General features: G+C 39.9%; 1 protein-coding gene and 1 non-coding gene across 3 annotated transcripts; both read left to right on the top strand.

The window, feature by feature from the left end:
• Positions 1-3,268: 3,268 nt before the first annotated feature.
• Positions 3,269-51,402, top strand: PUS7 (pseudouridine synthase 7). 2 transcript variants are annotated; one of them, XM_069461746.1, is made up of 17 exons: positions 3,269-3,456; positions 10,715-11,147; positions 12,101-12,185; positions 12,313-12,414; positions 16,079-16,223; positions 22,027-22,044; positions 23,553-23,664; positions 25,844-25,921; positions 32,951-33,079; positions 33,908-34,033; positions 40,028-40,089; positions 40,837-40,997; positions 42,451-42,577; positions 44,743-44,844; positions 47,472-47,601; positions 49,713-49,804; positions 50,454-51,402. In XM_069461746.1, the coding sequence occupies exons 1-17, from the start codon at positions 3,336-3,338 to the stop codon at positions 50,588-50,590; spliced, it is 2,160 nt and encodes a 719-aa protein (XP_069317847.1). In that variant the 5' UTR covers positions 3,269-3,335; the 3' UTR covers positions 50,591-51,402. The 2 variants fall into 2 exon arrangements, with proteins under 2 accessions (XP_069317847.1, XP_069317846.1); XM_069461745.1 differs by lacking the exon at positions 22,027-22,044.
• LOC138377718 (small nucleolar RNA SNORA70) lies at positions 45,013-45,147 on the top strand. Its single transcript, XR_011231874.1, has one exon. It is a non-coding gene; the product is annotated as a small nucleolar RNA SNORA70 (small nucleolar RNA).
• Positions 51,403-58,649: the final 7,247 nt, after the last annotated feature.

The following is a 58,649-nucleotide window of genomic DNA, read 5'->3' as shown; positions in this document are numbered from 1 at the left end:
TAAAGCTAGAATTCTATCTTGATTAATAAACAATCAAATGTAAGATTAGAAATGTTTAGACGTTCAATATCTCAAAATATTTAACTTTCATTTACTCCTTTCTCAGGAGACTACTGAAGGTTGTTCTCCCCCAAAATCAGACAGTAAACCAAGAGAAAAGAAGACTTAGGATATAGGACGCAAAAGGTACAACACGGGAGAAAAAATGAACAGAGATGCCCTGTCAACTGTGCACTAGGCATAGATCGGTGAAGGTCAGAAAGCTCCAGAAGAGACTTCTTTAGAAAGATGAAACTGATAGAACACCTCATCTGTCTAAACCTCTGGAGGGGGAAGATTCAAACAATCATTAAGGAGTTTGGGCTTGACATAGTGATGAATAGTAAACCAAAATAAGATCATTATGAACTAGAGGTAAAACAAAAAGCTGTGCAGGAGAAGAGAAGTAATTATAGTTTCCTAAGATGTGAATAACATTTACCTAAGATGTGAATAATCAAGTAAACACAAATCAAAAAAATAAGTACAATATAACTCTATCAGGCATGTGGACGAATGTGAAGTATGGAGGAGAAGGAGGAAGGAAGGAGAGCTAAACCTTCATTTTACATTAAGTGAAGTCAATAGATAATGCCTAAAAGTGAAAAATCAAGAAATAGCAATACAAGCACATTTATATAGAGAGATGAAAGTAAATACCAAAATAATCAGTTAAAAGAAGTGAAATGACTGCCTTTGAGAAGGTAGAAACAGGTAAGGGGAGAGGTGCGGATACTGTCCCTGCTGTTTCCTTGCAAACCTTAAAAAGTTTCTATAGAATTATTTGACTCTAAATCACAGACATGTATAACTCTGGGGAAAAAATTAAAAATAAAATTAAAGAAGAAAAAAGATTGCCCTAAACCCAATTTTTGCTTCTGAAAAATTCACTTTCTGGTAAAGGAAACAGACGTTGAAATAAATAATTTAAGATTAAGTGTATCAGTTCAACAACAGAAATGTTTGCAATGACTGAGGGAACATAGAGAACAATGAACTGGAGCGTGAAGAAAAGCATCAAAGTTGGACAGAATACGAGGCAATAATAGGGATGAAAGAAGAGACAAATTGTGTGTGCTAGGCACTTAGCAATCCATGGTGCTGGTGCAGAGTTGAAAGCAGGATACTGTGCATTATACATAATATACATGTTAGGATGGAATTTTAAAGTTGATGAGAACATTCAACTGTTAAATGTTTATTAGAGCAAGTTGGAAGAGGGGAGAGGCTTTGAACTTCTGTGTTAATTTAAGCATAAAAGCCAATAAAGAGTTGCCCATTTTGGAAAACAGAAAACTAAACATATGTGTTTCACTGGGACCTTGTCTAAGGCAGTTTAGGCTGAAATGTAAAAAAGGTCAGTTTTGACCATAGACTCAGCTAATGGCCAAAGAAATATGAAAAGTCTTTCCTCTGAATGTGTTTGTGAGGAGTTGGGCCACAATCTCAGAGAAGATTTTTTTTTTAAGAGCAGTTTTAGGTTACAGAAAAATTGAGAAGAAGGTACAGATCTTTCCCCCTACCTCCACACATGTATAACCTTCCCTATTATCAACATCCCCCACCAGAGTGGGGCATTTGTTACAATTGATGAACCTGTATTGACACATCATTATCAGAGACCATAGTTTACATTAGGGTTCACTGTTGATATTGTATATTCTATGCATTTGGACAAATGTATAATGACATATCTGCCATTTGGGGATCATACAGAGTAGTTTTACTGCTCTGAAATTCCTCTGTGCTCCACTCATTCATCCCTCCCTCCTTCCTAATGCCTGGAAACCAATTTTATTACCGTCTCTATAGTTTTGCCTCTTTCCGAGGTCATATAGTTGGAACCATGCAGTACATGACCTTTTCAGATTGGTTTCTTTCACTTAGTAATATGCATTTAAGTGTCCTCCATGTCTTTTCATGGCTTGCTAAGCTCATTTCTTTTTAGTGCTCAATAATATTCCATTGTCTGGCTATACCAGTTTATCCATCCACCTACTGAAGGACATGTTGGTTCCTTCTAAGTTTTGGGAGTTATGAATAATGCTGCTGTAAACATCTGTGTGCAGGTTTATATGTGGACATGTTTTCAACCTTTTTGGGTAAATCAAGGGTGAGTGCTGAGTCACATGGTTTAAGAGTATGTTTAGTTTTGTAAAAAACCACTAAACTGTCTTCCAAAGTGGCTATACCATTTTGCATTCCCACCAGCAATGAATGAGAGTTCCTGTTGCTCCACATCCTCACCAGCATTTGGTGTTTGCAAATCAAAACAGCGATGAGATACCACTATCTAGGCCAAAATGTAGGACACAGAGAAGATACTTTTTAAAATATACAAAAAAATTAAGAGTTTAGGATTGAATTATTACTTGCATTACAAATACTTGCATTTGCTATCACTGGGATATTAACCAATGAATTAACCATAGCCCAAGGACAAGTGATCTTAAAGAACTAAGGCCAGAAAAAAAAAATAGATGTACTTAGCTGAAGTAAATAATCTCAAAGGAAAGCAGTATAAAACCCCACCACTCTGACATAATTATCTATGACCCAGTTGACCAGATGCCCACACTAAATCCACGTTTTAAAAACCAGTCTAGCAGAAATATAAGGACTTGAAATAACGTTGGTTTTTCACTCAGGGTTGACGTTTGGTAAAATATTAGATCTGAAAAACTATTAGGGGCTTGGATTTGGTCAGTAAACGTGTGCTACTTGGAAAGCATGGGAAGAGGAATTAATTTTTTCTTTACACAGAAGCATAAACTAGGATGAGTTTTCTTGAAACAGATCCTATCGGGGAGCTGACAAGCAGGAAGGGTAAGAAGCCGCGAAATGGTGCTTCTCGATCCCCCACGTGGAAGGAATCATACATAGACCAGTATCCCTTAAGTGATTCCCTGTGCGGCATCACTAACTGTGGCGAAATAAGAAAGGGCCACAACTATGCGGAAGAAATCCTTACTAGGATACAACTACCAAATAATATGTCAATTCCGGCTTTGGACGTTCCAAAGGTCTAAAAGAACTCTTAGAGGTCTGAGAAAACCACCTTTTGCCCCAGATACTGGGACTAAGCAGCCACGGCCCGGTAGTCCGCTTGAGCGTACCCAGCGGGCGGGCCTCTTCGTGGGCGGGGCCTCTTCGCGGCCGGGGGCGGGGCGGACGGCGCGGAGCGGGCTCCGCCCGGGGGAGGGGCTGCGGCCCCGGCGCGTCGCTGCGTCGCACGTGTGCGAGCCCGGTTACCGGAGTGCCAAGGACCCCGCGCGGGCGCGCTCCCTGTGGTCCCTATGCTTGGCCTCCGTCGCTGCAGGCTCCTCCGAGTGGCCCTCGCCGCCGCCGCCCTCCTGCGCCCCGAGCGCATCGCCGGCCTCCTCGCCGCCCGGCCCGCGCCGCGCCCCCAGGCTCCGGGTAAGTGCGCGGCCTCCCCGCGGCCGCCAGGGCTCCGCGGCCAGCCCTCGGCCCGCCCCGGCCCCAGGGCCCCGCCCGGAGAGGCTGTGGGGGACCGAGAAGGCGGCCCGGCAGCGCTCTGATCCCGCGGCGCCTCTATTCCGGGGAGAGCCCGCGCCCCTCCGCCCGGCGGGTTGTCAGGGTGCCGCGCCCGCGCGCTCTCCCTCTCCCCGCGGCGCTGTCAGTCCCTAGGTCTCCTTCCCTCTCGCCCCGTTTCTTTGCCCCGGACGCTCCCTAAACTCTTCTCTCTCCCAGACCGGCCTTTCCCCCAGGCCCTTCACAGCTCCCCCACCGGTCGGCCAGTCTCCTGTGGGTCCAGCCCACGTGCTTTCGTCCTTGCAGTCCTGCATCACCACTCATTGTGAGCCTACTGCGTGCCAGGCAGGCCCTCAGGGACTGCTCGTTCTGTGTGCTTGCCCGGAGTAGGAGCGAACAGGCTGGGGGCCAGGAGCCCTGTGCTCGGTGGTTGCTTGAGTGCCTGGGCGTCCGGCTGTGCGGGCTGAAACTCATCCCCACCGAGCCCCGCCGTCAGCCCTGCACTGACGGCTTTAAAAGTAGTGTACATCTTCCTTGCTTGCCAAGAAGTAGGGCTGCCAGAGAGTTTAGTTTTTCAAATACTTGGTCCCGTTGTCAGACCACTTTTTTTCCGTTCCAAAAATATAAGATTGCTAAGGGCTTTTTTTTTTTTTTTTTTTTCCAAGCTTCTAATCTGTGAAATAGGTATGCCCTTGTGGCCTGGTGATACTTGACTACTGAGGGATCTGTCGAAAATCAGACTGTACACCCTTTTTGAAGAGGAAATGGATAGGCAATTACTATGTTCAATCATTAGGAAAGTAGCCAACAGTCGTATTTATTAATTTAACCCCTTTTGAACACGTCTTTTGATAGAGGTTGGGGCAGTGCAGGTGCTGTATTAATGAAACAGCTTTTGCACCCAAATAGGACAGAGAAATAACAATTCAGCTGCTCTTACAGTGGACTAAGTTTGCTCCTGCCTCGGGTCCTTTACACGTGCTGTTGCGGCTTCCTGGAATTCTCCCCACACACACCTTTTCTTGTCCACTTCTTCCTTCATCTTTGCTCAAAAGTTACCTCCTTAGAAAGGCTTCACTAAAAAGCACCCTGCTTACTCTCAACCCCGTTGCTTTATTTCTTTGTAGCTTGCATGTTCTGAGGTGAATTTAATTTTGTTCTCAGGTATATCCTCAAATAGAACATAAGCTCCACGAGGGCAGGAAATTTTCCCGTTTCCTCCAGTGTCTACAACAGTGCCAGACACATAGGACTTGCTCAATAAATACTTGTGGAATGAACAGCTTTGAGAGACATTGATTTCACATATCAGAATGCAGTGTGTGCTCTGCCCCACAGAAAGTGCTCATTAATGTGAGAACAAGACAGATAATTGCCAATTTGCGGAGGATGGAGTATAGATGTATATAAAAAGACTGAGTTGTACAGAGTTTTGAAATACAGGATTAAGACTAATGTGGCTCTTTTCGGATGTTTATTTTGAAGGAAATAATGTTAATGGACTGTTGTGAGTGTTGTATTAAAATTTGGAAATGCTAACTCTACTTTTGTAGGTACAGAGGATTTTAAAAGCTGAGTTCATGAATCTAATATTTTAATGAAAAGGGTTTAAAAATTTGATAAAAATTGTAATATTTCTATTATCATTTGGCTCATTTGGAGTGCAGAGGAAATAAAAAGCATTACTTTAGTATTCCCTCCAAAGAAATGTGTAGGATTTTTACATTCATTGGAAACTATCAGTGGAGTTTGTTCTCTTCTTGGTTGCAGAATCAGGCTCCTGGTTTATAGTGATTTTACTTGACAGTTAAGGCACCATCATTACTACCTTAATGTCATGGATAGTGTATTTGTGCAGCATGTTTCTTTTTTAAAATTTTTTTTTTTTTTTTTTTCTGAGAGAGTGTCACTTTGTTGCCCGGGCTAGAGTGCCCTAGCATCGGCCTCGCTTACAGCAACCTCAAACTCCTGGGCTTAAGCAATCCTGCTGCCTCAGCCTCCCGAGTAGCTGGGACTACAGGCATGTGCCACCATGCCCAGCTAATTTTTCTCTATATATATTTTAGATGTCCATATAATTTCTTTCTGTTTTTAGTAGAGATGGCGTCTCGCTCTTGCTCAGGCTGGTCTCGAACTCCTGAGCTCAAACCATCCACCCACCTCGGCCTCCCAGAGTGCTAGGATTACAGGCGTGAGCCACCACGCCCGGCCTAAAAATGTTTTTTAATACAACAAAAAACTCATAAAGCTCCCTCCTCCCCTTTAAAGCCAGTCACTTTACATCTTCAAGACAGAATGCTTGGATGTGTATCTTTGGATTTTCCTGATTGCAAACCTGATTTCCTTAGGCCTCTCACCTTGGGCTGGTCTGGGTTCTTTTATCTTTCTGTTGAATTCTTTTGGGTGATGTTTATAAGATCACCTCTCTCTCCTCTTCTCCCTGCCCTATTTAAAAGTTATATTCTATTTCAGTCTTCTCTTTCCTATAGTTCCTGCTTATGTAATTTGAGTTCTTCCTCTACTAGTCCAGAAGTATGAACAGGTATTCTAATAAATAAATATGCTTTCAGCTTCTGGGTCTATAGGATAGAACTTAGCAACATATATATAAAATGATTTAAAATCATTGCTGCCATATATACACTGTGATAGGCCATTGATTTAAATGAAAAATATAATTTTATCTGAAATACAAAAGTGAATTTAGTTAATGAGCTTGTCTTTGCAATTAGACATATCAAGAAAAAGAGATCAGGCTGGGTGGGGTGGCTCTCACCTGTACTCCTAGCACTCTGAGAGGCCAAGGCAAGAGGATTGCTTGAGGCTGGGAGTTCACGAGCAGCCTGAGCAAGACTGTGTCTCTACCAAAAAAAAAAAAAAAAAAATTAGCTTGGTGTGGTGGCATGCACCTGTAGTCCCAGCTACTCGGGAAGCTGAGGCAGGAGGATCCCTTAAGTTCAGGAGTTTGAGATTACAGTGAGCTATGATGACTCCACTGCACTCTAGCCTGGGCAACAGAGCAAGACTCTGTCTCAAACAAAAAAAGGAATAGGAAAAGAGATCATAGCAGTGTCCACAAATAGCAAGAAAAAGACTGCCAACCTAAAGACCTGTTTATGTAGTGCTGTTGGCAGTGTTTGAGAGTCTCTTAAATGATGTTTGAAGGAGAAAACCATGTTTAATCGTTAGCCCAGAAAACAAAAGAAGCTTAAGAAACTTTTTTTTCCTTCCCCAGATTCAGCAATATAGTTCTGCTGTGTAAATCATCCAGTAAATATTATAAATATTAAGGACCAACAGTTGAATAGGAGGAGCTATTACAAACCTTTGAGCAAGTCATCATATTTTACTTTTACAGAGAAAGAAACTGAGGCCTTACAGAGGTTAAGTGACTCACTTAGTAAGTGGCAAAACCTAGATCTGGCTCCAAGGTTGTTGAGGAGGTGACTTGCATAAGGGGAGGTGGACATTTTGCTGACCATAAAGTCCCTGAGTCAAGCTTTATGCATGGCTATTATCAGCCACGCTTTCCTCCCTGCTGAGCATTCTGGCCTCTGGAAGGATATCAGGATCTCCTGGTAGATCCTGTGATGCCAGCCGGGGACCTTATATGGTCATTGGGAGCCATTGCAGGTTTTTTGGTAAGGGTATGTGGTAACTATGTACAGGATATACCCACTTGGATGTTCCCCAGCTACCCGTAACACCACAGGACTATTGGTGGGCTCATCTTCTCCCACCACCTGCTCCTCTTCCTGGGCTCTCCATATCAGGAAGGGCTGCACTGTCCTTTCAGGTCCCCGAGGCAGGAAACTCTAGCTATCTAGCATTATTTCCTCTTTCCTCCCACATTTGTCACCCAGTCCTGTCCCTACCACTTCCTAAATGTTCTCGAATATTCCCTCCATTCTGTCTCCCTTGCTTAATACTTAGATCAGGGTGCACTAATTTCTTGCCTAGATTATAGCTGCATCCTCTTGCCAGTCTTCTAGCCTAACTCCAGGTCCTCATCAAAGGGGTGCCACAAAATATTTCTAACTCACGAATCCAGTGGGGGTCTGGTTTTCAGGATGAAATTCCCTCTGTTTAGCCTGGTGTGGCTTCTGCCATCTCCCTACTCCAGACTCCACCCTCTCCTTGTGTGTCTCACCCTCCACAATGGGTGACGAGCTCCTGGGGTTCTTCCAGTGCTCCATGCTCTCCCAGGCCCCCAGGCCTTTGCACATGCTGCACCCTCAACCCCAAACACCCTTCTCCCTGCTTTCCTAGGTCCTCTTCCCTGGTCATCAGAACATGGCTCAGGTGTTTTAGTCTTCAGTTAGGTTTTCTCTAACACTGAAGAGATCCCACCCCTCTGATGTCTTCTGTGTGTTCCCGTAGTTCCTGTGTAAGCCCTGGTCCCTTTTTATCTCCTTCACCTGTGCAAAAGCTCGAAGGGCAGCTTTGTTGCTACAAAGTGAGAAATTGCATCAACATGTCATAAACCAGCATTCTTTTTTAACTACACCTGCTCAGGACAAAGAATAAATGCTTTCTTATTTGAATTAGAGATACTTTTCTATAACTGCAGTAGTTGTAATCTACTTCTATTTCAGATTCTTAGTTTCTTCCATTTTGTGTAAATTTTTCTCTTTCGAAGGAAATTGATTTTACTGACATTTTTCTTTTCTTTTCTTTTTTTTTTTTTTAACGAAAGTTTATTCTTAAATGTACAATAGGCTCCAAGACAACACTGTATTCTAACTATAGGTGGCAAAAGATGGTATGACAGGGAATACAGATGGTTAAATAGGGATGGAATCTAGGGTCACCATTGCCTCAGACGCAAGAAACAGCTTACTTTTTGCCAGATTGCTTAACTCCACCTGTGGCCAGGGGGCCTTTTCCCATTGGCTTTTAGCTCCTGGAGTTTATTCACTTCTTTGTGTTTCTGCTTGAAAGCTTCATCTTCCTAGCCCATCTCCTTGGCCCGCTGCTTGGGCTGTTTCGGGGCCGCCTTCTTGCCACCTATGGGCCACATGAGCATACTCTGCCTGGACCCAGCCCTGTCATCCAGCACACTTACCCGCCCATAATAAATCCGTTTTTGCTTGTACTTTTTATATGCACTTGTCTTTTACTTTCCTTTTTCTTCTTGACTTTTGACAGTGAGGCAAGATCAAATGTGGATTCTTAAAATTTAGTTCATCATTCTTATTTTGCTGTAGATGCATGTGTAGGTGGGTTTCTTGTTAACCAGGCCTTGGAGAACTAGAATATTCATTTTCTGCTCATTTACATTCTTTATAGATATGTCTACAAAGTTCCTTACTATGTTAACTTTAGCATCTCCTGTATAATAAAGAAAAAGCTTTTATACTTATTTCAATAAGAGCATCAAAGAAGGTCAGATTAGATAGGCATTTGAGGTCCTGGATACTGTTGCATGTGGTTGGTTGGTTGGTTGGTTGGTTGTTTTTAAGATAGGGTCTTGCTCTGTCACCTGGGGGCTAGAGTTTAGTGGCATGATTGTAGCTCATGTAACCTCAAACTCCTGGGCTCAAGTGATCCTCCTGCCTCAGCCTCCCCAGTAGCTGGGACTACAACAGATGCTACCATGCCTGGCTAATTTTTCTATTTTTTATAGAGACAGGGTCTCACTCTTACCCAAGCTGGTCTTGAACGCCTGGCCTCAAACAATCCTCCTGCCTCAGCCTCCCAAAGCCCTGTATTTATTTCTATTGCCATATGTTTATCCCCTCTCCAGCTGCTATGTACTGAGAAAGTATGTGTGGCTTCTTAGGCTTTTGCTCAGTAAATTGTGTATGGGCCATTTAAATGATAATCTAGTTTTTCTTGTTTATTTTTTTATTGTGGTAAAATACATACAACAAAATGTACCATCTTAATCATTTTTAATTAATTAATTTTTTAAGAGACAAGGTCTCACTATGTTCCCCAACCCTAGAGTGTGGTGGCTATTTACAGGTGCAATCATAGCTCACTGCAGCCTCAAACTCCTGGGCTCAAGCAATCCTCCCACCTGAGCCTCCCAAGTAGCTGGGACTAGAGGCACATGCCGCTATACCCAGCTAATTTTTAAATTTTTTGTAGAGATAAGGTCTCACTTTTTTGCCCAGGCTGGTCTCCAGCTCCTGGTCTCAAGCAATCTTCCCACCCAAGTCTCTGAAAGTGCTAGGATTATAGGTGTGAGGCACTGCACTTGCCCCCCCCCCCCGCCCTTTTTTTTTTCCCTATGGTATGAGTAAATGTAGTTATATAATGTTTTATTTAATCAGGTTTATTTTTGGTTTTTTTTGTTGTTGTTGTTTGTTTGTTTGTTTGTTTGAGACAGGGTCTCGCCTTGTTGCCCGAGCTAGAGTGCTGTGGCGTCAGCCTAGCTCACAGCAACCTCAAATTTCTGGGCTCAAACAATCCTCCTGCCTCAGCCTCCCGAGTAGCTGGGACTACAGGCATGCACCACCATGCCCGGCTAATTTTTTCTATATATATTTTTAGTTGTCCAGCTAATTTCTTTCTATTTTTAGTAGAGACGAGGTCTTGCTCTTGCTCAGGCTGGTCTCAAACTCCTGAGCTCAAATGATCCACCTGCCTCGGCCTCCCAGAGTGCTAGGATTACAGGTATGAGCCACTGCGCCTGGCCTAATCAGTTTTTCAAAAGGGTGATACATATATATGAAACAAAATTCAAATGATGCAACTCTGGTATTGAGTGAGAATAGCAAGTCTCCCACTACTGTCCCCAGCCACCAAGACCCTCTCCCAGAGGAAACTACCTTTTCCAGTCTAATCAACTGTTCCTGCATATTATTCAGTTTATGTACCCATAATTTTTTATGTACCCTTAATTTTCTTGCTAATATAAAAAGATACTTTAGAGCTAAAGTATCTTTAGAGCTAAAACTGTAAGCACTTTCTTAATTATTTTCTTAAGATAAATTCCTAAAAGTGGTATTCTGGGTCAAAGAGCATACCTATTTTAAGGCTTTTGATGCACATTGTCAAATTCCATGCAGAAGTGTTGTACCAGCTTTCTATCCAACCAAAAGCATATACATTAGGAAAAATTATTTTAATAAGTGGTGTTTAGGACCCTATAAACAAAGCTATCTGTCCCTCTGTTTGCCGAAACAGACTCTTTATAGGTTATTGTTACTTCTTACTTTTTCCTCCTTCCTAAAAGGTTCTCTTAAATGTTTTCTTGGAGCCTTAAAGATGGAGATGACAGACGTGGCTGGCATGTCACTGAAACGTGGGTCCCTTGTTGTGGAAGATAATGACAGTGGGGCCCTAGCTGAGGAGACTAAAAAACAGAAGATGTCAGAATGCAGTCCCACCAGAGGTCTCGACAGGCTGGGGGACGACTCTCTACCCAACAGTGAAGATGGGCCTGGGGCTCCTGAAGCTGTAAGTGCTGGGAAAGATGAAAAGAATTCTGAGGCTCAGTTGGAAGAAGAGGAGGAGGAGGAGGAGGAAGATGGCCTTTCAGAGGAGGAGGAGGAGGAGGAAGCAGAGACCTTTGCAGACATGATGAAGCATGGACTCACTGAACTTGATGTGGGCATCACCAAGTTCGTAAGTCCTCATCAAGGGTTCTCAGGAATCTTAAAAGAAAGGTTTGTGTAGTTTATAGATGAAGTTATTTTGATTGTGTTAGGTTTTTTTTTTTTTTTCTTTGCAGAGACATCAGCAGGATATTCTTCCACTTAGCTTTCTATTACCAAGGTTGTCCACACTGATGGTCAAAACAAATAGGATAAAGAAAAACTTCCTGAATGATTAAATGGATGAGTCTTAGATTTTTTAATATTTTAAAATAAATAGAAGTCATGGTTAGTTCTTATCAAGAGAAGGTCCTTCCCAGAATTGTTTAAGTAAAAATAATTTCTCAGTGGCATGAATTTGTTATTATGTGGATGGGTGCTGTTCATTTTGTTAAAATAAATTTGTTTACATGGTTTCAAGTTTTCTCTAGAATTTGTTGTATAATCTTAAAGTCTTTCACCTTAAATTCTTGCTTCTATGGTAGAAGGTGGTCTTTGGAGCCAGGTGTGAATCCAGTTTAGTCACTTAATATAATGGTTACTTAACTCCTCTGAACCTCAGTATCCTTATCCAAAAATGGATTATAATACCACACTGGGGTTGTTGAGAGGATTTTTAAATAATACCTGTAAAATATTTAACATAAAGATAATCTTCAGGGTAGTTCATGGCAGACTTACTGGGTTCTGATTTAATTAACTGCTGTATTTTATGATTCAATTTAGTGTGGGCTGTCTGTATAATCACAGAGTAATGTTAATAAGCTTTTGTTTATGCATTTCTCTGGAATAATATTCTAGAAGCTCAGAGGGTCTTTTCTTTTAGGTCTCATGTAAAACCTGAGACAAGGTGTGGCTCAACATTCATTAAGAAACCAGAAAAGATAACTCAGTGATTTTGCATTAAAGATTTTTTTTTAATTCCTTGTTTTGCACAATAGTAAGGCTTAATGTTGATAAACTTTATCCAATTAATAGGAAACAATACGTTAATCCTCTGAAAGTTTGTGTTTTCTTTTCATCAGATACTCTGACTTCGTTGTTCACGAGATAGGAAAAGATGGACGGATCAGCCATTTGGATGACTTATCCGTTCCAATGGATGAGGAGGTAGCTCTCTAGCAAAAGTCACCTTCTGAATAAAAACAGCATTTCCTAGAGATCTTAGAAATGTACAGCTACAATAACCTTGAATTCTGTATATGATTCACTGTGAGTTCTCATGGTTATTTTAAAGGACCCTTCAGAAGATACATTTACAGTTTTGACAGCCGAAGAAAAGCAGCGACTGGAAGAGCTCCAGCTTTTTAAAAATAAGGAAACGAGTGTTGCCATTGAGGTAAATGGTCCAAAAATATATGAAAAGATTTTTAGGGTTTTCATTGCTTCATTTTGGGTGGGTGTTAATAAGTGTCCGTTGAAAAAATTACAATGGTTACCAAAAGGATAACTTTTTCCTCTTGAACTTAAAAGGGCATCACACTAAAAAATGTTTTTATCAGGGACAGGTAGCCAGTATTCCATATAAAACTATGGTCCAAAAAAAAAGTAACCTTTTTTTTTTTTTTTTTGAGACAGAGTCTCACTCTGTTGCTCTGGGTAGAGTGCAGTGGCTTCTTCATAGCTTACTGTAGCCTCAAACTCCTGGGCTCAAGCGATCCTCCTGCCTCAGCCTCCCAAGTAGCTGGGACTATAGGTGTGTGCCACAATGCCCGGCTAATTTTTCTATTTTTAGTAGAGATGGGGTCTCTCTCTTGCTCAGGCTGGTCTCAAACTCCTGAGCTCAAGTAATAGTGAAGCCTCAGCCTGCTGGAGTGCTAGAATTAAAAGCGTGAGCCACCATGCCTGGCCAAAAAGTTACATTTTTGTTTAAAAATTTTTTACAGTGACCAAAAATCAAAAAAGAAAACTCTTGTTTAGAACCACAGAGTGACAGTATATAGTGTCTACTGTAATAGGACCATTGCTGCTTGATGGTCAGGTGTGTGACCCTGTTCAGACTCTGGCTTCAACAGCTTCTTGGTCTCAAATGGGGTTCTGGGAAGGGGAAGAAGGTAGAAGAAGGGAGCATTTCTTTGCTTATCTCGGGTCTACTCTGCTATTCCAGAAAAGGAGAGCTCAGCTTGTAAATAGAATAGTAAATGCCTTTGTTAAAGCTTTTTGTTATGGAAATTTTATTCTTCTAGATTGGTGCTATCCAATAGAATTGTAAAGCAAGCCATATTTTTAATTTTATATTTTCTAGTAGCCATGTTTTAAAAAGTAAAAAGAAAAGGTAGAATTAGGCCAGGCGCGGTGGCTCACGCCTGTAATCCTAGCACTTGGGAGGCCGAGGTAGGTGGATCGTTTGAGCTCAGGAGTTCGAGACCAGCCTGAGCAAGAGTGAGACCCCTTCTCTACTAAAAATAGAAAGAAGTTATCTGGCCAACTAAAAATATATATAGAAAAAATTAGCCGGGCATGGTGGCGCATGCCTGTAGTCCCAGCTACTTGGGAGGCTGAGGCAGTAGGATTGCTTGAGCCCAAGAGTTTGAGGTTGCTGTGAGCTAGGCTGACGCCACGGCACTCACTCTAGCCCGGGCAACAGAGTGAGACTCTGTCTCAAAAAAAAAAAATAAAGAAAAGGTAGAATTAATTTTAGCAATGTATTTTATTTGCCCTAGTACAAAATACTATCATTTCAATATGTAATCAATATTTTTAAAACTATTAATCAGATGTTTTACATTCTTTTTTTCCCAGGTCTTTAAACTCCAGTGTTATTTTACACTGATAGCACATGTCAGTTCAAACTAGACATGTTTCAAGTGCTTAGTTACCAAATGATGTTATTGGCTACCATAGTGGACAGAACAGCTCTAGGTGGTGTCTATAGCATAAAGTAAATGTGTTACAAGACTTTAAGAATCTTGTAGCATGAGATATTTAAAATTTTAAGTTTATACTATAATCATTTTGTACCAATTTACCCCACCCAGACTTCCCAAAAGTATGTGGTATTACAACTTTAGGGATCTTCAATTACCGAATTTACCCATAAATAGAATCTTCTACAATGCCAAGGTGAAAATTCCTAGAACTAGGTTTTAAGAGCAGTCCAGGGGGAATGGTTCAGATTGCCCTTGTTTGTACAATGCAGAGTTTTATCATAATATACATTTTCCTACACATGTGGCAAAATTAGCTATCATCTTAAAAACTGTGGTTGTGCCATCTACTGAAAGTTCTTACTTTTAAAGGGCATAAACTATGGGTAAGTTTCCTCATTTATAAAATGAGAAGAAAGGACTTTGTGAATTTTTGGGGTCTAAATATGTATTCATATACACCAACTATGATTCTGACTTACTGCTATCAGTAATTTCAGATCTAGACTCACTTTTTGATACGAAGAAGTCACTTACCCTTAATTGCAATGTAGTTTATTTTCTTTTACATTTTTTGTTTTGTTAAAATATTATCAAGTTTAGGCCAGGTACGGTGGTGGCTCACACCTGTAATCATGGCACTGTGGGAGGCTGGAGTGGGAGGATTGTTTGAGGCCAGGAGTTCGAGACCAGCCTGAGCAAGAGTGAGACCCCATCTCTACAAAAGAATAGAAAAATTAGCCGGATATGGTGGCGTGAGCCTGTAGTCCCAGCTACTCAGGAGCTGAGGCAGGAGGATCACTTGAGGCCAGGAGTTTGAGGTTACAGTGAGCTATGATCATACCACTACACTCTAGCCCACGAGTCTTGGGGAAAAAAAAAATATTGTCAAGTTTAGCCAGTAGCAGTTGTTGTATATCTTGATGTTTTCAGCTTGCAGGTTGCAGCCCATGAGGTCAATTTAGTGGGTCTCAACCAGGATTTTTTTTTTTTTTTTTTTTTTTTGAGACAGAGTCTCGCTTTGTTGCCTGGGTTAGAGTGAGTGCCGTGGCGTCAGTCTAGCTCACAGCAACCTCAAACTCCTGGGCTTAAGCGATCCTACTGCCTCAGCCTCCCGAGTAGCTGGGACTACAGGCATGCTCCACCATGCCCAGCTGATTTTTTGTATATATATATTTTAGTTGGCCAGATAATTTCTTTCTATTTTTAGTAGAGACGGGGTCTCACTCTTGCTCAGGCTGGTCTCGAACTCCTGACCTTGAGCGATCCACCCACCTCGGCCTCCCAGAGTGCTAGGATTACAAGCGTGAGCCACTGTGCCCGGCCTCAACCAGGATTTTTTAATGGAAAAAGATAAAATAGAAAATATTTGTGCTTTGCACATAGCAAGCATATTTTTTTGTGAAATTTTTTTCAATTTTTTTGATCAGGCCATATGCACACACATTTGTGGTTATTGAGTAAAGAGGTAAATAAAATGTGTTTCTTAGTGTGAGGCACACTTGAAAACTGAAACAGTCATGTAACTAATAAGTGTAAATTTCTTTATGTTGGTTTTTATTGTGAACCAACTGCTAGAACCTCACTATAAAAGAATTTGTATAGGATAGAATTCAGTAGGTTGTATTAATAGATTGGACTATTAGAAAAATTGAGTTTCTCACATACCAAAGGCCCGACTTGCCTGCATTTCCACCTGTGAGCTCTGAGGTGTTTGTGCAGCAGAGACCGTGAGGGAGCATCTGTGATAGTGGCTCCAGGGCCAGACAGTCTGGATTTCAGATCCAGCTCTCCCACCCTCCAGCTGTGCAACCTTAGGCACGTTCCTTAACGTCTCCCGGCCTCATTTTCCTCATCTCTAAAGGGCTATAATGGTGGTATGACAGGGCGATGACAAGGATTAAAGTGATGGATGAATGGGCAGTGCTCCATGCAGTGCCTGGCAGATGGACATGCTCAATCAGCAGGCTCCTAGGATTTGCAGTATTGTGAAGCTCTAAAATATTTCTGAAATCATACCCAGGCACTTTTGTTATTTCACATCGTTACTAAGGTGAGCAGTGTTTTTACTAATTCACTGTGTTACTTCCCTATTTAATGTTTGTTAAGTTAGTGGTGTCACTGTTTTTTCAATAGGTTATTGAGGACACCAAAGAGAAAAGAACCGTCATCCATCAAGCTATCAAATCTCTGTTTCCAGGATTAGAGACAAAAACAGAGGATAGAGAGGGGAAGAAATACATTGTAGCCTACCACGCAGCTGGAAGAAAGGCTTTGGCAAGTAAGTGTGTGATTGACTGGCTTCTCACGCAGATGGCCCAGAGAGGCCGACCCTGCTCCTCCGTCACCTGTTCATGCTCAAGGGCTACTTTGCTGTTCACAGAAGGATCCTGATCATGTCACTCCTTCAGAGAAGGGTGAATATTATTGTTTCAGATGCCAGCACAGTCCTGCAGCCTGCCTGTCTGGTAGGGGGCATTAGGTCTTTTATGTGAGTAAAGATTTGCTGAAATTATGTGCTACCTAAGAGACAGAGAGCCTTGGGAATTTGGTATGTTCCCTGAAGAGTAGAGTGGGCTGGGTGGCAAGTCAAGAAAATGGAAGGGTTATTGTTCACTCTGTGTTCTTAATGGAGGAAAGAAAGCTTTCAGATGAACAAAAAATGCTTGTCACCTATCCCAGTGGCATATTTCCTGCAAGATCCCTTTGTTGAAAGAGTTACTGCTTTCCAACTGTGAGTACCTTCTTCAGTCGCACATAAAAGCCGTGGGATCGATGGAAAGACTCCCCTTTGTCTTTGCCCATCTTCACTGTGTATCATTCATTTGAAATGGGTGTACAGTGAATCCCTCTGATACTTACCCTCTAATGTGTTTTCGACAGCCATGAAAATCTCTATTTGCATATAACCTTTAAGAAAATTTAAGAAAAATTAAGTGACTTTTTTCTTTTACCTATGAGATCAGCAGAGAAAATCTTAATGAAAATTACAACAGGAAAAAGTTATTTCCTTACCCTCCTCCTCTACCAGCGATGGCCCCTATTAATGGAGTTATTTCTAGATATATTTGTTAGAGCAGAACATGCCAAGACTATGTAACAAAAGACTGTCAGTTATTAGAGCTTTGTCAGTATTCTCTTAGGTTAATTTAAAAGATAACACTGTGAATGAAGCTTAATGGTTTATAACCACATTTCTAGTGAAATAAGAGAGTATAAGAAAAAAGGGAGCAGAAATAAAATTTAACTATGCCTGAGAAAACAATCTAGTCAAATTAGCAAGTCTGGATATTGATAGAGAAATGAGAAACCTGAGCAGTTGGGGAGGAGGAGGAGGTCTGAAGCCAGTTCTCAGTGGATACTAAAAGGAAAATCAAGGTGCTATGTTCTGGAACTGCTTGGGGCACACGTTAATCACCTTTCAATCTGCAAACTAATGTCATGGTTACGGTATGTTTCTGTATTGTCTGGGTCACAGTATAAAATGGTACCGTAGCAGCCTTTCTTCGGTCAGGATGGCTCATGAGAGGTAAGCCCAGTGGAAAATGACTTGAACAGCTGTTCCCAAGGATGATATATAGCTAGGAACTGTTCTGGATATAGAGGAGAGAAGATGATTTCTACATACTGTGATGCCTCAGGGTATTTGGTCTTCATTCTCTCAAAGAACCCAGGTGGGAAGCCTGCTGGGGTCTTGTTCTTCTCGGTGTGGTCATGAGGAAGCAGATTGGAAAAGGCAAAAGCTATATTTTTTTGACTGGTTGCTTCTTAGAAGCGATCATCATTTCCTAGGAGATGCTAGGTTTTGTGAGGGGAGGGAGGGCATTTGCAGGCCATTATTGTTTTCTGGGGGTTTTTTTTTACCCTTTTCCTTCTTTAAGTGACTGGTGCCAAATTTCTCGTATTCTGTTTTTATCCACACTTCTCTGCTCAGGCCACACTCACTTTTCATTTTTTTCAATGCAAAATTTCCTTAAGATATTCCAAGTATTTCACTGAGCTGTGTGTTGTGAACTACTCTTCCCCATCTCCCTTTGGACATGTTCAGTAACATGATAATTTCTCACTTCAAAAAGCAGCATGAAGGCAGGTCAGATTGGATCAACTGTTGCCTAGAGCTCCACACCTCTTGGGCTTGAGGTGTTGTGGCATTTGTTCGAAGATGGACTAAATCTCTCCCATCTGAGCTGATCCCTCCCAGCTCCTCGTGGAAGGTGGTTCTCCAGCGCAGACAGGCGCTTGGGAACTTGCATTCACCTTTTACAGACCCAGTTCCCCACTACGATGCGAGTGGCCTGAAGTAAACGCCCCTGGGAAAGGAAGGGAAGCTGGTATCTGGTATCTGGAGTTTATTGTTCATGGCCCTGCAAATAGAGCACACTACCAAAGACAGCTGGTCCTCCTGGGCCACCTTGCATTGCAATGAATTAGCTTTTAAAGCATCATTGCAAAGCTTTGCAATTTGTAATGTTTTTAAGCTTTTGTTTTTTACTACCAAACCCTGATATAAATTGTTATTGATGGTTTATGCATTATCTAGCAGATTTGCTATATTATTAGCCTAAACTTTCTCCAGTAGAACTGTAGATCCTAAAACATAGATGTAGTAGATTCTAAATCATGGTACCCAAACACCACAAATTACCAACTGTTAAAACTCAGCATTATTTTGTATGTTTAGCCAGTCTGACAGGGCACATTTCTGTACCTACGAAAGCATACATACGGTATTTTTCTGAAAATACCATGTAACTATTACAACATTACGTAAGCAGGTAAATTAATTTATATTTTAAAGTAGATAGTATATATTCCAAATGCCTCTAAGAACTTGTTTTTAAAAACTTACGTAAAAAAAAAAAAAAAAAAATTGGCCTTGTGATATGTATAGGTTCTCTGTACTTTCTGAAAATGAATGGTTCCTCAGAGGGGTTCCTGGATCTAAGGATCCACAGAGACTCAGGAGGGAGAGCCAGACAGTACAGAGAAGCTCTCTGGGAGAGACTCGTGTTAGGGAATCCACAGGAATAGGGAATCCCAATAATCAGTGCTCAGCAGTGGAAAATGCTACAGAGAGGTCCAGCAAGTTAAGAACTCTGAAAGCTGTCCTTCAGTTTAGCAACGTGGAAATCAATGTTGTCTTTTTGCCAGAGCAGTTTTAGTGGAATGATGAGGTTGGAAACCAGTTTACACAGCCAACTGAGATGGAAGGTAGTATATACAAACTGCAAAGACAAGGAGAAGGGAAGGGAACATGGTTAAGGAGAGGGGAACATAGGTTTGGCTTTTAAGATGGAAGTGTTGTGAGGTATTTGTATATTGAAGGGAGAGAGCCAGTGGAGAGGGAAGGTGAACATTCAAGGAGTAGAGTAACGCCTGTAATCCTAGCACTCTGGGAGGCCGAGGTGGGCAGATCGTTTGAGCTCAGGAGTTCGAGACCAGCCTGAGCAAGAGCAAGACCCCATCTCTACTAAAAATAGAAAGAAATTATATGGACAGCTAAAAATATATATAGAAAAAATTAGCCGGGCATGGTGGTGCATGCCTGTAGTCCCAGCTACTCGGGAGGCTGAGACAGGAGGATCGCTTGAGCTCAGGACTTTGAGGTTGCTGTGAGCTAGGCTGACGCCACGGCACTCACTCTAGCCTGGGCAACAGAGTGAGACTCTGTCTCAAAAAAAAACAAAAAGGAGTAGAGTAATAAAATAAAGATAATGGAAGAAGCAGGATCTCTGAGGAAGCCGAAAGGTTGATGTGCTGGGGTGTGGCAGCGGTGGGAATGACCTTGAATAAGAAGGAAAGAATGTTCTGCATGCTATCCCATCCTGTCATCTTGCTCAAGCTATAGACATTTTTCCTTCCTTATTCATGGGGATCTCTGTGCTCAATACATGGATCTTCTTGAACTAGGTTTCCCTTTTATCATCTGGTTTCCGTTTCTACCAGACTGACATGTCAGACCTTCAGAAGGTGGAAGCAACCTTTTGCAAATAGGAACCATATTACCCAGCCTGAGAATTCTTTGCATTTGCATTATAAATCAGAATGTCTCAAAAATGTCTACAAGTAATTTTAAATTCAGTTAATTGTTAAGCTAAATATACGCTGCTTAGGGATTGAAGTTTTATAAAGTCAAACAAATTATCAAAAATAAGTTAAGACTCATTGATTTTTCTGTTATTCAGAATATTCCCAGTTAATGCATATGCTTACTATTTTGTATATTGAGTGCACCTATAAAAAGAATCCATACTTGTATCTGTTATTTGCAGAGGAGATAATATATGCATGCTCAGTGCTTAGATTTGCTAATAGAAGATGCATGCTTATGAGCCAAAACTCATCCTCGGTTGTCATGGTTTCTCTTAAGGTATAACAGCATTTCATTTTCTTGTGGCTTCATTTATTTCTTCCCATTATACTTAATTGTGAAGGCACTGAAGGGGTCACTAAGAAAATATGTGGCTACACTTCATCAACTTTTATCACAAATGTTTTTAAAAACTTTATTTGGACATTTTCAAACATGCACACAAATAGAGGAAGTAGTATATGGACCCCTCATGTACCCATAAACCATCTTCGAGATTATCAACATTCTATTGTTTCAGTTTGCTCTCTCCCTCCTACTTTTATTTTCTTGTTGGGGCATTTTTAAAGCAAATTCTATGTAACACATTACTTCACTCATAAATACTTCAGTATGTATTTACCAGATAACGACTAAAACCCCAAACTATTATTATCACATCCAACAAAATCAATAATAATTTCTTGGCCGGGCGCGGTGGCTCACGCCTGTAATCCTAGCACTGTGGGAGACCGAGGTGGGCGGATCGTTTGAGCTCAGGAGTTCGAGACCAGCCTGAGCAAGAGCGAGACCCCATCTCTACTAAAAATAGAAAGAAATTATATGGACAGCTAAAAATATATATAGAAAAAATTAGCCGGGCATGGTGGTCCATGCCTGTAGTCCCAGCTACTCGGGAGGCTGAGACAGGAGGATCGCTTGAGCTCAGGAGTTTGAGGTTGCTGTGAGCTAGGCTGACGCCACGGCACTCACTCTAGCCTGGGCAACAGAGTGAGACTCTGTCTCAAAAAAAAAAAAAAAAAAAAAGATTAATGTAATAATAATTTCTTAATATATAATACCCACTGCACATCCAGTTTTTCTCTATCTCAAAAATGTCTCTTACATACAGATAGCTTGTTAAAGTAAATGATAAAAAACAAGGTCACACCAGCAAATTGGTTTCCCTGATCATCACCTAAGTGCACAATTGGGAATAACACCAATTGGGTGTTGGGCAGATGTGGGGGGTGGGGAGGAGATGGGTGTATACATACATAATCAGTGGGATGTGCACTGTCTTGTGAATGGACACGCTTGAAGCTCTGACTCGGGAGGGTGGGGGGGCATGGGCAACATATATAACCTTAAATTTTATACCCCCATAATAAGCTGAAATAAAAAAAAAAAACAAGGTCAGAGCACTGCACTCTTGGCAAAGTCTCTAAATCATCTCTTAAATCTCTTTTAATCTATAAAGAATTTAGATAACTGTTTTCTATAATCATTCAACACTTTTCAAATAAAAAATCTTTATAATTCAATGCAGGAAGACTCATAAAACACAGAAAAGCACAAAGCAAAGCAATAAATACTTGCAGTCTTGCTACCAAAACATAATCACAAATGGCATTTTGGTACGTGTCTTCCCATATTGAAGAAAACAAATCTCTGGATAGGGAAGCAATTGGTGTTTTAGCGTTAAACCTTTTGCTACATCCCATGGGTACAGACCGTGCAGCCTTGAGCATGAACTGACATGCCCATTGTGAAGGGATTGAGGACAGGGAGGCTGTACGTGTAGGTGAGTTTTCTACTTGTTCACTGTTTGCCTCCACAACATTCCATTGTTCATGTCTAAGTGGCTTTTCACCCACCACATAACTACCAGGTGCTGCAGAAGTCCTCGGTATAAACCTACCATGCCATCATTTGCATGTTCACCTCTAAAGCACTTTAATATTATAAATTAAACATTGCTCTCTTGTGCTCTTCATGCTGTGCACTTGGACAGAGGTCAGAACTGCAGCAGGTAAGAGTGCTTGGCATTTCATGTAGAGAAAGTGAAATGCCAGTGATTTTGTCACGAGTGCTAAGCATAGACAACTTTGTTTAACTGACAGTGAGCTGGAAGGAATACCAAATATGTTATTTCTACTCAACAATTTTCTAAAGAAATTGTGAGGAATTCACACTAAGAGCTAAAACAATACTTGTAATAGTTTTCTGTCCAAGACAAAAGACTCACGTATTAATCAGGAAGGAAAAGTGATTCACTAGGCATATATGCTATGGCAGTTTTCTAAGCTGGTTTACTGATTCTTTTGTTCTTCACATTGTAGCTTAAATCACTAACCTATCAGGCAGTGCTTTTGCCTTGACAAAGCCAGATATCCAAGTAAGTTCAGTACCAGAAATATCTTAAGCCTCTGAAGGTAAAGGATTCATGAGTTCATGCAAAAGCATTATTTTAGGCACAGAGACAAAGGAACATTTTTAAACCTAGAGGACTCTTTCTAGAGATTGTATGAAATATTTTTGCATAGGTTTTCTTTCATGGAGTTAGAGTAATCAAATAAACTAGTGTGTTCAGATAACGACTGCAGCTCTATATCACAGAAGACTCATGAATATTACTGTACAGTGTCTGTAAAGTGCAGTTTTGGCTTACATATTTTTCTCAAAAGTATCGATTTTTCAAAGGACTCTTTGAGCAGCTTAAATATGAATCTTATATTGTTTAAATAAATGTTTTTAGATTGTAGCATAATTGAAATGTTCAATTCAAAGAACAGTTTTAAAAATTAGGTTCTCCAAGGTCATGCTATGTTTGTCGGTCTCCAAAAGAGTTGAACAACTGAATAACACTAGTTCTGAAGTTAGCATTTAACCTGGCTTGATTTTTAGTTTCCTTTTCCCCAGGGGTGACAATCTGGTCTTGAATGCCAGCTACTCCCGCTCTGTCAGGTAGACATTAGCCAAACTTTTGTGATGGAAATAGCCTTTGGAAAAAAAATCTAATCTTGTCACTGAGGCAACTCCTCACAAGCTTTGCTCAACACCCCCACTGCCACCGTAAGGCATCCAGCTCGCGTATGCGTGAACACCTGACTGTGGATATAAAGCAAGTCTTGTGGATTCCGAACTAATTGCTATTCCTTCTGGACTGCATGTGTTCCAGAGAGCTAGTCAGCCCACCTGTCGGACACGTGCTGCTAAAGTAACATGGCTGGGGGCTGGGAGGGTGCCACACCCCTCCTCTGTGAAGACTGCTGGTTAGTCTGAGTCATTTTCACACCACTTGCATTTTAGCTTTGGATTTTAAATATGGACAGAAAATGTTAAGCGTCCAATCACAGAAGGTTTAATGCCTATAGTCTACATAGCTATAACCACTTAACCTGTATTTCCTGTCAGACTAGATCTGATTTCTCCCTGAAAGGTTCTACAGTGAAAAATAAGTTCTGAAGGGTTTCATAAGAAAAACCTCAAATAACTTTTATTGTGGTATGTGTAATATTTCCTTTTTTGTTTTTTAAGATCCAAGAAAACATTCTTGGCCAAAATCTAGGGGAAGTTACTGCCACTTTGTACTATACAAGGAAAACAAAGACACCATGGATGCTATTAATGTACTCTCCAAATATTTAAGGTTAGTATCTTGTCCTTATGCTCATACAAAATCAAACACCAGGAGTGTATTTTCCTCTTTCCACAATAATGGAAAAAGGAGCAGGGGCATAAATCATAGATAGCAAATGTGCTTCCCAATAATAGTTTTCTTAGGCAATAGGTGAATTAATTTTCTTTGATTCCCATGCATATTGCCAATAATTCAGGGTGAAAATTCTGTTAGTAAATTATTTCACAGTTGACAGTTACCAGTCCATCTGGCTGAAAATAAAAATTAACTTTCTCCCCAGAAAGCATATACTTTGACGTGGTTGCAAAGTCTGGCTTTACCAAACTGGGAGCTCCCAATTCCTGGAGGCTGATGAAATGGAAAAACCTGAGACCAGTCAGATTTTCTCATAGGAGTGCAAATATAGCAGAGATTGGATCTCTGAGGGTGGGCAAGGTGCCGAAGCTTTTTTAAAAAATAGAAATGGTTGCAGGCACCACAGCAAATCTGTATGCTATGGAAATTTGCTTTCTAATATATATTTAACTCAGTTTAAATATGGTAACGTAGTGTATTAGTTTGCTAGGACTGCCTAACACAGTAAGCCACAGACTGAGTGGCTTAAACAACAGAAATTAATTTTCTTTCATTTCTAGAGGCTAGAAGTCCCAAGGTCAAGGTGTCGGCAGGTTTGGGATTTTTTGGAGGCCTCTCTCCTTGGCTTGCGGGTGGCTGCCTTCTCACTGTGTCCTCACGTGGCTGTTCCTCTGTGCACACGCACCCCTGGTGTCTGTGTGTATGTCCTGATCTCTTCTTATGAAGACAATGGTCAGATTAGATTAGGGCCCACCCCAAAAGGCCTCGTTTTAACTTAATCGCCTCTTTAAAAGCCCTGTCTCCAAATACAGTTACATCCTGAGGTACTGAGGGCCAGCACTTCAACATACGCATTTTAGGGGATATCATTCAGCCCATAACACATGGAATCCAATTAAGTAACATTGTTTTTTTTTGCTCTATTTGTTAGCTCCCTGGGAGAGAGTCTATGGTACCATGTCTGTAAACTGAGCCAAAGAGAATAGACTGTTCCTGACAGGAACAGACAGTAGAGGAAGAAGTTCCTCTAAGATCTGGAGTTGAGGATTGCTTGGGTTCAAGAAATACTTCCTATTTTTTTCCTTTTCATATGGAGCAGTTAAGTTAATAAAATATGTCTTAGTTAACTAGCTTCCTTGTATCTTCATATTAAAACTATTCAGAGGCCGGGCGCGGTGCTGTAATCCTAGCACTCTGGGAGGCCGAGGTGGGCGGATCGTTTGAGCTCAGGAGTTCGAGACCAGCCTGAGCAAGAGCGAGACCCCATCTCTACTAAAAAATAGAAAGAAATTATATGGACAGCTAAAAATATATATAGAAAAAATTAGCCGGGCATGGTGGCGCATGCCTGTAGTCCCAGCTACTCGGGAGGCTGAGACAGGAGGATCGCTTGAACTCAGGAGTTTGAGGTTGCTGTGAGCTAGGCTAACGCCACGGCACTCACTCTAGCCTGGGCAACAGAGTGAGACTCTGTCTCAAAAAAAAAAAAAAAACTATTTAGAGTCCTGGTTTAGCATTTGACTTTGTACAAAGCCATAGCATGCATTTAAGGAAAATTCATACACTATTACTTTTTAAAAATGAAGATAAAAAATTTTCAAAGTGGTACATTATATCCCTAGAATGCATTTTTCCTCATTTTCACAGTTTTATGTAATCTAATGATTGTAGATGATCAATAGGAAGTGCATTATTTCCTTTTTTGTTACTGGCTAGCCAAGTCTTTGAACACCAGATTTTAACTAATAGCCACAGATATTCTAAGGTACTGCTAAAAAGGGAATTGTTCAGGCATCATTTACTTTTTTTTTTTTTTTTTAATGAGTTATGGTCTCACTGTGTTGCCCCGGTTGGCATTGAACTGAACCCCTGGGCTCCAGCAGTCCTCCCTCAGTCTCCTGAGTAGCTGGGACTGTGCCCAGCTATCACTTACTTTTCTAGCTTACATATTAGTTTATGTTTTCCTGGATTCATTTTTTTTAAATAAAGTGTCTCCTAATTCTTCTCTTACTGCGTTATGTTTTTAAGTATATTTATTTCAAAATTTAAATTATAAGAAAGATGATTTTCTTATGGTGTGTGTCTTCAGATGATTTTCTGTCTCTCTTACCAGAGTCAAGCCAAATATATTCTCCTACATGGGAACCAAAGATAAAAGGGCTATAACAGTTCAAGAAATTGCTGTTCTCAGGTAAGTAGAGAGTCCATGACATGATTTGTACTGTAAAAATACTAGGACTGCTTTTCAGAATTCTTAAATTTACTTTGTAGGTTTATCTCTTCCATCTTTAGATGGTACCTCTGCCTATTTAAAAATTACTTTTCTGTTTGTTTTTTTTTTCTTGCTTGTATTTCCTAATGTTTTTATATCAGACATGTATTATTTATGTAATTTTTAAAGGATTTTTGTGGTAGAGCCAAGAGTATAAGTGCTTCTTTCTCTATTTTGTTCATTTATTATTAAATATAGGTATGTTATTTAAATTTTAATTAAAAAATAGTGAGCTCTTTTGTTCTACAGATTAAAAAAGATGGTCTCTGCTTTTGAAGCAATTATAATTTAATGGAGCAGACAGACAAGTAAATCAAAACTTATCCTGCGCAAGATAAATGCTGAAATAGATGTATGCTCTGGATATCAGGGTATGCCTTTCAGCAAGCAAGGGACTGGACATAGAGGGCAGGCAGGGAAAGCTTTCACAAAAAATGGGATGCTTGAGTTTTAATTTAGATCAGGGCTTCTCAGCCTCTGCTCTATTGACTTTTTGGGCTGGAAAATTTTTTGTTGTGGGGACTATCTTGTGCATTGTAGGATGTTTAGCAGCAACCCTAGTCTCTACCAACTATAGAACAATAGCAGCCCCCCTTCCCTGCTTAGTTATGATAACAGAAAATGTTTCTAGACATTGTCAAATATCCTCTGAGAGGCAGAATTGCCGCTGGTTGGGAACCACCAGCCTAGATTCTGGAAGGATGAGTAGGGATTTCCTGGGGCTGGGGAGAGTCTAGGGCTGTTTGTTCCAAACCAAGAAAAGAGCTTCTGAAAAGACATGGGAAAGTGCATTCGGTACCTGGCATGTAATTTAGTTTTTCGAAAGTGTAGCAAGAAAAAGGTTTGAGGGGTAGGCAGGATGCAGATCCTGAAGGGTCCTTTAGGTCATGTTAAGGACCTTTGACTTGACCTTAATCTAAACAGGGGCAGTTGTGTGTGGAGGCTGGATTAGGGGTCACAGGCAGAGCAAGATGCATGAAACTGGAGATCAGCACTATTGCCATGTTCTGGGGAGGAAGAACAGAGGTTTGATCCTGCTCGGTCACAGTGAAGGTAAAAGGGAAGGATGAATTTAATAGCTATGTGGCATCCGAAAATCTTAGGCTTTCATCTTACTGCACCTCCAGAGGTTAGGAGTGCTGGGAGGGAGAAATAACGTAGGGACAGGAGGAAATTTTAGGAGGTGATGCGTTCGTTATCTTGCATGTCGTGATGGTTTCATGGGCTTATCCACATGCACATTTTGAACTTGTACATTTTAAATATGCGCAGTCTACTGAATGTCAGTTATACTACAGTTAAAAATAAAGTTGTCTATGTTTGCTGTCCCCACTTTATATATTTATTTGTAATTCTCCCAATTTTTCATAAAGAATTTGAGGTGCTGTCTCCTCTTGCCCCCATAATCCAATCAGGCTTCTTTCCCACCACTTTTCTGATTCACTTGAAATGATGTAGTGGTTGAGCTCTTGGTTGCATCCTAGTGGATTATTCCAGTCTTTTTCTTCCTTTACCATGGTGTAGAAGAAGAGTTCATCTTCTCTCCATCTCTTTTACTGGTGAGGTGTGCAAATGTTGATGTGTTTGAAAGAGAGCAGGAGGACATGCTTGAAGGTGAACAGTGTTCCTACCTGGTGGCCTGGTTTCCTTTCCTCCCTGTGACTGCTAGCATGTAGAGTTGTCTGCTGGGGGTGAGGGGGCAGGCGGCAGATAAGGGGACTTGAAAGGAGTGTGCAGGTTTGAAATAGCCTCTGCAGGTGACGGGCCAGTGGGCTCACCAGACACTCAGATGAATGAGAGTGGGGGGAGGTGGCAGTTTGAGGGCTCAGGCTTTCCTTACTCTGTGCATATAGGACACAACAGAAGGTTTTTGCCTTCACTTTCGTATCTCACATATTGTGATCAATTCCTGTGATTTCGGTCTGGCTCTGTGAATTTTTGTCCTGATAAAAAAGATAAGTTGGTTCATTTTGTTTTCAACACAGAAAGAACTAGGTAGAAAATGAAAGTTCTGCCATAATTGTATTCCCTCAGAGATCACCTCGTTCACAACTTGATGTATGTTTTTTGAGGGACTTTTTCTTTCTTTTACCAAAATATTTATACAAAATGTTCTTTTCACACGAACAATAAATGATATACCTCATTCCCTGTTAATATATAGCAAAATATAATTAAATATATGAATATATCCTAATTTATTAACTCTTACTCTATTTTTGAATGTTTACATTGTTTCCTGTTTCTTGCTCTTATAAGCAAGTCTGTGACAGATGTGTAGCTAAATCTTGGCACGCATCTGTAACAACTTCATTAAGATAAACTTAGCAGTGGGATCACTGACTTAAAGGGAATATGAAATTCTAATGGTTTTTGATAGGAAAGCCTAGTTGCCCTGCAGAAAGCTGATACCAGTTACCACCTTTATTCTAGTTCCTCAGAATCCACCCCAGCACACGGTTATAGTTGGGGGCTGGGGGGAGTGGAAATCATGAGCTAATTTGAGGGTCAAAATGGCGTCTCATAATTTTATTTTGCATTTTATTTTATTTTATTTATTTATTTTTTTTTTGAGACAGAGTCTCACTCTGTTGCCCCGGCTAGAGTGAGTGCCGTGGCGTCAGCCTAGCTCATAGCAACCTCAAACTCCTGGGCTCAAGCGATCCTCCTGTCTCAGCCTCCCGAGTAGCTGGGACTACAGGCATGCACCACCATGCCCGGCTAATTTTTTCTGTATATATTTTTAGCTGTCCATATAATTTCTTTCTATTTTTAGTAGAGATGGGGTCTCGCTCTTGCTCAGGCTGGTCTCGAACTCCTGAGCTCAAACGATCCGCCCACCTCGGCCTCCCAGAGTGCTAGGATTACAGGCGTGAGCCACCGCGCCCGGCCTTATTTTGCATTTTATGATGTGAAGTCTCTGAGTATTTGAAGACTGAGGATTTTTCTTTCTTTTCTTGGTCAGCCAGCAGGTGTCATACTTGATCAGGATGCTGCTCTGTCCTTACAGACTTTTGCTGCCTTTATCATCTTCCTGTTGACTTAGTAAGAAACCATATTAGACACCTAAACGTTGGCCCTTTGAAAGGACGTAGCACTTATCTTGCGGATACAGGCTGCCACCCTTGGTCGGCTTAGTGGATACGCGGGGCGGGGGAGAGTGGTTTTTCCCGTGAGAACTAGCGAGCAGGAGAAACACTCTGCCACGCAAGGACTTGAATGATTGCTGGATTGATTAATCCTGGGGATCAGCACTACTTCTTTGCAGCTTCATGTAACTCTAAAGCCACCTAGTCATTTTAACAGGATCTCAGACGGGAACATTCTCATTCAGAGTGATTTGTTTCTTTTCCTGCCTGTTCCTGCCGGTCTCCTTTCTGAGCTTGGGCCAGTATTTGCCTGGCTTTGTTAATAAAGGTTTTCTGTGCAACATGCTGCTTAGGTTGGCTCCTGATGTATAAAAGCAAGATTTTCATGTTCCCTAGTTTCACTGAATTTTCTGTGAATTTATAAAGAGCTGTTTATGCAGGATCATCACAGTTACAACTGTGAACAGTGTCACACAAACATTGTCAGCTTCCTTCCATCTTTTCTCAGGGGGCCCCTGCACCAACAAGAACTGAGTATAGTTCTTTTTGCTGTGCTGGTGGGATTCAGAAGTAAATGTCTATTGTATATTCAAGAGTAGACAATATTATTCAGCCATAAAAAGAAATGAAGTACTGACACATACTACAACATGGATAAACCTTAAAAACATGGCATCAAGAAGTCAGGCACAAAAGGCCACATATTGTATGATTCCATCTATATGAAATGTCTAAAATTGGGAAATATGTAGAGACAGAAAGATTAATGGTGGCCAGGGGCTGCAGGGAGACGGAATAGGAGTGATCGCTAAATAGCCGTGGAGTTTCTTTTTGGGGTGAGGGAAATGTTCTGGAATTAGATAGTGCTGACAGTTTTACAACATTGTGACTATCACTGAAGTGTATACTTTATGAAACTTAAAAAGATGAATTTTATGTTGTTAATTTTACCTCAAATTTAAAAAATAGAGTAGCGCTATCAGGTACTTCCGTGGTGCTATCAGGAAGCAGTCTCTAGGGAACTGTCTCTAGGACAGCCAAGTTGCCTATTTGATTCCTTTTTGCTCCTGACTCTAAATTATTCTCTCAGTTTCTGTAGCAATAGTTACTGACAAAAGAAGAGTTCTGTCCTCCTATTTCTCACTCTGTTCATATTAATCCTCTGCTTTCTGAATTCCTTGGGGTACAATTGCTAGATTAATTCATGCCCTTGGGTTCTTCCATTGTCCCCATATATCTGAAGTCAAGGGCCTGGTGCCTCTTAGCCACTCACTGCCTTAAGTCTGGACTATACCTGCTTCACAAACCCTGTGGGTTTTTTGTTTTTGTTTTTTTTATACAGAGTCTTGCTCTGTCACCTGGGCTAGAGTGCAATGGCGTCATCATAGCTCACTGCAGCATCAAACTCTTGTGCTCAAGCAATCTTTGTACCTCAGCCTCACTAGTAGCTTGACTATGGGTGCTCACCGCTACACCAGGCTAATTTTTCTAATTTTTTGTAGAGACAGGGTCTCGCTCTTGCTCTGACTGGTCTCAAACTCCTGATCTCAAGTGATCCTCCTGCCTCGGCTTCCCAGAGTGCTAGGATTACAGGTGTGAGCCACCAAGCCTGGCCCATAAACCCTGTTTAGAGTTGTCCTAGATTGTGTTTGGCCCTAAGGTTGAACAAGGATGGGGGAAACGGAGTACAAGATTTGCCCATTTCCTGACTTCTCTGGCTAGCTCCTGTATTTTATATTAATTAATGAGGTGATGATCATTTTTTTCCTCAAGAAAATTGGTCAAGCTATTTCTGCACATACTGAACCAGGAAACAAATAGGCTGATATATAATGTATCAAGGAATTGATTGAGTGTCCAGGAAGTATGGGGAGTTTTTATCAAAGAAAGAAGAATTCCAAGGGATCAGATGGCAAGCTGGTATTATATAGGCAAATTTTAAACAGTTTATTTAACTCAGCAACAACATATTTGTAACTAGGAAGTAGGATAAAATTTCCCCATTTTCTAATGTAGTGTTGGGACTTTAGAGGCCTGTGGGGCAAAGACATCCCCGTCTGTGGGGCTGCTTTCATTATTAGCCACTTTGGGGCAGAACTCAGCCTTTTGTGCAGACCCAGTACCCAAGATCCACATGTAGACCTAGTCCTGTACTCCCAGGCAAAGCTGGAACATGTCTCCTGGTAGCAGGAGTGAGCACAAAGTCCAACGCTGGAAACCACAGACAGTCTAAAGGAGTAAAAGTGAAGTATGTTCTTCAACAAAGTGAAACACATGGGAGGTAGCTCCTGTAGCCACCACTGCTCTCTAGCCCAGGTGACAGAGCAAGACCTTGTCTCAAAAAAAAAAAAAAAAAAAATGGATAGCATATCCATGCAAGGCAGCTGCTATACTGTGCAGCCGTACAAAGAACAAGGCAGCTTCAGAAATACTGCATGGAGAAGGCAAATCTCTAACTTGGCTTTTTAAGTGAAAAAAGCAAGATGGCAGAACAATTTATAATGTACCAAAATTTGTTTCTTAAAAGGGAGGACCTTGGTGATTGTTACAATGGTGTGTTCACTTTGTAAAAATTCATCAAGCGGAACATTTATGATTTGTGTATTCTTCTCTGTATATATGTATGTGTGTGCATGTATATGTGTGTGCGTGTGTGTGCGTGCGCAAAGGTTACCCCGCAAAAAAATTTTCTAAAAAAGCAAGAAGACAATAGATACACGTTTATATATATAGAAAGTATTTCTGGAAGGAAATACAAGAAACTTAACATTGTCTGCCAGTGAAGGGAGACCGGAGGATAGAGATAGGACAGAGGCTTTTCAGTACTCTGTTTTTCTACAAATACTACCTATTGAAGAAGGCAAGGAATTTTTGATGAAAATTTTGTAATAGCATAGGAAATATTTATATTAAATGATAGCAGCAGGGTACGGATTTGTGGCAGGATTCCAGCCATATGTATCTTTTCTTTTTTTTTGAGACAGAGTCTTACTTTGTTGCCTGGGCTAGAGTGCTGTGGTGTCAGCCTAGCTCACAGCAACCTCAAACACATGGGCTCCAGTGATCCTCCTGACTCAGCCTCCCGAGTAGGTGGGACTACAGACACATGCCACCATGCCTGGCTAATTTTTTCTGTTTTTAGTAGAGATGGGGGGGTCTCGCTCTTGCTCAGTCTGGTCTAAAACTCCTGACCTCAAGTGATCCTCCTGCCTTGGCCTCCCAGAGTGGTAGGGTTACAGGCGTGAGCCACCACTCCTAGCCAGATTCCAGCTATATATATATGTTTAACATGTGTTTAAAAAAGGAATGGGAGGAAATACAAAGTTAGATGTTAGCAAAAAAAAGTTAGATTTTTTTTTTTTTCAGGGTATGAATCTGTGAATTTCCTTTTCCTTTCTCTGTAGTTTTCTCTGTTTTCCAAATTTTCTGTAATGAGTTTACAGTATTTTTCTGATAGACAAAAATATGATTAACCCTTTTTTAAATATTTGATGCCATTCTTTATAATTATATGAGATTGTTCTATGTCTCCATCCCTTTTCTCACCCATACCCCCAACAAAAATTAGAAAATTCCACAGATATTATTCTGTTACTCATCAGTATATAAATACAAGAGGTTTTATGTATATAATAAATGGCCAGGTTTATATCATTCCAACAGGAGCACATACTGTTATGCTGAAGGAAGGATCCAGAAAGAAGAGAAAGATGCCTGCCCCGCCTGCTGCAGCACCTTTTCTTTGCTGGTGGTCATAGCTGTAGTGTAGTCTTGTTTCTTGCAGTCAGGTGTCTGAGACTATTTCAGTCAGACAACAGTTCATGATCCTCTTTCCACTCTTTTTTTTTTTTTTCTAAAGAATAACTGCACAAAGACTTGCCCACTTGAATAAGTGCTTGATGAACTTTAAGCTAGGGAATTTCAGCTATCAGAAAAACCCTCTGAAATTGGGAGAGCTTCAAGGAAATCACTTCACGGTTGTTCTCAGGTAAGAGCTGCAGGTAGGAACACAGACCAGGGAGCGTCTGGCTGGGTCATCTTGCGTCTGTTTGTGACGGTTGGTAACAAGGTCCAGGTTAGCTGCTACTGACACGAGTGGCAACAAGGGAAGGCAGAGCAAGGCCTGACTCTGGGGGAATTTGTACTGACACCGCACCCCTATAAAATGTAGCAGAATCTTGGGAAAGACACTGTCCCCTTCAAATACTGTGTTAAAAGACAAAGAGCCTGTGATTCCACTTATATGAGATACCTAGAATAGGAAAATTCATAGACACAGAGAGTAGAATAGAGGTTACTGGGGAAGTGGGTAGGGAGGGGAATGGACAGGTATTGTTTAATGGGTTCGGAGTTTCAGTTTGGGAAGATGAAAAAGTTTAGAAAGTAGATAGTGGGAAGGTTGCACAACAGTGGGAATTAATTAATTGTTTGATATATTGAGATGGGATCTGGCTGTATTGCCCAGGCTAGAGTGCCATGGCATCATCATAACTCACAGCAACCTCAAACTCGTGGACTCAAGCAATCCTCCTGTCTCAGCCTCCCAAGTAGCTGGGACTACAGGCGGGTGTGACCACGTTCAGCCTGTGAATGTATTTAATGCCACTGAATTGTACACTTAAAAATGGCTAAAATGGTAAATTTAATGTTATATATATTTTATCACAATTCTTTTCAATAAAACAAAGAGCCTTCAAGAGGTAGAGGGAAAGCTACAAGGGGGAGACATGGAAGCCAAGCCATAGTTATTTATGATACGTGTCCCTGAATGTGTTTGACTGTAAATTATTTTTCTGAATAATTTGGGGCCCTGCAGAAATATAACAGGAACAGATGACCAAGTACAACAAGCTATGAACTCTCTGAAAGAGATTGGATTTATTAATTACTATGGAATGCAAAGATTTGGAACTACAGCTGTCCCTACATATCAAGTTGGAAGGTTTGTATTTAATTTCTTAACTTTTATCTAAAAGAGCTCTCATAAAAAAGAAGCAGTTTTGTGTTTGGTAGTGTTTTTAATTATTTCTGGATTCCCTCATGTCTGGGGCAAATGAACCACTTTGTCCTACAGCTTTTGTTTTATTTTAAGATAATGTATGCACAAGAAAAAAAATCAGAGTTCAAAAGGATATGACCTGAAAAGTAAGTTTTTCTCCCACCCTTGATAGCCCATCCAGAGGTTCTATTTTTAAAAAAACAAACATGTCAGTCTTGGCACAGCAAGTGACCCAACAGTAGTCAGTTCCGTGAGTGAGACTCAGAGTGGCCAAGGATGATACGTTTTATGATCTCTGTTACCAAGTTCATTAAACTTTGATCTGCCCTTCCATCACCCCTTAAAGAAAGTGGTAGATGTTGGCCGGGCGCGGTGGCTCACGCCTGTAATCCTAGCACTCCGGGAGGCCAAGGCGGGTGGATCGCTTGAGGTCAGGAGTTCGAGACCAGCCTGAGCAAGAGTGAGACCCCGTCTCTACTAAAAATAGAAAGAAATTATATGGACAACTAAAGTGTATATATATATATATATATACACAAAAAATTAGCCGGGCATGGTGGCGCATGCCTGTAGTCCCAGCTACTCGGGAGGCTGAGGCAGTAGGATTGCTTAAGCCCAGGAGTTTGAGGTTGCTGTGAGCTAGGCTGACGCCACGGCACTCACTCTAGCCTGGGCAACAGAGTGAGACTCTGTCTCAAAAAAAAAAAAAAAAAAAGGAAAGTGGTAGATGTTATAATTAGCAAAGTGTAATTTATTTTAAGAATGCTGATTCACTTTTAGATAATAAGAAACCCTTCTAGGGTAACTTAGGGTAGGAATCTCATGACTAAATACCTGGGTTCATAAGCCTACTTATGGAGTCCTCGTGCCCAGCAAAGACTGTTATGGAAAGGAATTTTTCATGTGAGAGTTAGAATTGTAGTTACAAGCTGGGAGTGATTTGAGAGTTCATGTTCTTCCTTGTGTTTCAGACCCTTCATTTTTAACAAACATGGAACTTAGGCTTAGGGAGGTCTGCCTGAATTCACTAGTTCGTCAGCTGTAGTCTGAGAATAGAGTTTGCTTGACTTCCAGTCCATTGTTTCAGCAGCTAACTACAGGAAAATGCATTTGTTCGTGTGATTTTTAAAAGCACAAAATGATAAAATCCATCATATATTTCCTCTACCTCTTTGAGGTGGTATTGAGAAGGTTAAAGGCTCAGGTGAAATCATACTTGAGTTCTGAGCCTCAAATTACTCATCTGTAAAATGGAGATAATAATACCAACTTCACAGGGTGGTAAAAATGAAGTGAGATGATGTTTATGCAGCACCTATTTCTATGCTTAGGTATAGTAAGCACACAATAAGTAGAAAGCAATATTTTAAAATTAAAGCATACTAACCAAAGAAAAAATTATTAAGAAGATAATTATAGTAATAGTAATAATGGTGATAAAATAATATGTTTTTAATCTTGCTAATGGTCAGAGGACATTGATAAAGGTAGTAAAGATGGTAATTATATTAAGGGATAGAATATTTAAGAGAGGGTTGTATCAACCTATAAATTTGTAATTAATTTGGCAGAAGGACAGCCATGGGACCCGTAAGTTTTGTACTCCAAAGATAATATTAATAGCTAGTTAAAATGAGATCAGATTTATCCAGGAAGAAAAACTTTATAACATGCCTAAATGACAGTACAGGGTAAATTCAAAATTCTAAATAATTCATTTCTGCATTGTAAGAATATTTCCTACTTTCAGAGAAACCCACAGTTAACCACCGTAGACCCTCCTGAGGGAAGAAACAAACCCTTGGTTTATAGTTTAAAGATGGAAGAATGGTTTGTATCCAAAACATTAAAAACTCTTACAACTTAACGACAAAAAGACAACCCATTCTAAAACTAGGCATAGGATCTGAATAGACCTGTCTTTAAAGAACATAGACAAATGGCCAGTAAGCACACAAAAAGATGCTTAGCATCACTAGTCATTGGGAAATACAAATCAAAACCACAGTGAGATACACCACTTCATACCCACTAGGATGGCCAAAATGAAAAATACAGACAATAACAAGTGTTGACAAGGATGTGGAGAAATTGGAACCTTCATACATAGCTGGTGGAAATGTATAATGGTACAGCCATTTTAGAAAATAGCCTAGTAGTTCCCCAAAAGTTTAAAGGTTAAATAAAGAGTTTCCACATGACCCAGCAACTGCATTCCTATAACAACGAGAATTGAAAGTCATCTGTTCACACAAAAATCTATACCAATGTTCGTAGCAGCCAAAAAAGTGAAAACAACCCAAATGTCCATCCACGGATGAATGGATAAACAAAATTTAGTATATAATGGAATATTCAGCAATAAAAGAGGATAAAGTATGGACACATTCTATAACATGAATGAAAACATTATGCTAAGTGAAAGTAGCCAGTCACAAAAAGCCACATATTGTATGATTCATTTATATGAAGTGTCCAAAACAGGCAAATCTAAAAAGAAAGGGCCGGGGCAGGGCCAATTGGAGTGACTGCTGATGGGATAGGATTTCCTTTTAGGGTGATAAAAATGTTCTAAAATTGAGGCCAGGCATGGCGGCTTATGCCTGTAATCCCAGTACTTTGGGAGGCCTAGGTGGGAGGATCGCTTGAGGCAAAGAGTTCCAGACCAGCCTAGGCATATGTTGCCAACTCTACAAAAAGTTTTTTTAAAAAAATTTAGCCAGTGTGGTGGCTCGTGCCTATCGTCCTAGCTACTCAGGAGGCTGAGATGAGAGGATCACTTGAACCTGGGAGTTTGAGGTGGCAGCGAACTGTAATTGCACCACAAAACTGTTTGAGATATTATATTGCAAATATTGCAATTCATATATCTGATGACTTGCTTGTATTTAGAACATATAAAGAACTACAACTCAAAAACAACCAAAAAAACCAATTCAAAGATGGGCAAAGGACTTGAACAGACATTTCTCCAAAGGTATATTAACTAGTGCTCAACATCACTAGTCATTAGTGAAATGCAAATTTAAACCACAACGATATTCAGATGATGGGTACAATAAAAACCCAGACATCACCACTATACAATTCACCACTTGTACTCCTAAATCTATCAAAATTTTAAAACCACCCACAATGAAGTATCATTTCATAACCATAAGGATGGCTGTTTTCAAAAAAAGAATAATAAGTGTTGGTAAAGAAAGATGTAGAGAAATTGGAACCCTGTGCTTTGCTGGTAGGAATGTAAAATGGGGCAGCCATTGTACAAAACAGTATGCTGATTCTTAAAAAAATTAAATATAGATTATATTATGATCCAGTAATTCTGGGTATGTACGCAAAAGAAATGAAAGCAGGAATTCAAACAGATACTTGTACACCTATGTTCATGATAGCATTATTCACAATAGCCAAAAGGTAGAAGCAACCCAGTGTCCATCAAAACAATACGTAGTATATACATACCATAGAAATGTAAGTCAGCCTTTATTTATTTATTTATTTTTAGACAGAGTCTCACTCTGTTGCCTGGGCTAGAGTGCCATGGCGTCAAGCTCACAGCAATCTCAAACTTTTGGGCTTAAGCAATCCTTCTGCCTCAGCCTCCCGAGTAGCTGGGACTACAGGCATGTGCCACCATGCCTGGCAAATTTTTTTCTATATATATATTTTAGCTGTCCAGATCATTTCTTTCTATTTTTAGTAGAGACGGGGTCTTGCCCAGGCTGGTCTCGAACTCCTAACCTCGAGTAAATCCTCCAGCCTCGGCCTCCCAGAGTGCTAGATTTACAGGCGTGAGCCACCGCGCCCGGCCAGCCTTTAAACAAAGGAAAATTTTGACACATGGGTAATCCTTGAAAACTTTATGCTGATATAAACCAGTCACAAAGCAACGAATATTGTATGATTTCTCTCATATGAGGTTCCTAGGGTAGTCAAAGTGAAAGTAGAATGGTGGTTGCCAGGCATTGGGGGAGGGATAGATAAGGAGTTATTGTTTAATGGGTACAGAGTTTCAGTTGGGGAAGATTAAAAAGGTCTGGAGATGGATAGTGGTGATGATTGCACAATAGTACAAATGTACTTAATGCCACAGCGTGTATACTTAAAAATGGCTAAATTTTTTTTTTTTTTTTTTTTTTTTTTTTTTTTTGAGACAGAGTCTCACTCTGTTGCCCAGGCTAGAGTGAGTGCCGTGGCGTCAGCCTAGCTCACAGCAACCTCAAACTCCTGAGCTCAAGGGATCCTCCTGTCTCAGCCTCCCGAGTAGCTGGGACTACAGGCATGCACCACCATGCCCAGCTAATTTTTTCTATATATATTTTTAGCTGTCCATATAATTTCTTTCTATTTTTAGTAGAGATGGGGTCTCGCTCTTGCTCAGGCTGGTCTCGAACTCCTGAGCTCAAAGGATCCGCCCACCTCGGCCTCCCAGAGTGCTAGGATTACAGGCGTGAGCCACCGCGCCCGGCCAAAATGGCTAAATTTTATGTTACATGTATTTTACCACAATAAAAGATGAAAGAAGGAAAAATAAAATAAGAAAAGTATAAAACATCTTAATGTGCGTTGTGCCAGATAGGATGACTATTGTAAACCAATCTATACGTATTTAGTATGGCATTATATACTGAACCTTCACAGTATATATAGTAGCATCTTCAGGGTATTGAGAAGTCTTGCAGTTACAAAACTGTTTAATATATTATACCAGGCGTTGGCAAAGTTTTTCTGTAAATGGACAGTTAGTAACTATTTTAGCCATTGTAGGCCATACAGTGTTTGTTGCAGCTACTCAGCCTTGGAGTTACAGTGCAAAAAGGAGCCATGGACAATGTGCAAATGAATTTAACAAAGGTTTTTGAGCCATAGAGGTCTATTTCCATTATATCTGGCAGACCAATACCTACTACTGTGTTAATATTACACTTTTTTTGCAAATGTTGCTAAAGGCTTATCCAGCTAAATAATGTATCATCCCAGGAGTATATTTAATGACTGATTTAACATGGCTTGTTCTAGTTTAAGGATGGCCAGCAATAGGAAATCAATTAATATAATACATTATTGGATTGAAAATCCATACAGTCTTATCAGTAGATACCAAACAGCATTTTAGACAATTTAATATCCAGAAATATCCCATATGGATTAACTTAAAAGTGAAAATTATAAACCATAATTAACTGGATTAACAGAAAAATTAATAGAAGGGGATTTCTATATTCTTTTGTTAGGGAAGGCCTTTCTAAGCAGACTCCAAGAACAGAATCTTAAAAGAAACTTTTCAGATATGATACACAAAATATAACTTCTATATGGCTATAGTAAAATAAATGTTAAAAGAAAAATTACATACACTTAATAGATGCACCAATAGAGTCACAAATATACTCTAAAGTGTTAGCAGTGTTTAATTTGTTAGAGATTGAAAAGCAGGTAACCTTTCTTTAGTACTGTTTAATTTTTAACAAGCATGTATAACTTTTATAATCATCAAAAATAAAGGTATTTCCATTTTGGCAAGAATAATAAGGATAAATTGTGTTTATTCTATCTGTCTGGACAAGAAAGTATTTAACATGGAGAAATTTTTTGAGAAGTTTTAAACACGTTTTGGTACTTAATGACTTAACTGTGATTTACATAGATAATACTGTGTATAACAACTTGAAGCATGACTAAGTAGGTCTATACCATTAGAACCTTTTAAAAGTGTGAAATGATACTAAATGTTATGACTAAGCATTTTGTTTTTAATTTTAAAGTTCTTTTTCATTTACATTTGAAATCTGTACCATATTAGTTTCTCTGGTTACTTTTAAGTTCAATAAAATAATATAAAGTTAATATGGTTGTTGACTCTTCAAAGATTTGTGCATATAAAGTTATCTTAATGCAAAATTAAGCAAAATAAATACTGTTTAATTTTAGGGCTATACTACAAAATTCCTGGACAGAAGTCATGGATTTAATATTGAAACCCCGTTCTGGAGGTGAGAATAAAATTCATGTTAAGAAAATAGATAGAATGTTTGGCTAGGTATTTATGGCATTGCTTTGAGTGAAGTATATGTGCAAATTGGGGTGGTTATTTCAGAATTTTCTTTGTTTTATAATAAAACTATGGCTATTTCTTTGTATTTTTCACAAGTTTTTTGTATACATTTAAGATTTAGTGTTTATATCCTGTTTTTAGCTCTTTAGCTCATCTAATTTATTAATTCATAAATTCCACTTGGTGCACTGGCTCACCTGTAATCCTAGCTCTAAAACCATACTGTATGAAAAGGATTGAATTACGTTACAACTTGTCAAAATAATTATGTACACTGTGGATAATTATTCACTTGCAAACTAATAAAAGATAAAATTATCTAGTTTTAAGGAAAGTAACCCATTAAATTTGACAATACAATGGAAAAGGAGAAGGAAGGAAGGACTACAAAGTTTTTGTTAATCTACTAGGATGATGAATAGTAAATAGCTTTTATTGTTGGCCTGGGGGTGGTAGCATGTTGACAAAGCCATGTCAGACAAACTGACAAAGTATAGTTCTGTAAACTTTCTACATTTCCCATCTTTTCGCTTTCTGATGGCTATTCTCAGGTGAGCGGAAGCTCATCATAGCACCAGTGTTACAAATAGCATTCCCTAATTTTGTGTTCTATATGAAGTGTACTTTTAAGTTGTGGAAGTTTGTCTATTGGATAAATCATTTAATCATAGTTTTTCTTCCCCAGCCGAAAAGGGGTACTTGGTCAAATGCAGAGAAGAATGGGCGAAGACCAAAGACCCAGCTGCTGCCCTCAGAAAACTACCTGTCACAAGGTGTGTGGAAGGGCAGCTGCTTCGAGGACTTTCAAAATATGGAATGAAGAATATAGTCTCTGCATTTGGCATAGTGAGTGCGATTTGTGAAGTCAGGCAATGACTTGAGGCGTTTTAATGCTTTCTAAATTTCATCTTGAAAGATTTTACTGAATTTTGAAAGACCAGAAGGTAAATAAGGATCCTGTGGTGATCTCTGAGAGATGTTTTACCTGAGTGATCCTTGTTCACACCCTGAATGGTGATGAGCGGGTGGATGGGAGTGTTATTTACATTGATGGCTCAAGAAAAGCAGTAATTTGGAAAACATGATCTCCAGTGGAAATTTAATTTAAATTCAGTCTCTTGGTATTTGAGAAATTCAGAATCTACTGTACAGTCATTTCTTGATCATGCACCATCATCACAACTATAAACTGCCTTAGTGTGAGGGCTGGACAGTAAGCAGTCTAAGCAGTTGCGTTTTAGTCTGATTTCATCAGGGTGGTTCAAGAGTAGGTACCATGTTGGTAAGTGTAGCCTATGCCAGTATTTCGATATGTATGATCCAGGATACATTAAAAGTATCCTTAAACTTAACTCTTAGTTACTTTCCCCTAGAGGTACAAAAAAGCAGGATTCTTGCTGCATGAAATTAGTTGTCAGTTCAATCATTTAGGTTTTCTCCTTCCATAGAATTTTTGGGGAGAAAGCACTGTTAGCTCTATAATTGATATTTAAATTCCTTCGGTTTGAAGTCTGTCTTTGATTTAGGGTATAAAATCCACACCAATTGCTTTAGTGGCATGATTGTGCACATTGTGAATACAAAATGTGAACTGCTATAGCCGCTGCTGACTGATAACACCCCTTAGTTTCAGGAGTTCTATCTCTAATATTTAATGCTGTGTATCAGTCACTATTTCTTTTATTTATTTATTTCAAAATATTAAGGGGGTAAAATTTTTTTATATGGATAGTTTTTTTTGTTTTTTTTTTTAAATTAGAGACAGGGCCTCACGATCTTGCTCAGGTGGTCTCGAACTCCTGGTCTCAAGCAATCCTCCCATCTCAGCCTCCCAGGATAGCTTTTATAATGCTCTAGTCAGGGCTATAAGTGTACCCATCTCCCAAATAGGGTTCATTGTACCTATTAAGTAGGTTTTTACCCCTCCCCTCCTCCCTCTGCCCTTTTTGATTTCCAATGATTTTTACTTCTTTCTGTGCCCATGTGTGCCCATCAATTAGTTCCAAATTATTAGAGAGTACATGTTTCCATTCTTGAGATACTTCACCTAGGCTGATGGTCTCCAGTTCCATCCAAATTGCTGCTAAAGACATTAATTCATTTATTTTCATGGCTGAATAGTACACACATACCCCACGTTTTGTTATCAGTCACTATTTCTGTAGGTTATTAGTAAAACAAGAGATTTAAGTATAAGTTTCTTATACTAGGATAACTACTAAACAAGCAAGATATCTTGGAAAGTACAGTACTTTTTATATTCAGAATATTTTTTGTTGCCTGTTTTATTTCCCTGCAGATACCAAGAAATAATCGCTTAATGTATATTCATAGCTATCAAAGCTATGTGTGGAATAACATGGTGAGCAAGAGGATAGAAGACTACGGATTGAAACCTATTCCAGGGGACCTTGTTCTCAAAGGAGGTAAGAGGCAAATAGCTTTGTTAGTCAACCAAAGTAGGATTCAGTTATTTGACCCTAGTGGCTTTACAATCCAGTCTGTCTACTAGTTAAGAAAGAGAGACATTAAGTGAGACATTAAGCTCAGACTGGCTAGTTTGTATCTGTGTCTTTAATGAAAAAATATACATCTGGTTTGAATAGTGCCTGATTCACTCACTCTGGGCCTCTCTTTTCTCAACTAGAATAGGATTTGGGCTAAATGATGGCTAAAATCCCCTTTCAAACTTTAATCTGGGTCTAGCAAATATGTATACTTCTGGATGTGCTTCAGCCTTTCCGCCTGTTGTCAGCCTGTATTAGAGTTTTTTCAATTCAATACCAGGCTGGAGGCTAACTTTACACGTGGGCCATGATAGAATGGGCATTTAGTGTGTACTATGCCCAAAACATTCATAAGACAGCGCTAATAGCCCATCTGCCGTGCCACCCTCCCTGTGTGCCAGGCCTTGGCACTAAGCCCTTTATCTGCATCTTCTAGTTTAAAGCTGACACTATTACTGTGAAGCATTTTCTCTGTTTTTCAGATGAGTTTTATTCACTTGCCCACAATTCTACCGCTGGTTAAAAAAAAGAAAAAAGAGCTGGGATTTGGAGTCATGTTTGCCCGATTCCAGACTCCTTGCTTCTCTGGCATACCTAGCTATTTGCTGAATACACAGCCTACTACTCATCTGCAGGCAGACCCCGTTCATTAAGGTTTTGAATTTGTACAGAAATTTTTAATTATTTTTTTCTGATTTAACATTTTTCTCATGTAATATTGATGACATCCAGTGTATTTTTAAGAATTTCTATATATAAACATATATATATATATATATATATTTTTTTTTTTTAGAGACAGGGTCTCACTCTGTCATCCAAGCTGGAGTCCACTGGTATGATCTTAGCTCACTGCAGCCTCAAACTCCTGGGCTCAAGCGATCCTCCTGCCTCAGCCTTCACAGTAGCTGGGACTACAGGTGTGCGCAACCATACCTGGCTAATTTTTCTATTTTTTTGTAGAGACGAGGTCTTGCTCTTGCTCAGGCTGGTCTTGAACTCCTGACCTCAAGTGATCTTCCTGCCTTGGCCTCCCAAAGTGCTGAGATATAGGCATGAGCCACCATGCTTGGCCTCCAGTGTATTTTAATGTCCCATGTGCCACCATGTTTTAACTTCCCAATACAGGCAGGTGGTGTTTTGTTTTGTTTTTTTTTTTTTGTTTTTTTTTTTTTTTTTCCAGACAGAGTCTCACTTTGTTGCCCAGGCTAGAGTGAGTGCCATGGCGTCAGCCTAGCTCACAGCAACCTCAAACTCCTGGGCTCAAGCGATCCTCCTGCCTCAGCCTCCCGAGTAGCTGGGACTATAGGCATGCGCCACTATGCCCGGCTAATTTTTCTATATATATATATTTTTTTTAGTTGTCCATATAATTTCTTTCTATTTTTAGTAGAGACGGGGTCTCGCTCTTGCTCAGGCTGGTCTCGAACTCCTGACCTTGAGCAATCCACCCGCCTCGGCCTCCCAGAGTGCTAGGATTACAGGCGTGAGCCACCACGCCCGGCCCAGGCAGGTGTTTTTAAATTGTTTTTCTTTTAGCAAAATGCATCCATGTATGATGGCTTTCCCAGTAATATTTTGTAGTATAATGGCTTTTCAAATAGTCTTTCATGGTGTTGTTTAAGAAGGTTTAAAGGAGCTGATTTTAAAAAGCAGGCATTCCTAACATATGAGTATGCAGCTGAGAGATAAATATTTTTAAATTTTCATTAAAAATTCTACTTTTTGGGGAGTCTGAGGTGAGAGGATTGCTTGAGCCCAAGAGTTGGAGATTACAATGAGCTATGATCATGCCACTGCATTCCAACCTGGGCAACAGAGTGAGACCGTGTCTCTAAAAAAAAAAAAAAAAAAATCTACTTTTTCTAAATCCTTCATTTTTCTTTCTTGAGTAGAGTAGAAAAGACGGAAGGTTATGTATCCCAACCTAATTTCTTTAAGCGACCAAGGCCACTGAACCTGTACCAACATAGGACTTGCTTCTGATTTGCTTAGATGTGTATAATTTTAGAAGATTGAGCTCATGAATATATTGCCTATTTTCTTAATTTTTCTTCATTTATTGTTTACTTGTGAATTTGCAGCCACGGCCACCTATATTGAGGAAGAAGATATTAATAATTACTCCATCCATGATGTGGTAATGCCATTGCCTGGTTTTGATGTTATCTACCCAAAGCATAAAAGTAAGTTCGTTGTAGGGGAAAATAGTTAAAACAAGTTTAACATAAGCCACTGGCAGCCAAGAGTGGAGAAAGGGAAAAAAAAAAAATCAGTACTTTAAATATAATTTTAAAACTTTATTTTCATCAGACTTAAAAAGGTGTTTATATTTCAAACATACATAAATCGTCCTGCAGCCACTTAAGCCGACCGTGCTCTTTTCCTCATAGGGGCCCGGTGTGCAATGGCTGCAGACAGCAGGCTCCTTGGTAGTGTATGCAGCCTGTTGCTTGTATGGGTTGCTCTAAGGGACCTTGGAGACAGTCCCTTCCGATGTATGTTCACGTGTCAGACCTTGTGCTGAGAAAAGAAAGCACATCTATCCATAGAACCAATTTAATGGGACTGACCCTGGAAGTTTACTCCTAGCCAGGACTGGCCTATGTGTGGTATTTGCCTGTTAAAATATCTTTTTTCTCAAGAAGCCAGAATTATTTTACTTGTCAGTGTTATATTCCTTGAAATTTTATGAATTAGGATTAATGCTCTTCTTGGATAATGCAAATATTTCTAGAAGGGTTCAATAGTAAATCTGTCATTTATACATTAATTGAACCAAATTACTACACTTATATGTGTTTGACTTCACTGAGGGGAAAGGAGTTGAGGGAAGGAGGGGAGAATGAATAAGGTAGATACGGGAGGGCTGTGATCTGCCTACCCTGGGTAGAAACCAAGGAGAGCAGTACTGGGAACAAGTGAGAAGGAAAGCCGCATGTCCTCTCTGTTTTAGTCAGGGTTCCCCAGAGAGACAGAACCAATAATATATAGAGATGAAAAGGGATTTATTAGGGGAATTGGCTCACTTGATTGTGGAGGCTGAGAAGTCCCACGACAGCCTGTCTGCACGCTGGGGAACCAGGAAAGTTGGTAGCTCGGTCCTCGTCCAAAGGCCTCAGAACCAGGGAAGCCAATGGTGTGACTCTCAGTCTGAGGCTGAAGGCCTGAGAACCTGGAGGGAGGGGTGCCGCTGGCATAAGTCCCGGAGTCCATAGGCCAGGTAACCTGCAGTTCTGACGTCCAGGGACAGACGAAGGGCATCCCTGCAGTGGGAGAGAGGGAAAGAATTTGCCCTTCTCCTTTTGTTCCATCCAGGCCCCCAGCCTATTAGCTGGTGCCTGCCCACATCCAGGATAGAGATTCCCCGCTCAGTCCACCAACTCACATTCCAGTCTCCTAGGAAAAGCCCTCATGGACACACCTGATGCAGTGTGTTCATTCTCGTCTAAAGCCAGACCACCTGGGCTTTCCTTTCAGCAGAAGAGGGATGCTTGAGAATAAATAATGTTTTACCCACTAAGTAATTAAGCCAGTTAAGTTGACACCCAAAATCAACCATCACAAGAAAAAAAAATTTTTTTTTTCCTCTTCTTTCTTACACCTCTGAGGATTAAGAACTTGGCTAGTATCAATTAGAACCTAAATTAAGCAAAGCCTTTGACAAAGGTGTTAATGAAAACCTTGTAGTCAATTATAAGGACTGGTAAACTGGATGGGTGATATTTCAGGTTGGGTAGGTAACATGTGCACACTTAGTATCCAGTAAAGCTTGATTTAGGGATCCCTGTTGTCCTTAGTGTGTAGTGAGGGAGTCTTTGACCCTGTTCTCCCCCACATTTTTTATGAATAATTTGAATAAGGAAGTCTGCTTATATTTGCAAATAGTGTAACACAAAATAATTATATGAGAAAAGTATTTTTAAGAAAAACTACAGAAGGCATTTAATAGAGTTAAACGCAAATTTCACATTTATGCCCAGTGATCAAATGGACGGACAGAAGAGGGCCAGTTTGATAGTAGTCTATATAAAACGTTAAAAAGTATCTGCAGTTATTGTTGAACATAAGCCTATTAGCCTGAGGCAGATAAAGAGTTTGATGGAGAATTCAGAAATGTCAAAGAGGGGCAATGAAAGGAACCATTTTTGGTCTAGAGACTAGATGGCTGAAAGGTCTAATACTTAGGAATAGATGTAGAAGAGGACAGCTAACCTCTGTGTTCCAAAGCCATCAACAAAAGTTACAAGAAAACAGATTTCAGCTTAGAATAGGAAGAATTTTCTAATAATTGCATACCTCACAAAGCAGTACTTCCTCCGTAAGACAACATGCAAGCAAAGGCTAGAAAAGTGTCTTTCTTGAGTGTTATAAAAAAAGATTCTACATCAGGTGCGAGGGTGAGCCAGATGGTTTTTCAAGGTCTCTTATTTTTATACATTTATATATAACTACCTCTACCTCTTCCAGAGAGAGTTTGAAGCCTCTGTGTATGATGTCTTCCAACTCTGAGCACATATAAATTGTAGTTTAGCAACTTTGGATAAAATGTCCTTTTATAGCCTGAGAACCCTACACCATAGGTACTGTGGCTGGTTGCAGAGGTAATTTACAAATTGGCCAAACCAAAGCTGGACGCACCCTCTAGTCCTAGTTACTAGTTTTGTCACTCAGTTTTGATTCCAAAGAGTAGACATTGAATTATAAATTAGAGAGACCCAAACTGAATTTACATGTTACTCTATTTGTGGTCTACTTTAGGGTAACTTGTTGATAGGCTGCAATCCAACTAACTTTTTGTATTTTATATTAGTTAGAGATGCCTACAGGGAAATGCTCACAGCAGACAATCTTGATATTGACAACATGAGACACAAAATTCGAGATTATTCCCTATCAGGGGCCTACCGAAAGATCATTATTCGTCCTCAGAATGTTAGCTGGTGAGTAATAGTCTAGAATGAAGTAGAACTGAATTACCATATAAGGTTTTTTTTTAAAAATTATCAAATATTTATTTTAAATAAAAATTAGTTTTATACCATACATATTTATAAAAATGGCTTGCTATAGAAAAATAGAATCCAATCACTGAATTTGCACAATGGGAAAATTCCCTCCGGGGAATCTCTGTCCCTTCCCACGCTGGAAGCATGCAGGGTGGCTCTGTTCTCACACGGGTGTGTCTGTGCACAGCTCCTACGCGTGGCTGTCCAGCTGTCTGGTGGCCTACCATATAAGGTTTTAAGCTTTTGCTTCACGTAGTCACGTACCATATAATGAGGTTTTGGTCAACAGTGGACAATGTGTATGACAGTAGTCCCATAAGATTATACCGTATTTTTGCTGTGCCTTTTCTATCTATGTTTAGATACACAAATACTTACCATTGTGTTACAGTTGCCTGCAGTACTCAGTACAGTAATATGCTGTAGGAGCAATGGGAGCTTAGGAGCAATAGGCTGTACCGTATAGCCTAGGTGTGTGGTAAACTGCATCATCTAGTTTGTGTAAGCACACTCTGTGATGTTTGCACAATGACAAAATTGCCTAATGACACATTTCTCAGAACGTATGCCCCATTGTTAAGGGGTACGTGACTGTATTTTTAAGTGCTCAGAATCCAGCATATAAGTATTGTTATTATTACTATTATTATCACTGCAACTATTTGGTATTTTTCAAATCATCGAGAAATAAATGAAGTTGTTTTGAATGTAAACATATAGTGAAAGTGACTTCATTCACATTTTGTTAGCATCACTGAATTATTGAAGAAATATGTAGAGAATGAACTTTTTCCCTATTTCTGGAGACCTGAGATTTGCTTAGGGCACTATCCCTGGGCAAGTTACCTTACTCAGTATTAGCTGTGAGTCCCAAACACTAATCTGGTTGTTTTAATGTCATTGATGTTTCTCTAGAAAAAAAGATATCTGTACTAATTCATTTAAAAATATTTTAATACCCAGTATTATCTAAAGCTTTATTTGGTAATTTAAAAATGAAATCCTGAACTTGTTGCCCACTGGCAAGAAATTCTTTCTTTGCCTCTCTCCTCTTCCCTCTCTCTCTTTCCTCTTCTCTGGATTGTGGGCCGGAGGTCTGCACAGTTGGGCTTTGTCTTTCCCACTCTGGAGAGCAGTTCCTCATTAGTAACAAGGTAGTGTTGGTAGTAATAACCACTCTGGAGAAAATATAAATGCCGTGATTAATTTGATCACAGCTGTGCAAAGTGAAGTTTACTGCATACCAATTTCATATAAAAACAATTTCTATCCTTGAGAAACATTTTAGGGCTTTTACATAGGCTGGCATCATCTGTCATCTTGCTATATAATAATATAAAGGCAAAAGTTATATATAAAATCTGGCCCTGTTCTGTTATTGAAGAGTCCTACCTTGCAGGATACAGAATTCCAGGTAAAAAAAAAGAAAAAGAAGAGTCCTACCTATTATTATTTACAATAGACCCATTTGGGGTTTTTGGGGAGGTGGGGGAGTGGGGTACAGCAGAGGTCCCCAACCTTTTTGGCACCAGGAATTGGTTTCACGGAATACAGTTTTTCCACGGATGGGGCTGGGTGGTAGGGAGCTGGTGATGATGCCAGCAAAGGGGAGCGGCTGTAAATACAGATGAAGCTTTGTCGGCCACTCACCTCCTGCTGTAGCCTCGGTTCCCAACAGGCCTTGGACTGGTACCAGGCCCAGAGTAGAGTACAGCAGCAGCATCATAGCTCACTGCAACCTCAAACTCCTGAGCTCAAGTGGTCCTCTTGTCTCAGCCTCTCCAGTAGCTGGGACTACAGGTACGCACCAGCATGCCCAGCTAAGCTGTGTATTTTTTGTAGAGATGGATTCTTGCTGTGTTGCCCAGGCTGATCTCAAACTCCTGGCCTCAAGCGATCCTCCTGCCTTGGCTTCCCAAAATGCTGGGGATTTCAGATGTGAGCCACCTGTACCTGTCCTATGTGTTTTTCTTACTAAACAAATGGTGATGAGTGACTTAGTACCTTTTATGAAAGCTCACATTCATACTTTATGTGTTTTGAAGGGAAGTCGTTGCATATGATGATCCCAAAATTCCGCTTTTCAACACAGATGTGGACAACCTAGAAGGGAAACCGCCACCAGTTTTTGCTTCTGGTAAGTTTACTCAGTCATCAGCTCTTTGTCACCTTCGAAATGTTTTCTCATACAAAAATACAAATTTTTTTAAAAACTGCTCTGATAATCACCACCACCACCCACCCACTCTGTGATTTCCATTTTGTGTTTTGTCACTGTACTTTCATGATTATAGATGAAGGTCATAACTAAAATAGCAAATCTCCCTGAAAATGAATGAACGTTATAGATGGTTGTGATATTAGGTGACTGATTATTTCCTCCCCATTCCCCACGGGGTTAACAAAGGTGAGTGAAAATTCAGGAAAAGAGTCTAAAAAATTAAATTTCCATTCCCATTGTCAAATTCTTGTTATCATTCCTTTTTTTGTTTTCCCCTGTGCCCTAATTTGTTTTTTTAAACTTCACATGCACTTCTCTCTTGTGCTCTTCTTGTCACCCACCCTTTTATGAAGGTTCCAGAGTAGAATTACCATAACCGTTCAGCCGGTTCATACACTCACAGATCTCTTACTTCCACGGTCACATTCTCTGAGGCCACTTGGGAAGTGGAGCCTAAAGAAAGGAGCACAGTTCTTTGTATTTGTATAGAGATTATATGACTCTTCTCCGGTCTGTCTGCAGCTGCCTTCATTTTCTGACCATTCTCTTCTTTCTTGCCTGGCAGAAGGCAAATACAGGGCTCTGAAAATGGATTTTTCTCTTCCTCCTTCCACTTATGCTACCATGGCCATTCGAGAAGTGCTAAAAATGGATACTAGCATCAAGAACCAGACCCAGCTGAATACAACCTGGCTCCGTTGACTGGTACCTTGTCCACAGATTAGAAAGCGCAGACAAGCTTACTGGCTTCCTGTTCATTTTTCTCTTAGTACAGACCTGTATGTGGATTTTGAATCTTTGTAGTAAAAGATTGTTTGTATTTTTTTAAGTTTTTTATTAGCTTAAAGAAATAATTTGCAATATTTGTACACCTACACAAATTTTGAAGATCCTAATTTTAGCTCACAAAATATAAATTGGTCAGAATATACTTCAGGTGCTTAAATCATGGTAAAATGTCAGCTTTACTGGCTTTGTAATGATAAAGAAGGACTTTGGTTTAAAGTAGCAGTTCTAGGTTTTTCTACATTCTTGAAAGACAGAAGGAATTTTTAACATATCCATTAATGGAACATACAACAATGCATTTTAAGAGCAAATGCAACAAAACAAATCTGGACTATGGGTAAATAATTTGAGAGCCCCCACCTATGAATATAAAGATAGCACTCGTGCTGATTTAAATTATAAAACATCTACAGGTTTATAAACACAAAAGTAATTGTCATTATCAGTTCACATACCAGATTCAGGTAAGCCTTTATAGGCTTTTTAGTTGCAATGGCTTTTTCATCTATATTATCAATACCTTGCAGGGAAGTTGCTTTGATAGGGCTTTTTTTCCTTGGTGTAAACGTGTGTAGCTGTTTGTATTAGTTAAGATCTGATTTTTACTCTAGGTGCCTTTATGTTCAGAACTCTTTTCCCTGGACTAGGATTTGCTCAAAAATAAATAATGGCAGAGAAGAAAACTAAAAATTTACAAGGGCTCCTTCTATCCGCATTGTTTACCCGTTGTCACCAATGGCTTAGGTATTTCCATTTCTGGCATTGCATAAAACTTTTCTCTAGGTGAAAGGATAAATATACCTTTCCAAAGTTGTATAACATAATTGTACCAATTTTAATTTTCTATCATTTCTAGAACGGAATGTAATAAATATTTTTAAAATCGCCTTTCTACCAGTTATGTAAATAAATCAAATAAATATATAAAACTGAATGCAAATAAGAATCTTGGGCCTGACTAAAGGTAAGGAACTAAATGAATGAGGGATCCTCAGAAATGGTGTTGACACAGAGGTGTGTCGTGCTCAGGTGTGAGGTATGAGAATAGTCTTAGTATCCCATGGTGTTGACTAATTGACTGTTGGACTGGACTCAAGGTTATCCTTACAGTGGCATCACTCAGTGGCTTTCCAGTGTGCTGTCTGGAGTGGAAAGGAAAGGAATGGAGAAGAGCTAGCATACTGGGAACCTCACACCATGAGAATGTGAATGACCTTTGTCCTGTATCTGGCAGTGGAAACAGAGAATTGTTTTTCAGCCCTTTTGTTTTAATGACATCCACCACAATGCTGAGGTTTAAAAAGGATCATGATAAATTACCCTTTTAGCTGGCTAGTTTCTAAGGAATCTTTTGTCCTACAAAAGCCAAATTTATTAAATGTATAGTAGTCCTGTCTGTACTTTTCAGTAATAGCAGTTCTTCTCCTTCATCAGACTGATAAGTGACAATTATTTATGAAGGACCTAAGTTGTCCTATTGTAATTGCATTCAGCAGTTCTGCATTTACAAGTTGAGTATCCAAAATGCTTGGGACCAGAAGTATTTCAGATTTTGGAATATGCACACCTATACTTAGCAGTTAGGCATCCCAAATTCAAAAATCCGAAATCTGAAATGCTCCAGTGAGCACTTCCTTTGAGCATCTTTTTGGCGCTCAGAAAGTTAGATTTGTGTCAGGCAAGGTGGCACGTGCCTATAGTCCCAGCTACTCAGGAGGCTGAAGTGGGAGAATCACTTGAGCCCAGGAGTTCAAGGCCATGCCAGGCAACATAGTGAGACCCTATCTCTAAAAAAATAAAAATTTTAAAAAAATTTACAAGTTTTGGATTTTGGAGCATTTTGGATTTCAGACTTTTGGATTTGGGATGCTCAACCAGTATAAATTTGCATTCCAAAAAGGAAAAAGTGAAGCTAAACTAAGTTTTCTTTATCTAGGAAATACTTAGGGCTCCATGTGATGAGTTGACTTTCCTGGCTGTGTTAGCACAAATGGTAGTTTGTGCATGTCTCTTCTTAAAAACTAGTGGAAAAATAATGACCCAAGATGGATTCTTCAAGCCGTTTTGAGACTCAGGGACATACTGTCTAACTCTAGGGACTTAGTCAACCAGAATAAATCACTACCTTAGCAGAGAAGTCAGAACAATTTTTTTGTTGTTAACAAAGGGAGGAAGTTTCTCTGAGGCAAATTTACAAAGCCTGAAAGCAACCTCATCCTCAACACAAAGTTATTATTGTTTTCTGATTTTTGCCTAAAAGAAATAAAAGGAACATTATTTTTATTATAATGTAAAACCAGTACTATTTCCTAAGGAAAAAGAAGCTAAATAATCAAAATCGTACTTTCAAATATTTTTATTCATGGTTTCATGTTGTAGGTAGCAACTAGACTGCCATCACACTAATAAAAAAAATCCTGGTCGATTCCTGAATCTTCATAGTTTCATGTTGTAGGTAATAACTAGACAGCCATGATACTAATAAAAAAATTCCTGGTTGATTCCTAAATCAACCCCAAAATTGGTAGCAATTGCAATAATACATCAGTACGTGAAACATCACCAGTTGTTCTGGGCAGTAGAAATTAGCACCAACTGGTATTTGCTCTGGAATACATTTTGTGGTCAATTTCCACTAGAAAAATAAGGATGTATGTGTATAATACAAAATAGAATATATATAAATAAATGCTTTATTTTTTTTTTTTTTTTTTTTTTGAGACAGAGTCTCACTCTGTTGCCTGGGCTAGAGTGAGTGCCGTGGCGTCAGTCTAGCTCACAGCAACCTCAAACTCCTGGGCTCAAGCGATCCTACTGCCTCAGCCTCCCGAGTAGCTGGGACTACAGGCATGCGCCACCATGCCCGGCTAATTTTTTGTATATATATATTTTAGTTGTCCATATAATTTTTCTATTTTTAGTAGAGACAGGGTCTCACTCTTGCTCAGGCTGGTCTTAAACTCCTGACCTTGAGCGATCCACCCGCCTCGGCCTCCCAGAGTGCTAGGATTACAGGCGTGAGCCACCGCGCCCAGCCAATAAATGCTTTATAGCTACAGTTCCCAGCCCCCTAGCTGCAGACTGGTACCTGTCCATCACCCATTAGAAACCGGGTGGCACAGCAGGAAGTGAGCAGCAGGTGAAGCTTCATCTGTATCTACAGCCGCTCCTCATCACTCGCATCACCGCATAAGCTCCACCTCCTGTCAGATCAGCAGCGGCATTAGATTCTCAAAGTAGTGCAAACCCTACTGTCAACTGCATGCAAGGGGTCTAGGTTGTGAGCTCCTTATGAGACTCTAATGCCTGATGAGCTGAGGTGGAGCTGAGGCGGTGGTGCTAATGCTGGGAAACAGCTGCAAATACAGAGGTTTGGCTGCATAGTAAATGTAATGTGCTTGAATCATCCCAAAACCATTCCCCCCTCTCCCATCCGTGGAAAAAATTATCTTCCATGAAACTGGTCCCTGGTGCCAAAAAGGTTGGGGACCATTGTTTTATAGCTACAAGTCTGGTGACATGTATGTGCTTTTTTGAAACATAAAAAGAGACTAGGAGAGTGTACCATGTAGTTTTTTGCTTCTGACATATGAAGAAGTAAAATCACAATGGAAGAACTACAAAGCCCAGTATGACCCGGTTCTGATTTTCATAAATTGGAAAGTTTCCTTGCACAGTAAAGGGTAACTCTAAGGCTTTTCTTTGTTCAATGAAATCTGTTTTCCCACTTTGTGGGGCTACATTCCTGTAGGATAGAACTTCTTAAGAGTCAGATGCAGTGGCATGTGCCTGTAATCCCAGCTACTCGAGAGGCTGAGGCAAGAGAATTGCTTGAGCCTGGGAGCTCAAGGCTAGCCTGGGCAACATAGCAAGACCTCATCTCTAAAATAATAATAAGAACTTCTCAATTTTGGATTATGAACAACTTAAAAAATCTGGGGGAAAAGTGTAGAGACACTGTCTCTAGGGGAAGGAAAATAAAGTGTGCATATATACACACACACACATATATACATACAAACTTTTTATACAATTTTAGGGGTTTCAGTGTATTCAAATAAGACATTCTAGATAAGTGCAAATATTAAGGTGCATAGGAATCACCTGGTGATCTTAAACTTCAAAATGTATCTCAGGAAGTCCAGGGTAGAAGCTAAAATACTGCATTTCTAACCAAACCCCAGAGGCTGCATGTGCTGCTGATTCGCACACACTTGAAGCAGTAAGGCTCCAGACCTGTACTAGCCACTAACCACATGTGGCTACTTAAATAAAATTTGAAATTCATCTCAGTCACAGCCACATTTCAACTGCTCCCTAGCCATATGTGTGACTAGTGGCTCTGTATTAGCACTACCCTAGCTAACGAATCAGTCCTCAGGGACACACAGGAGAGTCTGCATTGATCAGGTATAATGCCCAGATGCTCAATGAATACATGTGCAATGTGTGCAAATGGGATTACATTGTAATTAGATCCAGGGCTCACATTGATGACTTAAGATTTCACCCTTGAAATAGATCGCTCTAGGAGTCTTCCTTAAACTCACCTCCATGCCTATTTTCTGGATTTCTCCGGAATCACCAGTAACCCTTTTTTCTTTCTTTTCCACCCTTGCATTCATCTAGATACCTTTGTCCAAAGATTTAGTCAGACCAATCTTAAGGTTCTGTGGCCTTGTTGCTCCATACAGAAAATTAACCCCCCAAAAAACGTTTTAAGTGCTGTAATGAAAAACTTTCCTTCTGGGTTATAGCTCCTTATGAAAGCAGCAGCTACAAAAAGCAAGAATGATTAGAGAATCTGTATTATTTTGGTGCCCTATGGGAGTACTGTGTTGATTTTCTGTTATAGCTCTTCCACCTGTGCTAAAGACTCCTAGAAAGTGAGTATGTAAAAGGAGATGGCAACAGGAAACTATAATGGGAGAAGTTATTCAAAGCCCTTGTCTCCTAATGCATATTTACTATCCACTCGAAGGTTCTACATGTTTCCCTAAAGCAGCTCTGTCCAATAGAAATATAATGTGAGCCACATAATATAATTGAAATTTTCTGTTGGCCATACAAAGAAAATAAAAAGAACAGGTGAGGCAGAGCGTGGTGGCGCATGCCTGTAATTCCCGCACTTGGGGAGGCTGAGATGGGAGGATCACTTGAGGCCATGAGTTCATGACCAGAAGGGTCAAGAGAGCGAGATTATCTCTACAAAAATTCTTTTTAAAAATTAGCCAGGCATGGTGGCATGTGCCTGTAGTCCTAGCTGCTGAGGACGGGGGAGTGAGCTAAGATTGTACCACTGTACTCCAGCCTAGGTGACAGAGCAAGACTGTCTCATAAAAAAAAAACAATAGGAACAGGTGCAATTAGTTTTAATGATATATTTAAACCAACGTAACCAAAATATCATTTCAATATATAATTAATATAAAAAACTAAATTTTTATATTCTCTTTTTTGTACTAAGTCCTCAAAATCCAGTGTGTATTTTACACTTATATCTCCATGTAGACTAGCCATCTTTCTAGTGCATGATAGCCACGTGTAGCCAATTGCTACCATATTGGACAGTGAGATTTTAGAAAGATCACTTGTTCTTTGTTGCATGTCACCACTATAATGGAAAGTTTTGTTTTTTTTTTTTTTGTTTTTTTGTTTTGACAGAGTCTTGTTCTGTCGCCCTACGTAGAGTACAGTGACAGCATCATAGTTCCCTGCAACCTCCAACTCCTGGGCTCAAGCGATCTTCCTGCCTCAGCCTCCCAAGTAGCTGGGACTACAGGCACATACCACCATGCCTGGCTAATTTTTCTATTTTTTGTAGAGTTGGGGTCGCTCTTGCTCAGACTGGTCTCAAACTCCTGAGCTCAAGCGATCCTCCCACCTCCTCCCACCTCGGTCTCCCAGAGTGCTAGGATTATAGGTGTGAGCCACTGTGCCTGGCCAAAAATTTAAGTATTAGGATTTGATTTGTAAAATTGGGAATATGTAGGTTGGAATAAGGCTAGCTAAATGTGATTTTGAAATGCTTACTCTATTATTAAGTTTCATGCTGATTGGGAGTAAATATTTTTGCTGTGGGAGCACATAACAAACATGATTGTTAATAGGTTCTGATATATTTCAAGATGCTTGAAATTTTCCTTAAGCAGTTCAGATGACACCCTGCAATTTTCTCTCTTCTATAAATAATGCAAAGCTAATCCTTAGAGCAGCCTCTATTTAGATTTTAAATTCCAAGTTCATGGAATATAAATTAAGGTTTAGGGGATGAGAATAAAGATAGAGCCAGAAGTAAAAGAAAATTGTGCAATTAGTTAGCACATTAAGGCTGGGAACCCAGGTTGTGCAGGATGGTGAGGTAGTTGAAGCAGGGCTGAGGTTTTGGTTTTATTTGGTTTTGTTTTTATTAATAACAGCTTTATTGAGATATAATTCACTCACTTAAATGTACAATGGAAAGGTTTGTAGTATATTCGAAGTTGTGCGACCATCACCACAATTTTACATTTTTATCACCCCAAGAAGAAACCCCATACCCATCAGCAGTCACTTCACATCACCCCAGCCCCAGCCCCCGGCAACCACTACTTTCTTGGCAAGAACTACTTTCAATGTCTATAGACTTGTCTGTTCCAGTCACTGGATATAAATGAAATTATACAATATATTGCCTTTTATGATTGACTTTCACTTAGCATAATGTTTTCAAGTTTCATCCATGTTGTAAAATAAAAGTGCATTACTCCTTTTTTAGGCACATAACATTCCTTGTATGAATATACCATAGTTTATTCATCCATTGATGAGTGGGTTGTTTCCACCTTTGGCTTTCATGAATAATGCTGCTATAAACATTTTTGTACAAGTTTTGTGTGGTCATGTGTCTTCATTTCTCTGAGTAGATAGCTAGGAGTGGAATTGCTGGGTCATATGATAACTCTGTGTTTCATCTTTAAGGAACTGCCAGACTGTTTTCCAAAGCAACTGCACCATTTTACATTCCCACCAGGAGTGTATCAGAGTTCCAGTTTCTCCACATCCTTACCAATACTTTTTATTATCTGTCTTTGTGATTATAGCTATCCTAGTGGGTATGAAGGTGTTTCTCATTGTGGTTTTGATTTTCATTTGCCTAATGAATAATTATGTTGAACATATTTTATGTACTTATTGGCCCTTTGTGTTCTTTGGAGAAATGTCTATAGAGATCCTTTGCCCATTTTGGGAAGATTATTTGTCTTTATGTTGTTGAATTCTGAGAGACCTTTATATATTCTAGATAAAAGTCCTTTATCAGATACATAACTGTCAAATATTTTCTTCCATTCCATGGGTTGTCTTTACTTTGTTGAAGGTTGAGTTTTAAAGGTTGCAAGAGATATTCTTTATTGGGATTTTGTTGGTAAACTAACTTCTTGTTGTATCCATAATGACTAGGTTCCTATAGTATCCACAGTAACAATCCCGAAATGGATTTTCATGACTGAGAGGGTTCAGGGTTGTTGTCAACCCTAACTTTCCAGGATGAAAACACTTTAGGTGCACCTGGGAGTGTGTTTGTTTCAACTCCTATCAACACCACCTGCAGCCTGTGAGCGCTGCATTCACACAATGGGGAACAGGACTCTCCTGAGACAGGGCTCACATCTGCCTTTTTTACTAGCCACATTCATCTTATTTTCTACATTTCACTCTTCCCGTTTACAAAGTTAGTTTTCAACATACAAGATCTCACTACCTGTTTTGACCTAGACAAAAATGCTTCACCACAAAAAACTTGCTTGTCAAGAGGACACAGTCACTCCCCTAGACAAGGAAGCCCCTTCCATTAATTTAACCCTTTGGGAAGATAACAGAGCCTTAATTGATCCTTTTTCTAATAATATTTGTCTAATAAAGTGGAGCAAAAGTCTGTTTCTTTCCTGTGCCATCTTGGCTTCTTAGGGCCCCTGTGTATTAATTAGTAGGA

This window comes from Eulemur rufifrons, chromosome 29 (assembly GCF_041146395.1).
Source record: "Eulemur rufifrons isolate Redbay chromosome 29, OSU_ERuf_1, whole genome shotgun sequence".
NCBI classification, from domain to species: domain Eukaryota; kingdom Metazoa; phylum Chordata; class Mammalia; order Primates; family Lemuridae; genus Eulemur; species Eulemur rufifrons.
This window is presented reverse-complemented; position numbering and strand designations above follow the sequence as displayed.

What these genes read in the sequence shown, in the direction of transcription:
- PUS7 (XM_069461746.1), top strand. Translation starts at nt 3,336, where the DNA reads ATGCTTGGCCTCCGTCGCTGCAGGCTCCTCCGAGTGGCCCTCGCCGCC. An exon ending in GCCGCGCCCCCAGGCTCCGG is followed by an intron (nt 3,457 to 10,714) that starts GTAAGTGCGCGG and finishes CCTTCCTAAAAG; the next exon opens with GTTCTCTTAAATGTTTTCTT. An exon ending in ATTGAAACCCCGTTCTGGAG is followed by an intron (nt 40,090 to 40,836) that starts GTGAGAATAAAA and finishes TTTCTTCCCCAG; the next exon opens with CCGAAAAGGGGTACTTGGTC.